Here is a 72,089-nt window from a genome sequence, read left to right as displayed (position 1 = left end):
TGAAGAGATTTAAATGAGTTTTCATGGACATCGTAATCCACCGAGGGCGATGTAGTAAGGGTTTTGTTAGATGTTTTGCAAACATCTATATTATCTAAATCGTCTTCATCATTGTCACGATCTTCATAATCTTCAGTAGAAGTATTTGATGCTTCACTTTCACTGTATTTAGCTCTTTTAGCTTCTGAATTTTGCTCCAATCCTTCATTTATAAGACGTTTTTCATCAGTTTGGTTTGTTAATAGTTTCAGCGGGTTAATGATAGGTTTAAATATTGTGTCCAAAGCCATATCATTTGAATTTTTTACATCTTTAATCATTTCTACTTTTCTTTTTACAGCTGCAGCAGATTTTACTATTTGTTCCTTTAAATTTCGTTCCATTATTAAGATTCCTGCTCTGTTTGACTTCTCTAATTAAACTGAGTGTTTGCTAATTTAACATCTATACTTATAAAAAGTTTAGTCCATTACTATGAATGTATCAAACTTCATTCGATAACAGCCTTTGTTTCGTTCACAATCCTTATTGATGACCACATAACTGTAAGGTTTACTCCATACAGTTGAGCACATTTCACGAAACTGCGACCATGACATGTCAGACCCAACATGTTCATCGTAAACGTGTCTTAGATTTACATCATCTTGCTTAAACAATATAATAAGATTAGCATTATCTCTTACCAGTTGTTTAGGTATTTTAGTATAAGTTTGATTCATATAAAAACAATCAATGTTTTTATGCCGACCCATGGCGAAATAATCGCGTATATTGTTTTGATTTTCACAAGCAACATCGTCAAATATGATAATTGAGTCAGGCAATGCTTCGTGGGGCCTCAAAATTTCACTATTATGATTATACTTGTTATAAGATGTACCTGCAACCTTGTCCAATACTTTTTCTAAAAATACGTACTTAGGTTGGTATAAAGACTTAGAGTACACATACAGGTTACGAAAACGTGGTCCATCCTTATGTAACAATAAACTGATAACTAAATTGGTCTTCCCACAGTTCGATGGACCGCACACGATACTACGTATAGTATTTGGCAATAATTTCCCGTGACGCTTAGGCTTGTTCGATGCTTCAGGACAGACGCATTCCAATTTAAGTGATTCTTTTTGTTTCAGAAATTTCATAACAGAATTTTTAACTCGACTGTCGTGATCGGTGGATTTCAAAGAACTGATGACAATATACTCACACCGATGATTAAAAGATGTAGTTCGAAAAAGGTTCATATTCATCGTACATTACTGCAGGCATGGTTTACTTACGATCGTGTTATTGGGCGATCTATCGCACAGAGTGAGGTCGCGACTGCGACCGACCGAATGTGAGATAGAACGCCCAATAACATACTACTAATAGTCCTCCAGTCTTTGGGATAGGAATACAGCGTGGTAAACGTATTCCTCTTTTATTCGTAAATAGTTTTTTTGCAGCAGCATAGGCATGTTTTATAATGGAGTGCTTATTTTTAGATTTTAACTTTTTCAAATGAGAGTGTATTTTCTTCACACCTGACATAAATAATTTTACACTACCACCAGCTCTAAGTTTAGCTTTCATTGCATTTTTTACTATCCATGAAGCAATTTTTTCTCCTTTTCCTGAATCTTTTGATTTTAATCTCTTCTTGGCCATTTTTAGAAGTTCTAAGTCAGCTTGATGTCTTATATTTGAATCATTCAATTCAATTTTCTACCTTAACAAATTTGAGGGCCTTAAGGGTAATCCAAAGAAACTATGGTCTTTAATAAACACATTATCTAGTAACAAGACTAAAATTAATCGTGCTCCTCCAAGGTTAAAGCTATCTACTGGTGAAGTTAGTGATCCGAGGCAGATTTGTGAGGTTTTTAATGACTTTTTCTCTTCGATAGGCTCAAAGCTAGCAAATGAAATATTACCTAAATATCATTTGACTTCGGTTTATTCAATGCCATCTTTTAACCACAATGGTAAACTAGATAAATTTACGCCATGTACGAAAGCTGAAGTCGTCGAGATTATTGCTGACCTTAATGTTCATTCAAGCTCTGGTATAGATGAAGTTACTACCAAACAAATAAAATGTATTGGTGGTCTAATGGCTAACAATTTCAGTAACTGCTTTAATGTACTTCTAGCCGAGGGAAATTTCCCTGCTTCTCTTAAATTGGCTAAAGTCTCTCCAATACATAAATCCGGGCCTACAAGTGATCCAAATAATTATCGCCCAATTTCTGTATTACCAGTGATGTCAAAAATTCTTGAAAGAGTGATTTTTACTCGTTTGGATGATTACCTCTCCTCCCTGGGTTTCTTTTCTGAATTTCAATATGGCTTTAGACCCAATTCAAACACATTAGCAGCTACCTTAGATTTAATTACTGATATAAAAACCAATATAGACAATAAAAAGATTGCATTGGGCGTGTTTATTGACCTAAAAAAGGCTTTTGACACTGTTAGCCACAATATTTTAATTCGGAAACTTGAAAAGCTTGGGATCACCGGTTCGGCTCTACTAATGCTCAAATCGTATCTTAGTGATAGACACCAAATTACTAGGATTCATGATAATCAAAGTAGCGCAAAACAAATTACCTGCGGAGTACCGCAGGGGTCAATTCTTGGGCCACTACTTTTCCTCATATACATCAACAATATCACCGAAACCAAAGTTCATGGAAGGTTGACTCTGTACGCAGATGACACCTGTTTCTTCTATTTTGGAAATTCCCTAGACGAAATTATGGATAAAGCACAAGAAGATTTGAATACTATTTACAACTGGTTCCAATATAATTTATTAACGATAAATGCTTCTAAAACATGTTACTGTATTTTTAAACCTAAAAACAAAAAAGTCGTAAATAATTTTAAACTAACTATAGATGGGGAACCCATATCTGAAAAAAAAGAGGAGAAGTATCTTGGCCTAAGGATTGACAACCACCTTATGTGGACTTCGCAGATCGATTACGTTAGGGCAAAGCTCACCTCGTTTCTTGGTATTATAAGACATAATGTAAACTGCTTTCCACGTAAAGTTCGATATATGCTTTATAATTCATTTGTAAAATCTCATCTTATTTACCTGGTGGAGCTATGGGGAACGGCATCTAATTCGAAGTTAAAAAGCCTACAAATCCTGCAGAACAAAATAATTAAGTGTCTATTTAACTTTCATTATCGAACAAATACTGACAAAATTTACAAAGAAACCAAACTTATGAACATAAGCCAACTATATCGATTCCAAACACTCATACTCATCTACAAAATCCTACATAAAAAAATACATTCTAAAATAAAACTAAAAATCAATCATGAAACTCCAAAATACAGTCAACGAAGACCCAAAAAATTCTTCCTGATACCGGGCTCAAGAACAAATTACGGTCGGAAGGTTTTGACCTCTGAAGGAGCACTACTATTTAATAAATTGCCCGACCTTATAAAAAAATCAGAATCATTAAACGTTTTCAAACATAGACTCAGGGACCATATTTTGGAGGATGCACTCACGCTAAGACCGGTATAATAATATCAGGTGTTGGAGTGTGAAGTTGCCGTTTACAAAAATCATTTCTTACAAACTTTATTACGAAAATTTTTTTTTTTTTTTTTTTGAGAAAACAGAAACCAAATTTTATAAAGTTTTATCTTTAAAGAATGTTTTGTGAATATGTTTAACTTTCAATAAATTTAAAATATAGATATCTTAGAAAGAAAAAAAAAAAAAAAAAAAAAAAAAAAAACATTAATGAATATTAAACAAAAATAAAGATGGCAGTTTCATACTTTACCCCCTTTAGTGTCTTAATAAAATTAAGCTCTTTAAAAAGTAAAACAAACTAACATAAATTATATTTAAAAAAATTCATGTACGTCCTTTTGCGGGAATGGCCTTCCAAATCACGCTAGCCGGTCGACGTCGGCTCCTGCGCAGTCACTGCAGTCAGAGCGCCAGTCGCCGCCTGGCAGCCGCGCGCATTGTATGTATGTACAGTAATGTACAACTTAGTTTTATTCACAGTAATGTTAATGTCAACCTAGAAAACTGAGTGTAAACGTATGTACAACAAAGTTCATGTAAGTACAGGTTTGTTAGGACGATTCCCGCAGAAGTACATCTGCTTGTTCTGGCTATTGGACAACTTGTAAATTATCTACCTACATAAAATTTGTTAATTTCTCATGTAAGTGACTGTAATGTTTTTAATGAGAAATAAATGTTCTATAAACCTAATCACTATTATTATAAGCGATATCGTGATACATACATGCGTTATCCAATTTATTTATACCACGTTCACCCTTCTGTAATCTTTTTTGAAGTTTTGTGCCAGGACCACAAAATTGATATCCAGGTAAATGTAACTCAAACGGTAAATTGTCAATTAACTTATTGATAATACCACTGCCTTTCTTCATCGATGATTTGAAGTGAATGGAAGGAATAATATTGCGTTATAATTTATATATTATTGCACCAATTTACTTCTATCAATCCAACTGTTCTCTTTATTATTTAAGCCTAACCATTTGACAAATAGTTTGTTTCCTTTTCTTTTAATCACTTTTTCAATGAGATAAAGATCTGGAAATTTAGTTTTTTGTAATTCGTATCCATAAAAAGACCCCAAAATTTTTTGTTTGTATTTGTCTTATATTTGATAAGTTTCTGGATTAGTTTGGTTAACCTTAACCACGCGAAATATTTCTGTGGACCAATTGGGAGTATAACCTTTGTAAAATTCTCCTTTATATTTACTGATACGAACGTAATCGCCAACTTGAAAATGAAATTTCGGTCTTAACTTCTGTTGTTGTGTTTTAATAATGTTTGATCTAACTACCCACTCGTTAGATTTTGTGACATCAACAGGCTTAAATTTTGTTATTCTATGTACAGCATTATTGTAGCATTGTACTACAGAATCCAAATTATTCCCAATCCATTGATATCGTCCATGTAGACTAAAAAGTTTGTAAAGATGAGACTTAATTGTTCTGATTACACGTTCTACTATAGATGCCTTTTTTACAGAATACGTAGAGTAATGATTTATTTTATACTTTTCTATTAACTGTTTAAAGACATCATTGTAAAATTCTGTTCCTAAATCTGTTTGCAAATTTCTTGGTCTTCTTGTTGACTTCAAAAATATGTTTCGCATCGCATTCGTAACGCAGTTTTTCGATTTTGATTTTAGCGGACTAGTCCATACAAATTTTGATAAAACATCAATTACAACTAGAATGTATTTATGACCTTTATTGAATTGTGAATATTTTTGCAAATCGACAAGGTCGGCTTGCCATAAGTCATCTATTCCTTTTATAATTGTACAACGACGAGTAAAATTCCTTCTCGCTGCTTTATGAAGTTCTATAACTATATCTTGTTTACTCATTTTTACTTAAAATTCCTTGGATCATTCGATCGATTTCATTTTTAGTGTAATATAGTTTACTCAAACTGTCGGATGTCACTTTTTCTAAATTTTTCAAATACTTTGTAACGTCACTGTGAATTTTTTTCATTTCATTTCTTAATTCTTGAAGAGATTTTTCCATATATGCTTTATTTACAGCTTCATCATCTTGTTCAGGAGCTTGTAAACCTTTTAATCTAGATGATTTCAAATCGAAGTCACCTGTCTCTGTTTTTATTAACGTATCAGCATAAGTATCAATGAATTCAGTTAGTCGTAAACGCGTTATATGATGTCCAAATTTATCAATATTCATTACTGGCTTGCTGTCTTCTGTAGTGTTGCATAGATACTGCCTAGTTTTCCGTATGCATTCTTTTTATATTCTATGTCTACAATACCCGCTTCATAGAGTTCCTTTATTATTGCATAGATTTCATTTTCCAACCCATTGTTACCAGCTTCTGCTGATGCAAATAGTAATTTTAAGCGTTCTACTAGCTCATTGGGGTCATCCCAATAAATAACATCAGTATCAGTCTTAACTTCCTTCAAAAGTTCCATGCCTTCTCCTCGGGGAATACTTTCTATGCTGGATGATGTTTTCCTCGAGAATTTGAATAATGGTTTGATTATATTCATGTACTTAAATCCTTTGTTACTATTTATAGGTTTTGATGGATCCCAATTACGTCTGTGTGCATTAGTGTCGTTGAGTATTAATTTATAGTAATGTAAATCGTCTTCTGTAATTAGATGTAAATCGGGTACTTTTTTCGTCAATAATTCTCTCAAACCACGTGTTTTTTCGTAGATCCTATTTCCAATTTTCCACCCGAGAGTGCGATCATCATCGAAGACGCGGGTTTTCCCAAGCATAAGTTTTCCACGTTCATTTCTGAATCCATAAGGTACGTCATTCATAGCTTCTGATGACGTGGACCAAGATATAGATTGATTACCAATACTTGGTGATGATTGTAGAGATTTAAACGAATTTTCACTGACATTATGATCTTCTGAGAGTGATGTTGTGAGAGTCTTGTTGGATGGATAAAATTCATTATCAGAGTTTCCTTCATCGTTGATAGGTTCTTCAAAGTCTTCACTAGAAGAAGTTGATGACTCGTTTTCACTAAACTTGTTTTTTTTTGGCAATAAATCTTGCTCCGTTTCTTCACTACAATGACGTTTTTCACCAGTTCTGTTTGTTAATTGAGTAAGGGGAGTTCGTTTTGGGCAGCCTTCGGGAGTGGACGTGCGCAACACGTGCGCTCCAGACGGTCCGACCCTAAAAGGCACTTACAAAGCCCTATAAATGGCGTTTGACGCCGACGCGACGGTGAAACCCAAATGTTGTAACAGTGAGAATTACCCGAAATCATAGTCGCGATTAACTATTAACATAGTCAGCTGTGTAAAATTAGTGGTATTTTTGAGTGAGAAAAACTGTAGGTGAGGAAAAAGCTTCGAGTACACAGTGACCAGCACAGCGCCTAAGCTAAAAGCCTAGGAAACTAATCCGACGAAACCCGGTGAGATCTTTTCTTATCTTTCTTTCTTTATATTTAAATATTTGGTGTCAATTATCTTGCCAAAAGCACTAAAGCAAACGCATAATTATGATCTACTCGTAGTATTTTCATTTAAAAATATGTAACATAGATCGTAGTTTGTCAAATGAATAGCTCTAACTTTTGGTCCATAAACTTTACTTTTTTATTAATAATTTTGATACATACAGTTTCCACATGTACTCTACATGTCTACATGTATTCTACTTCTTGCATGTCATTATAGTAGGTATAAATAATAATTGATAACAAAGAAAGATCCCTACAAAACTTTCACCAAACACATTCTATAACAGACATCTATTGCACAAAATTTCAAAGCGCGTACCAAGAAAGGTCAACATCTGGTCGCCATAAAAAGTTTCCAAAAGCAATAAAATTTAACTTCACTATTGCACTACCATTAGTAGATGGATTGGACACTTTAAACACATTTGCCACGAAATACACAAAAAAAATTTGAAACAAAAGAGATCCTTTGCTTTGCAAAAAAACTAATAGTCACATCTGCATGTCGTAAACCATTCAAAAGTACAACTCATACAAAAAAAGAGGTGGCCCGACTAACATTTTGTTGAAAGCAGGTTAAAAACAAAAGACTTGACGCTTTGACAATACAAAATACAATTAACACCGTAGTCATAATGCACTAACCCTCTAGTTATAAGCCCCTTTCTACAGCTAAAAAATGAAGGCATACACTTTAAAACTACCTGGCGATGGAAAATATCGACTTTGAGAAAGAACCAATGATATCTATCTATCTATCTATCTATCTATCTATCTATCTATCTATCTATAATATATAAAGCTCGATTACCACTGACTCACTCACTGACTGATCAGGGGTATTTTTAGGGTATTTAGAGGGGAGAGGGGTAAAATTGTTAGTGTTTGTTTTTAACTAGATTTTTTGACTGACAGCTTTACTGGATTTTTTTAACCAAAAAACAAAATGGCGGCATTTTTTGAGACAACAACTTTTTTGTTTTTCATCCTGAATTTTTTCTTTTTTGGGAGTTGGTTAGGGTTGCCAAGGTGTGTTAAAAAATGTGAGAAAAAAATGGAAAAACAAAATGGCCGCGCCGCCATCTTGGATTGAAAATGCGATTTCGGGGTGTTTTTAGGGAGGTGTCACTCCGAGATGCGCAATTGTTTTTGAAAATTTCTTTTAGTTATTTGTGACGTATATGGTCTTCTTCAGAGCCTCATTCACAGATTATCAAAAAACAAGATGGCGGCCGAGCCGTCGGCCATTTTGTTGCGAGCATAAAATTCCCCAAACTTGGGTAGCAATTTTCCGGTAGATGGCGACACCGGAGTGGGATACAATGTTCCGGGCGATTGTTGGTCTGTTATTCGAGTGTTGCCATGAATCGGAAAAAACTACCATTTTGGAAGAAAATTTTCCACCACGGCCCCGGATAGTAGAAAATGGAAATTTCCAAAAATTCCATAAACTTGGAATGCAGTCTGGTGACATTTGGGGACCCGAATGACATTTCACCATTTTTATGAAAAAAGTCTGGCAACACTGAAAGTTATGGGGAAAAGTTTTTTTTGCGACATGTCTGACTTTAAAGTTAGTGACGGACAGAAAGAATTATGGCAGAAAAAAAATAAAAATGACATTTGGTCGGATATACGACTCAGATTATGGGAAAAATCCGAAATGTCAAAAAATCAAGATGGCGGCGGCGTGGGCGGCCATTTTGTAAAAAGTTGAAAATTTCGAAATTTTGGAATTCATTTTTCGAGTAGTTGGCAACATTTGGGAAAGTCGACTTGTATGAGGCGGTTGTGTCTCTTGTCGAGAGGTTTCGTTTGGGTGAAGAAATTTCTCCAGTGTTGCCATGCTTTGAGAGATTTGGTCCAAAAATGTCGAAAGTAGAAATAACGACTTCCGGTCAAAAATTTGGACGACGCCTCCTGCAATGGGGTCGTGCAAATGACATTTGACCATTTTCATCTCGATCACCTGGCAACACTGGGAGCTACGGGGAAAAGTATTTTTTTCGACATGGGTGTCTTTAAAGTTAAGGACGGACAGAAGGAGATATGGCAGAAAAAATCCAAAAATGGGGTTTGGTCGGTTATACGACCCAGATTATGGGAAAAATCCGAAATGTCAGAAAATCAAGATGGCGGCTGAGCGGGCGGCCATTTTGTAAAAAGTTTCAGATTTCTGATTTTTCAAATGCATTTTTCGGGCAGTTGGCAACATTTGGGAAAGTCGAGTTGTATGGGGCGATTACGTAGTTTGTCAAGGAGTATCGTTTGGGAAAACAAAAATTTCCAGTGTTGCCATACTTTGGAAGATTTGGTCAAAAAATGTAAAAAATGGAAATAACGACTTCCGGTCGGAAATTTGGATGACGCCTCCTGCAAATAGGTCAAACTAATGACATTTGACCATTTTCAACTCGATCACCTGGCAACACTGGGAGTTAGGGGAACTCAAAGTTTTGGGACAAGGGTGATTTTAAGGAATTGTTTCACGAGATTGGGTGAAGTTAGAAAAAAAGTAAAAATGGGGTTCGGCGCGGAAAATGGTCCAGATTATGGAAAAAATGCAAAATTTTGGAAATCCAATATGGCCGCCAAGCGTTCACCCGTTTTCCTAAAGGGACTAAATTCTCCATACAAATTGTATGCAGGGGGGCTTAGCTAACGTAGAAAAAGGCGAGGCCGAAGGCCGAGCAATAGTTTAAAGCCCGAGAGCCGCCATAGATTTATTTTTAATGCGTCAAAAAAGGACTAGTGCCCAGTGACAGACAGTTAACACCCCCTGTAATTTTTGCGAGGCCGAAGGCCGAGCTCCGAATGCGAGGCCGCAGGCCGAGCGCCGCGTAGGGCGAAGCCCGGAGCGGCCAGCATCGCAGATCTAGCTTTTGTAGCCCGCGTAGCGGGCGACCAAAGCTAGTCTATCTATATTATATAAAGCTCGATTACCACTCACTGACTGACTCACTGATCAGGGGTATTTTTAGGGTATTTAGAGGGGAGAAGGGTAAAATTGTTAGTGTTTGTTTTAAACTAGATTTTTCGACTGCCAGCTTTACTAGATTTTTTGAACCAAAAAACAAAATGGCGGCACTTTTTGAAACTCCAACTTTTTTGTTTTTCATCCTGAATTTTTTCCTTTTTGGGAGTTTATTAGGGTTGCCAAGGTGTGTTCAAAAATGTGAGAAAAAAATGGAAAAACAAAATGGCCGCGCCGCCATCTTGGATTGAAAACGCGATTTCAGGGGTGTTTTTGGGGAGCTGTCATTCCGAGATGCGCCATTTTTTTTGAAAATTTCTTTTGGGTATTTGTGACTTGTATAGTCTGCTTCAAGGCCACATTTACAGATTATCAAAAAACAAGATGGCGGCTGAGCCGTCGGCCATTTTGTTGCGGGCATAAAAATTGTCAAACTTTGGTAGCAATTTTCCGGTAGATGGCGACACCGGAGTGGGGTACAATGTTCGGGGCGATTGTTGGTCTGTTATTCGAGTGTTGCCATGAATCGGAAAAAACTACCATTTTGGAAGAAAATTTTCCACCACGGCCCCGGATAGTAGAAAATGGAAATTTCCAGAAATTCCAAAAACTTGGTATGCATTCTGGTGACGTTTGGGGACCCGAATGACATTTCAGCATTTTTATCAAAAAAGTCTGGCAACACTGAAAGTTATGGGGAAAAGTTTTTTTTGCGACATGGGTGTCTTTAAAGTTAGTGACAGACAGAAAGAATTATGGCAGAAAAAAAAAAAAAATGACGTTTGGTCGGATATACGACCCAGATTATGGGAAAAATCCGAAATGTCAGAAAATCAAGATGGCGGCGGCGTGGGCGGCCATTTTGTAAAATGTTGAAAATTTCGAAATTTTGGAATTCGTTTTTCGAGTACATGGCAACATTTTGGAAAGTCGAGTTGTATGAGGCGGTTGTGTGTCCTGTTGAGCGGTTTCGCTTGGGTGAAGAAATTTCTCCAGTGTTACCATACCTTAGGAGATTTGGTCCAAAAATGTCGAAAGTAGAAATAGCGACTTTCGGTCAAAAATTTGGACGACGCCTCCTGCAAAGGGGTCGTGCAAATGACATTTGACCATTTTCATCTCGATCACCTGGCAACACTGGGAGCTACGGGGAAAAGTATTTTTTTCGACATGGGTGTCTTTAAAGTTAAGGACAGACAGAAGGAGATATGGCAGAAAAAATCTAAAAATGGGGTTTGATCGGTTATACGACCCAGACTATGGGAAAAATCCGAAATGTCAGAAATTCAAGATGGCGGCTGAGCGGGCGGCCATTTTATAAAAAGTTTCAGTTTTCTGATTTTTCCAATGCAATTTTCGGGCAGTTGGCAACATTTGGGAAAGTCGGGATGTATGGGGCGATTATGTAGTTTGTCAAGGAGTATCGTTTGGGAAAATCAAAATTTCCAGTGTTGCCATACTTTGGAAGATTTGGTCAAAAAATGTAAAAAATGGAAATAACGACTTTCGGTCAGAAATTTGGATGACGCCTCCTGCAAATAGGTCAAAGTAATGACATTTGACCATTTTCATCTCGATCACCTGGCAACACTGGGAATTACGGGAACACAAAATTTTGTGACATGGGTGTTTTTAAGGCGTTGCTCCTCGGGACTGGGTGAGGATAGAAAAAAAGTAAAAATGGGGTTCGGCGCGGAAAATGGTCCAGATTAAGGCAAAAATGCAAAATTTTGGAAATCCAAGATGGCCGCCAAGCGTTCACCCGTTTTCTAAAGGGACTAAATTCTCCATACAAATTGTATGCAGGGGGGCTTAGCTAACGTAGAAAAAGGCGAGGCCGAAGGCCGAGCGATAGTTTAAAGCCTGTGAGTCGCCATAGATTTATTTTTAATGCGTCAAAAAAGGACTAGAGCCCAGTGACAGAGAAAGGCGAGGCCGAAGGCCGAGCGATGGTTCAAATCCCGACAGTCGCCATAGATTTACTTGCGTTGCGTCAAAAAAGCACAAGAGCACAGTGACAGACAATAAACACCCCCTGTAATTTTTGCGAGGCCGAAGGCCGAGCTCCGAATGCGAGGCCGCAGGCCGAGCGCCGCGTAGGGCGAAGCCCGGAGCGGCCAGCATCGCAGATCTAGCTTTTGTAGCCCGCGTAGCGGGCGACCAAAGCTAGTCTATATTATATAAAGCTCGATTACCACTCACTCACTGACTGACTCACTGATCAGGGGTATTTTTGAGGTATTTAGAGGGGAGAGGGGTAAAATTGTTAGTGTTTGTTTTTTACTAGATTTTTTGACACCCAGGTTTTTTAGATTTTTTGAACCAAAAAACAAAATGGCGGCACTTTTTGAAACACCAACTTTTTTGTTTTCGGTCCTGAATTTTTTCTTTTTTGGTGGTTTGTTGGGGTTGCCAAGGTGTGTTCAAAAAAGTGAGAAAAAAACGGAAAAACAAAATGGCCGCGCCGCCATCTTGGATTGAAAATGCGATTTCGGGGTATTTTTAGGGAGGTGTCACTCCGAGATGCGCAATTGTTTTTTTAAACTTCTTTTAGTTATTAAGGCGGTGTATAGTCTGCTTCAGAGCCCCATTAACAGATTATCAAAAAACAAGATGGCGGCTGAGCCGTCGGCCATTTTGTTGCGAGCATAAAAATTCCCAAACTTTGACACGAATTTTCCGGTAGATGGCGACACCGGAGTGGGGTACAATGTTTCGGGCGATTGTTGGTCTGTTATTCGAGTGTTGCCATGAATCGGAAAAAACTACCATTTTGGAAGAAAATTTTCCACCACGGCCCCGGATAGTAGAAAATGGAAATTTCCAAAAATTCCATAAACTTGGAATGCAGTCTGGTGTCATTTGGGGACCCGAATGACATTTCACCATTTTTATGAAAAAAGTCTGGCAACACTGACAGTTATGGGGAAAAGTTTTTTTTGCGACATGGGTGTCTTTAAAGTTAGTGACAGACAGAAAGAATTATGGCAGAAAAAAAATAAAAATGACGTTTGGTCGGATATACGACCCAGACTATGGGAAAAATCCGAAATGTCAGAAAATCAAGATGGCGGCGGCGTGGGCGGCCATTTTGTAAAAAGTTGAAAATTTCGAAAATTTGGAATTCATTTTTCCAGTAGTTGGCAACATTTGGGAAAGTCGAGTTGTATGAGGCGGTTGTGTCTCTTGTCGAGAGGTTTCGCTTGGGTGAAGAAATTTCTCCAGTGTTGCCACACTTTGGGAGATTTGGTCCAAAAATGTCGAAAGTGGAAATAACGACTTCCGGTCAAAAATTTGGATGACGCCTCCTGCAAAAGGGTCGTGCAAATGACATTTGACCATTTTCGTCTCGATCACCTGGCAACACTGGGAGCTACGGGGAAAAGTATTTTTTTCGACATGGGTGTCTTTAAAGTTAAGGACGGACAGAAGGAGATATGGCAGAAAAAATACAAAAATGTGGTTTGGTCGGTTATACGACCCAGATTATGGGAAAAATCCGAAATGTCAGAAAATCAAGATGGCGGCTGAGTTGGCGGCCATTTTGTAAAAAGTTTCAGATTTTCGATTTTTCAAATGCGTTTTTCGGGTAGTTGGCAACATTTGGGAAAGTCGGGTTGTATGTGGCGATTATGTAGTTCGTCAAGGAGTATCGTTTGGAAAAACAATGATTCCCAGTGTTGCCATACTTTAAGAGTTTTGGTCAAAAAATGTAAAAAAAGGAAATAACGACTTTCGGTCAAAAATTTGGATGACGCCTCCTGCAAATAGGTCAAACTAATGACATTTGACCATTTTTAGCTCGATGACCTGGCAACACTGGGAGTTACGGAAACTCAAAATTTTGGGACATGGGTGGTTTTAAGGAATTGTTTTACGGGATTGGGTTAAGATAGAAAAAAAGTAAAAATGGGTTTCGGCGCGGAAAATGGTCCAGATTAAGGGAAAAATGCAAAATTTTAGAAATCCAAGATGGCCGCCAAATTTACAGCCGTTTTCGTAATTGAACTAATCTCTCCATACAAATTGTATGCAGGGGGGCTTAGCTAACGTAGAAAAAGGCGAGGCCGAAGGAAAGCTCGATTACCACTGACTCACTCACTCACTCATTGATCAGGGGTATTTTTGGGGTATTTAGTGGGGAGAGGGGTAAAATTGTTGGTGTTTGTTTTAAACTAGATTTTTCGACTGACAGCTTTACCACATTTTTTGAACCAAAAAACAATATGGCGGAAATTTTTGAACATCAACTTTTTTGTTTTTGGTCCTGAATTTTTTCTTTTTTGGTGGTTTGTTGGGGTTGCCAAGGTGTGCTAAAAAATGTGAGAAAAAAACGGAAAAACAAAATGGCCGCGCCGCCATCTTGGATTGAAAACGCGATTTCAGGGGTGTTTTTGGGGAGGTGTCATTCCGAGATGCGCAATTGTTTTTGAAAATTTCTTTTCAATATTTGTGACATGCATAGTCTTCTTGAGAGCCACATTCACAGATTATCAAAAAACAAGATGGCGGCTGAGCCGTCGGCCATTTTGTTGCGATCAAAAAATTCCGAAACTTTGACACGAATTTTCCGGTAGATGGCGACACCGGAGTGGGGTACAATGTTCCGGGCGATTGTTGGTCTGTTATTTGAGTGTTGCCATGAATCGGAAAAAACTACCATTTTGGATGAAAATTTTCCACCACGGCCCCGGATAATAGAAAATGGAAATTTCCAGAAATTCCATAAATTTGGTTTACAGTCTGGTGATATTTGGGGACCCGAATGACATTTCACCATTTTTATCAAAAAAGTCTGGCAACACTGAAAGTTACGGGGAAAACAAATTTTCGCGACATGGGTGTCTTTAAAGTTAAGGACAGACAGAAGGAGTCATGGCAGAAAAAAAATAAAAATGACGTCTGGTCGGATATACGACCCAGATAATGAGAAAAATCCGAAATGTCAAAAATTCAAGATGGCGGAGGCGTGGGCGGCCATTTTTTAAAAAGTTGAAAATTTCGAAATTTTGGAATCCATTTTTCGAGTAGTTGGCAACACTTTAGAAAGTCGAGTTGTATGGGGCGTTTGTGGGTCTTGTCGAGTGGATTTGCTTGGGTGAACAAATTTCTCCAGTGTTGCCACAATTTGGGAGATTTGGTCCAAAAATGTCGAATGTAGAAATAACGACTTCCGGCCAAAAATTTGGATGACGCCTCTTGCAAAGGGGTCGTGCAAATGACATTTGACCATTTTCATCTCGATCACCTGGCAACACTGGAAGTTATAGGGAAAAGTATTTTTTGCGACATGGGTGTCTTTAAAGTTAAGGACGGACAGAAGGAGTTATGGCAGAAAAAGTCTGAAAATGGGGTTTAGTCGGTTATACGACCCACATTATAGAAAAAATCCGAAATATCAGAAAATCAAAATGGCGACCGAGTGCGCGGCCATATTTTTCCAATGCTTTTTTAGGGTAGTTGGTAACATCTGGGAAAGTCGAATTGTATGTGTGTTTTGTCAAGAGGTGTCGCTTGGCTAAAGAAGTTTCACCAGTGTTGCCATATTTTGGGAGATTTGGTCAAAAAAAATTAAAAAATGTAAATAATGAGTTCCGGTCAAAAATTTTAATGTGAACTCGTGCAAAGTAATCCTAATAAGGTTATTTGACCATTTTCTTCTCGATCACCTGGCAACACTGGAAGCTATGAGAAAGAGTATTTTTTGCGACATGGGTAGGTATCTTTATAGTTAAGGAACGGAGAGATGGAGATATGGCAGAAAAAATCTAAAAATGATGTTTGGTCAGTTATATGACCCTAATTATTAGAAAAATAAAAAATCATGGCAAATCAAGATGGCGGCGGAGCAAGCGGCCAATTGGTTAAAAGTTTCATTTTTCTGATTTTTAAAATGCATTATTAGGGTAGGGCAATATTCGCGAAAATGTATGAGGCGTTCATGTGTCTTGTCAAGAGGTATCGCTTGGGTAAAGAAATTTCTGCAATGTTGCCATGTTGTTGGAGATTTGGTCCTTAGATTTTATGAAAGAAATGGAAATAATGACTTCCGGTGATGATTTTTTTTACTGAAACGTGTGCAAATAAGTGAAACAAATGACATTTGACCATTTTTATCTCGATGACCTGGCAACACTTGGAGTTACGGGATTACACAATTTTTGGACATGAGGTTTTTAAGGCATTGCTGTTCGGAACTCGGTAAACTTAGAGAAAAAGTAAAAATGGGGTTCGGTGCGGAAAGTAGTCCAGATCAAAGAAAAAATACAAAATTTTGAAAATCCAAGATGGCCGCCAAGCTGTCAATCGCTTTCGTAACCGAACTACACTCAACATCAAATAAACCGCACCTTCCGCGACGCGAACTTTAAAGATTTTTTTCTGACACAATCATGGTACCCCAACAATATTGGTGTTATTTAAAAGCCCAATAAATATCCTTAAAGAAAAATACATTTCATTTCTAAATAAATGATTAATATATACCATAAATGTGACTTGAAAATAGACCTCACTTTGAGCTCACCTCTGGGATCAATTAGACCAATTTTTATGGTTATAAAACCAAATAAAGATCTCACGTGTCCTCTTTAACAGATGGATAGCGATTAATCCCAACTTAACAGTTTTATAGTCATAAAAAATGGCTATAGCGTAACTACCTATTTTTTGAAGAAGTGACTCTGGATCCTTGTAAAGACACATTTTTGGGGTAAAAACCTTTCCTTTAATGAAATGAAGTTTAGAACTAGGCTTTCAAATGGCACCAATGTTGGTGGGAAGTGGGGATGCATACGTTTGATAAGTGCTTGTCGCGGGAGGTGCGATTTATTTGATGCCGAGTGTAAATTCTCGATACAAATTGTATACAGGAGCTTACTAAGGCGAGACCCAAGGCCGAACTATAGTTCAAAGAACGAAAATCGCCACACTGAAAACCAGCGTCGTGGCCTCCCTCACCGGGGGCCACGGAATATGCTGAGTGGAGTCCATTGCAATGGACATCGCTGTACGACAGGGTGGCACTGCTCAGTTTACTTTCACTTTCATTGTATGTTTTATGTCACCTATGTCTTATTTACTTTTTTTTCTATTATTTACATCTTTTGTCTTCTGTAATGTCCATGGCAATAAATGTTTCTTTCTTTCTTTCCATAAATTTAATTTTAATATTTAAGACAGGACTGCAGCCCAGTGTTATAAGAATATTACTTGCGCATATAGCAGCTATTTCCACAAAGTTTTATTGCTATCTAAAAAGAAATATCAGTTAGGAGAAAAATTTCGAATGGAAAATGTCCACAGGAAATTAAATCGATTTCTTAAAAAATTTTAGTATTGTTAGTTAGTGTTAATACATACCAATCGTAAAGTGGCAATACCTCCTAAGGTATTGCCACTTTACGATTGGTATGTATTCTAATCATGCCGACAAAGTAATAAAACAAAATTTAAAAAAATATTTTTTAGGGTAGCTTCCCTATATAAAGTGGGGATTTTTTTTTCATCTTCTACCCCATCTGTGGGGTATCGTTGGATAGGTCTTTTATAATGGCTTAGGGGTTTCTAAGACTATTTTTTTATTTAAACGGATCCCGTTTGCAAAATATTAAATTAGCACTTTATTGAAGCCAATTTTTGTTCGAGTAACTTAGGGCGTCCCCCCATTAAAAGTGTTAAGATGAAGTACTAATTGCTTGCTTCAGAAATATATTGCGGTAACGACGGGCAACTACGGAACCCTACATTGCGCGTGGCACGACACGCACTTGGTTAACTGGTTTATATCTATAAATTAGAGGGCAGTGCGTTTAATTACACTAAGGGTAGTTTCACAGGACGGCTCCGGAGGTACCAGTGGCGAGTGGTGGAGGCTGTCTAGGCATAGTGACTGCGACATTGGGTAGCATGGTCATTTGCCAACCGGATGACACTAGCATTGACGGGCTACGGGTCATAATACCGCTCCAGAAAGCCCACTTAGGTAGGTAACGACCATTTTCTGCCGGCTGTAGTCTTCCACATGACCAATCGACTTCTTCATCCCCTGCCCTTTTAATAGGCCTCGAACAGTGACCACCAGGACAATACATTCATGCCGCACACTGAAAGCCGAAGGCGTAATGACGTTTTTCTTGTGTGAGACCGAATAGGGACCGCTGACGAATGTTTGAGGCACACGCCAATACTCCTGGTAATGTCCCGCGTTCTCAACTCATATGGTCCTACCCATCTGGCAGGGTGATAAGCCCCACCACATGGGAGCAGCCCTTGTGGGTACATAGGTTATATAGGTACTTGTGCGAGGCAACAAGCGCGCATTATGAAATAACTAGCGGCCTCCCGCGACTTCGTACGCGTGGATCTCGTTTTACCCCCTTTACCGAAATTTCTTTCAGCCATCTCACTAACTTTTGTGTGTTATAAATTGTAGTTATTAATTAAATAAATAAATATTATTGGATATACAGGGTGGAATTTTGTAAAGCCACCTAGAGGGAAAGTTTTTTTTTATGCTAGACAAGGCAGGTATTTGACCGCAATCGCACCTGGTGTTAAGTGAGATGCAGTCTAGGATGGTACATATCAGTAAGTACTCATAAAACTGTAGATAGAAAATTTTACTGAAAGAAAACATTTCTTTGTTTTTGAAAAGAAAGAGAACTGCATTGAAAGATTTTCGAAAATTGTCCACCATACCATACAATGTATTCTGTACATAAATAAAATAATTTAAGATTTCATGGTTTTCATTTCATTTGATTTATCAAGTTTGTTAAAGAGATTTCATCCTTATACTTAACCCTAACAATTGATGCAATAAAAATACAGGTTGTAATTTTTAATAGATTTCAGTTGGTTTGATTCTGGGTGTGGCAAGAAAATGTTTGTAAATCTTTGAATGTAGTTCTTTTTCTTTTCAAAAATAAAGGAATGTTTTCTTTGAGAAAAAAGTTCTATCTACAATATTAAAAGTACTTTCCCTCCAGGTAACATTATAAAATTCCACCCTGTATTGCGCCATCCAGTCCCAAAATATTTTTTTAAATTATAAAGAACAGGACTTACTAAAGTACTTACTCGTATTATTATGACATTTGTTGAAACTAAATGTGGTAAGTATTGCCTACTTACTACTAAATTAAGTTAGTGTTGTAGTACTTCATTACACAAAGAAAACATCTCTAAGAATAAATCTGGATATGAAAAACCTAGACACAGCAAAATTCTAACAGTAAGAAGGATAAAAGTATTTACTTAATAATTTATTTGATGCATTTAGCTGCATACCATGCCTGTAAAAGTAAGATTTTATGCACAAGAGCCAAACAAACAAGTTTAAGCTTGTAAAGAACTTGCAAACCTATTATTATGTAGAATAAGTTCTTAAAAGTGACATAGTATTTAAAAGTTTTCATATATTTTTATTTATGAAAATAGCCTTGTCTCCGTCTGTATCATTACCATCAAAATATTACTATTATCTTGAACTCCATTAACATTGACGATTGATTGAGACTTTATTATAGTATATTTACTTAGTTCAGTTGATAACATTCCTATATCATTTTTATCTCAACTTATTAGATATTTAATATTAATTAAAACCCAATGAATTTTAAAACACTCATTTATTAAGAAGGCTTATTTAAAGATAATAATCAATTTATGTTCAATTAAATATTTTGGAATTATGAACAGTTTACTTTGGTTTGTTAAGATTTTATTAATTTTCATTAAATATTGGTTTTCCGGGACAAGTTGTACATCATTATTGATCACTTTAACATCTGAAAAGTAAAATATATAACTTTAATTAAATTGATAGATATTGTGCTTACATTTTGTTGTAAACATTAAGGCTCAGTTGCATTACCTAACTTTGACCGTTACTTTAACGATAACTGGTGTTTTCTGAATGAAGTTTGATAGATTTTTGATGTTTGTTAAAGTAAGATGGTGCAACCCAGCCTTATAGTTAAACAATTTCATCAAAACTGTACAATACTTTTAGAGTGCAAGAGTAAAAAACATTCATCCTCAAAAACTTTGACCTCTTAAATATTATTGAATAATTAATAGTGCCATCAATTATCAAACGTTTCATAGTTATCATCAAGCATTACCTTACGCTGCAATCACCATTCTCTTTATTTTACACAGGCAAAATATGCATAGAGTTAACGTAACAGTATCACATTGAAAACTCAGATATTGTTGCAATATTGTACAAGGCTTCTGTTACTATTATTTTTAAGATCACTTGTTTCAGCTATAGATTATTTCTTTGAGATATGTATGTACGTAACTATTCTTATTAATTTCATTCGAACAAAACAACACCAACCAAATCAAAACAAACTTTTGTTTGACAGTTTGTCAAGAGGGGGGTGTAGGGACCATAGATTAGAGAGTGATAGGATGTTTCGTTCGGAAATTTAATCAAAAGATTTTGAAACGTCAAAGGACAAAAATGTGAATTTTAACCCGTGTAGCGCCCTTTTGTCAAATTTTGTTTTGTACGACTGAAAAATTAAGGTCCCTCGAAAATAGGTAAAAGTGGAGCAGGCATAATTTACTTTTATCTTTATGAGATAAAAATAATAATTTTTTAACGTTGTCATGTCATCATCATGTTTTAAAAAAAAAACTTCCATTATGGATCGATCGAAAAGCGAAATTTTGGACAGCGTTTTTTTTTCACAACTTCTATTTTTTAAATTCATATTGATAGGTTACGTCACACTATGGATCGAAATTGCGATTTATGGACATAGCGATATTTTTCATAATTTCGATTTGAAAAAAATTCCTATCGATACGTTACGTTATTCTGATGAATATAATATGTCGTTAGATTTTCTTTAAAACCAATAGTTTGGTTGAAAAAAATATTTTCCATTTTCGTTGTATGGAATGAAATAGCTTGTTGACTATAATCCTACACTATCAGCGCGCGCCTAAAGTTGCCCGTTCACAAGTTAAGTGGTTCTGAAAAATGAAAAAAAAAAGTTAGTAAAAGTGACTTTTTTTGGAATATCTTTAAAGATTCAACGAAAATATAAAGATTCCATACGTTAACAATTTAAATTAACCTTAAATTACTGACAAATATTTAACTCATACTTTGGAACCTTGTAACTTCTGAACGGGTAACTTTGGGCGCGCGCTGATAGTTTAGGATTATAGTCAACAAGCCATAGGCTTAGTCGAAATCGACCACTTTAAGTTTCATTCCATACAACGAAAATGGATAATATTTTTTTCCAGCCAAACTATTGATTTTAGAGAAAAACTTTTAACGACATTTATTCATCAGAATAACGTAAGTTACGTTCGATAAGTATTTTTTTCAAATAGAAATTGTGAAAGAAACAAATCAATATGTCCATAAATCGCTATTTCGATCCATAGTACGTCTTACTGATTAATTAATGTCATTATCCCCTCAAGGATCACTAAGACCGGCGGCGGCTGCGCTGTTCATTACTTATAGTCATATAGATGAACTAATTTAAACTGAACCGTGTCACCAAACACATTGACAGGGGGGCGCCACCATCATTTCAACTATATAGTTTCCAACGTGGCAAAAATCGGAATAGGCGATTCGGTATTGACGGTGGTGGCGCCCCCCTGTCACTGTCACGGGTGGGACAGTTCGTTTTAATTTATGTATATTATGTTACTTACCAGTTATTAATAATAATTACCGACAGTCGAGGTAAAAGTAAGAAAGTAATCACATTAATTTATCACTTACAAATATCTTAAAAGAGAACACCGGCTCGTGTACAGTGTGTACAGCAACACATTTTGAACGTTTTGATATCTTAATACAGGGTGTTGATTTCAATCCTCGCCATATTTATTTAGGTGATCTATTATGACTTATATAAACGCATTATCCACCAAAAAAAAAATTACAAACTAAAGTAGAATTTTTAGCGAATATTTTCCGTGCGACATCAACTGTACTGTGGCTCGTAATACTGCAATACGTTTCAACTGCGGCACCCATCGAGCTACGCGGATCGCTCGCTTATCATGTCTGATAGTCTACTGAAGGAAGCCACGTAAAATAGGTAGTGTAAATAGGTATTTTTGTTTGACTAACTAAAGTTAAAGTTCGTTTTAAATTAGTTTGCTGTTTCTTATGTGTGTGTGTATTGGAGCGTACCTACGCGCTTTCCGCCACTATCTACCGCAATCGCGGGAGTATTTTGTACACAAAATTACCAGATTATTTACTCCCTACATTAAAAAAAACACATTCCTTTAAGTTTAGAACTAGGTACCTACTCACCGATGCGACTTCAGATGCGTTTCCACGTGCCCTCCCGTAACAGTAAACCATGTTTACGTACTCACGAGCACTGTACGTATGGTTTGGCATCTTCCTAACACTCACTCACTATTATTACACTCACTATCACACTTTCACACACTAAATACTCAAAACCGCACAAGAAAACAATCAAAAATCGCAAATTTGCAATTAGAAAAGTGCATTCGATGAAATACGTCCATCGAATGTCGTCGTGAATCGGTAGTTGTCGTTATTCTTCATTTTCAACTACTTTACGTAATTTTTAACAACAGAAAAGTTTAATTTCGTCAGTTTAGTACAGGAAGTCTATCAACGAATGAGAATGTAAAAGCGGCGGGAAAAATACTTTGTTTAATCTTTGTGAACTAAAGATTCGTCCTATCATTAATGCTCTTAAAGCAAGCTTTCAAAACACTCAAATGCAAATGATTTGTAGATCTTTAATTACTAATCGTTATTATTAAAACGATAAGAATATCAATAAATTTTGGTAGTTATTTCGTGTAATGAAATTACATTCATTTAAAATAATCCCGAACATGATGATGAATTATTTTATGTAAGTTATGAAGAATGGAAGTCTAACCTGAACCTAACTAACATTCGTTCAGGGTATTTAAATTAAACGCCGATAGAAATGAAATTACGTTATTACGGTAGTAGGAAGTAATAAGTACTAGAAAACAGTTATCAAGCAGAGAGGAAGAGAAAAGTTGAAGTTACAAGGCAAGAAATAAGAAAATAGCGATTGAGTACTAGGTATTCTAAATACGAGCTAGATTTCGCGGAGCGTGCGCGCGGCCTCTCTGCGTGGATAGCAAAATCGGACTGATGAACAGAGAAAATCGATGATCCACGATTGAGCGCCGGCCGCCAGATGACGCCCGAAACACGAAGATGGGGAAGTACCTATTCCGTGCGAGCCCGATGTCCGTGCCGCGCGCAAGGCGGTGGTATTATTGTATTCAATTACAAGTCACCGCTCCAAATGAAAGATATGAAATTTTCTTTTAAGATATGAAATTTTGTTTAGGTACTGAAATCAATCGAGTTTAAAAACAAAATCTTGTCTTATCTCCTATCGAAAGTGAAGGAACAAGAGTTTGCCAGTGTGTTATTTCTAGGTGTTCAGTTTGCGGTATTAAGTAAGTTAAGTTTTATTTTAATAATTACTATCGTAAAGACGTAAAAGTTATTAAGGTAGAGAGCTGGAAATGTAAGGAATAACGAACCTGTATGAAAGAGCATTATTGTCATCTGTTTACAGTACTTTTGAATGATAAGTAGGTACAAGCTTATCACACACATAAAAGCATGGTTTAATTAAAAAATAATAATAATGTAGGTTCTGTAAAAAAAAATATTTTGCGGAAGGAAGCAAATTCATGTAAAAGGTTTTTTTATTAATTAAAGAGTACTTAATTAATTAGTTTTTAGAACAACAAATAAACTCGTAACATGATAAGGTGTAAGTAACTAATTTACTCATTACATTTTTAGGGTAGATTTGGATTAAGCTCTGTCCAGTAGTCGTCTTTGAACTCACAGCTGATTGTGGCTGATAGTTGACTGACTCATGGGCGAGCGCGGGTAGTGGGGCGTGGGACGGGGGGCGCAGCGCTTGCCCGGGTCACCGGGTGAGCGCCGCGCGCCGTTTGCGTTGGGGGACTATTCTGCACTGTAGTGGTCGATTATGGAAATCGTAGATATTTAAAAAATTATAATAAAAAATTTGGAAGTCAGTTTTTTTGCTGATTCGTGATCAGAATAAGCTACTTAATCTACTCCCTAAATATGGCGGGTATTGAAATCAACACCCTGTATATTAATATAAATTAGTATAATGAGATTGGAATGTTTAAAATTTAAACGAACTGTTTAAATTTTAATAAATAGGTTTAGATGCGGCGGGGGTGGACCTTGGGCCAACCCTAAGCAGTTTATTTAATTTTATACATACGTGAATGATTTCTTTAATCACATTTACCAAATTATTCATAATAACCGATTGTTATTAATAATTCTTTTTCTATCATAATTAATCATCATAATCAAATCAGATTAAATAAAATCTGAGTTGCGTTCTATATCCTTTAGAGCGCCATGGTCTTTTTTAAAATACAAAACGTTTAACATTTCCGTGCAATATTTCTTTGATAAAAATACTTATAGAAATGCTTTAGTTATTTTATGCGTATTTTTGCGATTGCCTAAAACCCTAAATCTTTATTTTCAAAACAGAAATATATTTTTTTACTGTTCCAGGCGATATAGGTTGGTGACCAATAGGTTAAACACCACCAAACAAAAGTTGTCTATGGTCATAAGTTTTGTGGCCAAAAAAAGTTGAGTGAGACATTTCGCGCTCATTCACTTCCGCCTCCCTCTCGGTCGCAACTGTTTTGCATCTTGTTTCATCGCGGTAAGTTATGTGTAAATATTATTAAAATTATTATCCATAGGTTTGTCAAATAATAAAATACTATTGTACAAATCAATTTTGATGATATATCAACTTAATTGTTTCTTTTCATCGTTCCGTTAGTGTAGGCATCATTTTTGTTGAAGGGGACGCCATTGTAAAACAAATGAAATAATGTTAAACAAACAACTTTTTATGGTTTAAAACTTTTTAAAGTGTAATGATCGAAGTTTTAAGTGTATTTTAGGTTCTTCAGTGCCATAATTTGTGGTTCTTTAGTTCATTAAATGTGTATAATTGCAGTTTCACGATGCCCCGCTTCAACTACGATTCCACCACGGCCGTCTGCATCGCCACGGGTAAGTCTTTTATAGTCTTATTTGTTCTTCTTTCCATTATTTTCTGTGTTTAGGTCCTTTGGTTCATTAAAAATATACTATGTTTGGCTTTGATGAATAGTTATGGACCGCCATTTTTCTTCTTTTATAATTGACATGGCAATGGTGTTGTAGGTAGTTCATAACTGCATAAGATCTAGCTTTTTCAAGTCAATAACTTCACACATTTTCTAAATATGGTTGACAAGGGCGTAGCCCCTTATTCTATTTGCCAAGTTATTTAAATTACCTACACCTACCTACAATCATGGATCTATAAAAAAAGGTCCATGCCTAACAGTAAATAGTTAATAACACGTAATAAATCTTTATATTTTGAAACATGTCAATTCTACACAAGGTACTTGTATTAATAATGTCCTAACAGGCAAGTTATCATTTCATTGTTGATGAACATAAATTCACATTATCTATCAATAAAAGTTATTTAGATCTTCTTACTCTGAGATGGTTTTCATATGAATAGTTATGTAAAATAATTTTACATGTAGGATTATTTACTGTTGAAATTGGTGTTACATTAGGTATTTAAAATACACAAGTAGCGCATAATTTTAGTTCTTATTATAAACAAAGCATTTATTGAATCACAACTAATTTAATTAATGTTTCAGTGTAGTTAAAATAATTGATTTGCTCTGAAATCAAATCAATAATAAGAACTTGATTGAATCCTTCTCAAATATTGGTAGGTAATATCAATGCAGTTTAAATATTATTTGAAAACCTTCAGATTTGCAATAGGATTATTTGCATTTAATACTACTTTTAAATATATCCTGCGCTTGTTATATTTGTATTTATTTATCAATATTTTTAATTTAGTGTGTTGAATTCTGATTTGACATTCATCTTACTAGGTATAAGTACTTTTTTTTGAACTTGTATAAGTCTGGATCTGACCATAATATCTAGCCTTTTATAAATCAAGATTAATAATTATACTAATTATAATTTACCTACTTGAGTAGTGGTTTAATTTTTATCTCTTGTCATAAATTAATTAAATTCAAATATATGTGCACCAATTATTGATTGAAGTTATCAATATTCATCATGTTTGAAATTGGTCCTATACCTACTTAGATTATTAATGTAAGGTCCTATAATATTTTTCATTTTTACAGAAACATAAATTCTAAATTTCTATTGATTCATATTATTACTAAATTAATTTAGGTATGTTTGATAAGCAGAAATTAGGTAGGTAGTTACCTACTTATTGTCTCAATGGGGTTAGGTAAGCCTGTTATTTGAATTTGCATTAGTTGTATTTTAGGAAATATTGTATCAATGCAATGCATTTTTTAGGTAGGATTAGCCTAATAAAATTACTTGTTGTAATATGAACTTACTGCAAAATGGTACAGTTACAGTAAAATAGGTTAGTACTAATTTGTATAATCATTGATTTCCATCATTACATACCTTAACTGGGAGGCATTGGTTTTTAATACAATTTACTGTTTTCTTTAGTAATTTGGATACATTACCTACCTACTTAAGTAGGTAATGTTGTTGTTCAATTATAATAAAATTTCAAACTTTTGTTTACATTAAACTTCTTATTACTATTAGCACTAGCTGCTATTAATTGTATGAGTTTGGATTTTCGGTTTAGGTAGGTCTCTATAGGTAGGTATATCTACTTTTAAATTTAATTTAATTTCTTTTATTTATTAGTAAAAAACAAACTTAATTTCAAGTACCAAAACAATAAAAGTAATTAATCAGGTAGGCATTGTAAAATTTATTACTTGTTCATTGCATGACCATTTATAACTGAATATGAATTTATTGACGATTTATTTTCAGAAAATTTGTTGGCACTATAGTTTGTCATTTTGTATTCTGTGTGTACCTCAAAATTAGCATGATTGATATTGCTTTAAGGTGATGTTCTAAGGCCTTGTCAAAATACTTTAGATATTTTAGCGGAGAGTGTTAGAAGATAATGAAAGTATTTTTATAATATTACATAACTGAGTTGAAAATTAGCATTAATTATGTGACCAATCTTTTAATTATCTTCCGTGTCATATAAATCTATAACACTTTTTATCATTCAATTTAGATACTGAAGTTGCATTCTTTACACATCTATAATATATTATGACAATAATTTTAAGAGAAGATTGACTTGAATCTTTTTAGAGTTTTCGTTATTTTTGTCTTGATAAGGTATCAGCATATAATCTGAAAATAAAGAAACCACCTGCATTTTGTATTTCGAAGCAAATTACTTTCTTTTAAATTATGTATTCGTGCATATGCATAATAAGCGCGACTTCATTGTCAATCAGACTATTATTAATTATTAATTTCTGGTAAAGGATTGTCCCATCAAGGCGATGCACGGTATAAAGGTAATAATGCACAGTGTGTAGCCATGTCAGCATGTGCATCCGCTTTGTCAGTTATTAAAAATCGGGCCGTGTTTGATGTTGCGGATATCAATACTATTCTTCAGTACGGTGATTTACTTTACTTGCAGTGCAAACCTCGGGACCACGTTTTCTTATTACCAGACGAATTGCCAAATGATTATCGAGTAGGGAACTTCGCGGTCAAAATTAATGCAATGGAACCCAACTGGATTGAAAACGGGCTTTTTCCAGCTTCACTGCGCGATGTTGATGTTGCAACATTGCAGTTAGTTCATATTTTGCGCGACCGTGTATTCACTCGCGAACGTAACGATACTCGGGATAGTTACTTGTTCACCGGGAACAATTATACGGTTTCGTTTTGGAAATTTGGCAACAAATTTTATTTATTTAATAGCCATGCGGTTGGCATCAATAATAAATTTAATCATCGGGACGAAACTCAAAATAAGGCGCGTTTGTTTTGTTGCCAAAATTTAGAAGATCTCGCAAAATTACTGTTCATAGGACATGCGTATACCTCGGCGCAATATTCTATACATAAATTAACTGTAGTAAATTTTGCGCTAAACTTAGATCCCGTCGTCCCACTCGAGCCACGCGACGCGAAATTAACAACGTTGAAACCTGTCGTAGTCCTTGAAAAAGTTGAGTTAGAATCAATAGACATTGCACCGGTGCAATCAACCAAACGAGGTCGACCCAAAAAAAAGAGATCATCTAAATGTAAAGTAGATTCTTCCGCACCGAAAAAATCTAAATTAATTAATGAAAAATTAAAACCAGTTGTGGTTCTTGAAAGAGTAAATTTAACTGCGTTAAAAATTGCCCATGATGCTGCTTTGTCCGTCAGTACTACACATTCTGATGTCAAATTGAAATTAAAGCCAGTCGTTGTAATTGATCGGGTCGATTTAAATAGCGGTCGGGTTAGTAACGTAACGTCAACCAAAACCCTTAGACACCGAGAGGCTGTAAAACGTTATGCTACCCAGAACCCAACTATCAATAGGGACGCGGTTAAACGTTATGCACAAAAAAATCCCTCCGTTCATAGGGATGCGGTTAAACGATACACTGACAAAAATCCCTCCGTTCATAGGGACGCGGCTAAACTTTATTCTCAAAACAATCCCTCCGTTAACAGGGACGCGGTAAAACGATACACTCAAAATAATCCATCCGTTCATAGGGACTCGGTTAAACGGTATTCGCAACAAAACCCGGAAGTTAATAAAGAAGCGTCACAACAATATAATGTAGTAAACAGAAATTTAGAACCCGCGTTGCGTAATTCCAATATTTTGATCGGGCAAAAACAAAACGACGATTTAGATTCACTTCAAACTCATTGTTTCAAAAAACTGTCTTTGAATGACAGCCATAGATGTCCTCAATGTCAGGCGCGAATTTTTATAGAGGAAAAAGGTAGAGTCAAGTGGTGTTGTGGTTCTGGAGCATATAATGTTCAAAATTTACCGCCGTTAACCGAAGAGTTCTATTCCCACCCAGCTTTCCTTCTAAGACCGCGAGCTTTCAATAATTTGTTTTCGTTTAGCGCATTAGGCGTTTCTCATGGTTTTCATCAACCAAATTCCGGTGTGTCTTTCTTAAAAATTCAGGGCCGAACTTACCATCGTGTTTTTGATTTAGCTTACACTGACACATATAATCCTATCGGTATGTACATTTACGACGAAAGGGAAAGGACAGCTGTAAGCCAAAATTTAGACATGGAGGTAGTTCGCTGCATTACCAATTTTATGCATAATGTTAGTCCGTACATAGATTGTTTTAAACGTTTAAGTCAGGAGCCTTCCGAGGAGGCACATTTGATATTTGAACCCACGTCGCGACGCTCCCATGGTAATATTTTGGGAGACATGCCAATCGGTTCGGAAATAGCCGCAATTCTGAGCACAGAACGCGAACGCTATATTCCTAAAGCTATAGTCATATGGCGCATAGGTGCTCGAAAACCGCACACTGTAGACATTTTACATCCGCTGTATGAAACTTTCCAATATCCTTTGCTGTATCCACACGGTAATCCCGGTTGGTTACCGAATAGACTCGACAACAACGGCGTAAAACTAACACAAAATAAATACGTCCGTTGTTTGTTGCTATCTGAGCCGCGGTTTTCAGAGTTGAGCAGACTTTCTGAGGAATGGATAGTAGATATGTTCTGTAGAATTTCAGAGGAACGACTTAGGTACATTTTTAATATGCAGAATCATTCCTCAGATGCTGCTCTTAGATCTGCTCCCCTTCAGGAAGTAGAAAACTCGGTAGAAATTAGTAACCAGATAGCAGCAGATGAAACCATACGGGGAGAGGGTGGTGTTGTGCCGGGACGTGTCTATCTGCCCAATACATTTACTGGAGGTCCACGGTATATGAAAACTAAATATATGGATGCGATTGCACTGGTCAATAGACTGGGCACTCCATCATACTTTTTAACGATGACATGCAATCCAAAGTGGCCCGAGATCCAACAATCTACTCCACAAGGACAAAGGCCTAATCCTTTAATTTGTGCGAGAGTTTTTAACTTGAAACTCGCACAACTTTTAAAAGATCTTAGAACTGGTGCTTGGTTTGGTAGATGTATGTATATTATGCATGTCATAGAGTTTCAAAAACGAGGACTGCCCCATGCCCACATTTGTTTTAGAATCGAAGGGGGTGGTCCCATACAAAATTTTGAAATCGATCAATTTGTAAGGGCAGATATCCCTCCTCCTTCTGAGGCAGGTGGTAGATTACGCAAGGCTGTGCTTGATCACATGATACACGGCCCATGTGGACCTCCACATAGAACAGATTTGCCATGTTGGGATACTGAAAAAATGAAATGCACAAAGTATTTCCCTAAATCTGAAACGGCTGTAACTTACTGCGATGACAAAGGTTTTGTTCATTTACGCCGTGATAGTAAAAACCAAGCCACCATTAAATTTAGAAATAGAGACATAACGGTTAGTGATTTGTGGGTCGTTCCGTACAATGCCGCTCTTCTCCTCAAGTATGACTGTCACATAAATTTATTAGCATATTCCGCACGCGCGATCGTCAAATATCTATTCAAATACATGACCAAAGGTCCTGACGAATCGCGCGTTACAGTCGTTCCTGATTCTGATAAAAATAACGAAATCGAGCAGTATGTCACCAAACGTTACCTTGGTTCTTGCGAAGCGACGTGGCGCATTTTAGAGTTTGACGTAACAGCTCGCGAACCGAACGTAAAGCAGCTCGCCGTACACCTTGAGGGCCAACAATCCATCTTTTTCAAGCCGGGAACCGAAGCAGATGCCGCGCGCCGCGCTCATTCGGACTTAATAACTTATTTTAAAAGGCCTCTCGGTGAACAGTTTGATAACATAACGTATTTAGATTTTTACGAGCGGTTTATTGTACATTCACGACGTCCCACCACAAAAAATGTAGAAATCTTTGAATTGAGCAATAATAAATTTTTGACAAGACGGCAAAGGGGCGAATTAGTATCGCGTTTATTCTGGGTCGCGCCAAACAGAGGTGAATTATTTTACTTGCGTCTACTTTTAGCGTCTCAGCCGTGTCGTAGTTACGACGATTTATATAAACTTGGTGGTCCATTGTGCAAAACTTTCCAGGAAGCTGCGAAAGCTCTCGGGATCGCGGACGATGAAGCGGAGTATGAGATTGCTATGCAGGAAGCATCTACATTTTTGACTGGACCACGGCTGCGTAGCTTTTTCGTACTCTTAGCTGTGAACGGGGTTAGGGTCGTTTCTTTGTGGGATAAGTACAAACATTTAATTGGTCAGGATTTTTTGCAGCGTTTATCCGATGACGCAGAAAAAGCGTACAAACTTTGTCTCGTCCAAATCGACCGGTTATTGCGTAAACATGGGACATCCCTTGTCGAGCAAGGGTTACCGGGCGTTATAGACGATTCGACCGAAGTAGGCCGCGAGCGCGTCGAATATAATCGCGACGAATTAAACACGTTCGTGAGTAGCTGGCTACCAAAATTATCCCCCGACCAAAACCTCGTGTTTAGTTATATTCACACTCTCCTGAGTGACAGCGAGTTCCGAAACTCTAACAATACTGCCATTTTCATTGACGGGCCTGCCGGAACAGGTAAAACTTTGCTTTTAAATGTAATTACTGCACACGCACGCGGAAATTCAGGAATTGTCTTGTGTACGGCGAGTTCAGGTATCGCGGCGCAAAATTACGTAGGCGGCATTACGGCACATAGCATGTTTAAATTCCCCCTCAACCCCGTAGATGATCTTGGTTACTGGAGCATTACCAATGGTTCGCAGCGCGCTGAGCTTGTTCGACAAGCTGACGTTATTATTTACGACGAAGCCCCTATGGCTCACAAATATTTAATTCACCTGCTTGATAGGTCTCTCCGCGATTTGATGAAGTGTAACAGGCTTTTTGGTGGGAAAATCGTAATTTTCGCAGGAGATTTCCGTCAGATACCTCCTGTCGTAGTAAAAGCTAAAAGTAACTCTGACGTAATCAATTGTTCAGTCAAGTCCTCACCGATTTGGGAACAAATTAAAATTTTCAACTTGAGCACTTCCCAACGTAACAGAGACGACCCAGAGTATTCTGACTTTTTATTAAAACTGGGATCGAATCAATTGCCGGTTCAAACTGTAAAGGTAAATCGTTCAATTTTAAATTTAGTAGATTTAACTTCCCACCTTTCTTATGTTACAGATTTGAACGATTTAATAGATTTTGTTTTTTCACATGTTGTCATTATTGAACCGGACACGTGTGCTGGTCGAGCAATACTCACCACACACAATCAAAACGTTAGGGAAATTAATTCCATAGTATTAGATAGAGTAGAGTCGGAACCGTTACACTTTTATTCAATCGATAAAGTCCTTTCCGATAACGCGGACGATATATTTTTAGGCGCGGACGCGTTAAATAAACTGCAGCCAAAGGGTGTTCCAGAACATGATCTAACACTAAAAGTAGGATGCGTGTGCATGATAATCCGCAATCTTAGTTTTTCAGACCGACTGGTCAATGGCACAAAAGTTATCGTCGTGAAAACTACGCCGCGCATTATAACCGTTCGCAAGCCAGGCGAAACAAACGAATTTTTGATTCCGCGTATCTTGTTTAAAGCTCCAATCGAACCGGACAGCCCCATCGAAATGACGCGACGGCAATTCCCCTTAGCTCTGTGTTATGCCATGACTGTTCATAAGAGTCAGGGGCAGACTATAAATCGGGTAGGCGTAGACTTGCGGTCGGACGTGTTCAGTCATGGCCAATTGTACGTAGCGTTAGGTCGGGTCCAAGAAAAATCGGATATCAAAATTTTAGTTTCGCGCGATAAATTAGTCGACAATAAACTTTTGCTTAATAATGTAGTGTACCCGCAGCTTCTTTAGATTACTTTTTTTATATATTTTTTTTATTTTTACGCAGTTTCTCGGAAAGTGTAAATATAATTCACCTCATCAATCAATTGACAATTCTTTTGTGTAAATATATTTTAAAATCAATTAAAATCAAGCTGACACGCCTATACACGTGCATTATTTATTTATTTTTGCTTTTTTATACTCATTTCGCATGAATTCAAAATTTGGTGGTTTTTGTTTGGGCATGTTGGTTTTGTGTATATGAGTTATGCGTGTGTGGTGGTGTGAGTGGAGATAGTGAAGTATCGGGGGAATGGGCTATGTTAAATATCATCTCTACACTGTAGGGGTGGATCGGTATAGCGTCGTCACTTGGAGTATAAATCCATTTACATTGGTGTTTGATTTTAGAATAGGAGCTTTCTCGGTCAACCAAATTGAAGAAGAGATGTTATGATATCGCTGAAGGGCGAACTGAAGGATAGACGTGGACGACTGTTGGGGGGACACGCCAGCCTGTGGGCTGATGTTGCTGATGCTGTGGGAAACACCGGCGGACGTCTTGGGGAAGGTAACGACATCGAAGCGAAGAGTGTGGAGTTCGACAGCCGCATAGCTGCGGGCGTGAAGTTGAGGGGGAAGAGACCGGAGAGAAGATGCAGGGGTGACGAATCAAGGTAAGGTTAATAACCGCTTGATAATGTCCCACTTGTGCCAATTGAATGCCTCAGCGTCGACGGAATGTCAGGAAGTCTAGGTACAAGTACGAGTATGCCAATATAACAAACATATGCATGGTTCCGGAGGCAACGAGCAATGGGTGTGTTGATTTTTTGTTAGTTATATGCCGTTTTAAGCGTAACTGAACGGAATTGTTCTTACCAGCATATAATGGATATCGTATAATTGTCATTTTGTAAAAGTAAGCTTCAACCAAACCAACGCGTGCAAATCACCATCGCCGACGCGATCATAGGCGAATGACAGGTCGCACGACCAGTCATTGGCCTATGATCGCGCCGGCGATGGCAATCTGCACGCGTTGGTTTGGTTGAAGCTGAAATAATGTACAGGGGTAGCCTTTTTTTTCGCATTACTTGAATAAGCAATGCACGCTGCGTCGTAGGTTACACTGAAGAACATAGGTACTTTTATAGATATGTAAAGTGCTTTAAACGGTTATGTGGAGAGTAGGTTTTCGAGGGAGCACATATAATATTTGAACCCATGCAATGACCGTGACGTAATGAATATGTCCGTTTGTTTCTTGCTATCTAAACCGCGGTTTTCCGATTTTTTTTATATTGTATGTAAAAAAATACAGTTGGCTTTAGGGATAGTCAATGGGGCCACTCCCGCCGCAACTTGACCTATTTTTAATACTATGTTGCATAAATTAGTAATAAAACATAATGACAATAAAGTGATCCCCTCCATTGTCAAGATTATCTTCAGTCTGAATTGTTATTTTTATTAAATTAAAAAGAAAGATCTTGAATTTGTCATTCTCACTAAAATGTCTCTAAAATATGATCGAGTGAAGCGATGGCTGGCTCATCCGTCATGTCTGTAAACAGGCGCTGCCTTCGGGGACTGGTCAAACCAAGTTGTCCAGATTTTTACGCTTTTAATTTTGAATGGGGTGATGTTATAGCATTACTTTGCCACAGTTCCCATAGATAGTCAAAAATATTTTTGGTTACTTTAGTGTCAAAACAGTCACATTACTGGTAATAAAACATTACACGATTGGAAGGGATCCTCTTCAATCTTATTGTGTTTAAGTTTTTTCAGTCTGAATTATTACTATCATTAGAATATGAAAAAAGATATCTTGGATTTGTCATTCTCACTAAAATGTCTCTGGGGTGGTGGCGTGGTGAGGCGGGTCGTTACATTCTCTAAAATATGATCGAGTGAAGCGATGGCTGGCTCATCCGTCATGTCTGTGAACAGGCGCTGCCTTCGGGGACTGGTCAAACCAAGTTGTCCAGATTTTTACGCTTTTAATTTTGAATGGGGTGATGTTATAGTATTACTTTGCCACAGTTCCCATAGCATAGATAGTCAAAAATATTTTTGGTTACTTTAGTGTCAAAACAGTCACATTATTGGTAATAACACATTACACGATTGAAAGGGATCCTCTTCAATCTTATTGTGTTTGAGTTTTTTCAGTCTGAATTATTACTATCATTAGAATATGAAAAAAGATATCTTGGATTTGTCATTCTCACTAAAATGTCTCTGGGGTGGTGGCGTGGTGAGGCGGGTCGTTACATTCTCTAAAATATGATCGAGTGAAGCGATGGCTGGCTCATCCGTCATGTCTGTGAACAGGCGCTGCCTTCGGGGACTGGTCAAACCAAGTTGTCCAGATTTTTACGCTTTTAATTTTGGATGGGGTGATGTTATAGCATTACTTTGCCACAGTTCCCATAGATAGTCAAAAATATTTTTGGTTACTTTAGTGTCAAAACAGTCACATTATTGGTAATAACACATTACACGATTGAAAGGGATCCTCTTCAATCTTATTGTGTTTGAGTTTTTTCAGTCTGAATTATTACTATCATTAGAATATGAAAAAAGATATCTTGGATTTGTCATTCTCACTAAAATGTCTCTGGGGTGGTGGCGTGGTGAGGCGGGTCGTTACATTCTCTAAAATATGATCGAGTGAAGCGATGGCTGGCTCATCCGTCATGTCTGTGAACAGGCGCTGCCTTCGGGGACTGGTCAAACCAAGTTGTCCAGATTTTTACGCTTTTAATTTTGGATGGGGTGATGTTATAGCATTACTTTGCCACAGTTCCCATAGATAGTCAAAAATATTTTTGGTTACTTTAGTGTCAAAACAGTCACATTATTGGTAATAACACATTACACGATTGAAAGGGATCCTCTTCAATCTTATTGTGTTTGAGTTTTTTCAGTCTGAATTATTACTATCATTAGAATATGAAAAAAGATATCTTGGATTTGTCATTCTCACTAAAATGTCTCTGGGGTAGTGGCGTGGTGAGGCGGGTCGTTACATTCTCTAAAATATGATCGAGTGAAGCGATGGCTGGCTCATCCGTCATGTCTGTGAACAGGCGCTGCCTTCGGGGACTGGTCAAACCAAGTTGTCCAGATTTTTACGCTTTTAATTTTGAATGGGGTGATGTTATAGTATTACTTTGCCACAGTTCCCATAGCATAGATAGTCAAAAATATTTTTGGTTACTTTAGTGTCAAAACAGTCACATTATTGGTAATAACACATTACACGATTGAAAGGGATCCTCTTCAATCTTATTGTGTTTGAATTTTTTCAGTCTGAATTATTACTATCATTAGAATATGAAAAAAGATATCTTGTATTTGTCATTCTCACTAAAATGTCTCTGGGGTGGTGGCGTGGTGAGGCGGGTCGTTACATTCTCTAAAATATGATCGAGTGAAGCGATGGCTGGCTCATCCGTCATGTCTGTGAACAGGCGCTGCCTTCGGGGACTGGTCAAACCAAGTTGTCCAGATTTTTACGCTTTTAATTTTGAATGGGGTGATGTTATAGTATTACTTTGCCACAGTTCCCATAGCATAGATAGTCAAAAATATTTTTGGTTACTTTAGTGTCAAAACAGTCACATTATTGGTAATAAAACATTACACGATTGGAAAGGATCCTCTTCAATCTTATTGTGTTTAAGTTGTTTCAGTCTGAATTATTACTATCATTAGAATATGAAAAAAGATATCTTGGATTTGTCATTCTCACTAAAATGTCTCTGGGGTGGTGGCGTGGTGAGGCGGGTCGTTACATTCTCTAAAATATGATCGAGTGAAGCGATGGCTGGCTCATCCGTCATGTCTGTGAACAGGCGCTGCCTTCGGGGACTGGTCAAACCAAGTTGTCCAGATTTTTACGCTTTTAATTTTGAATGGGGTGATGTTATAGCATTACTTTGCCACAGTTCCCATAGCATAGATAGTCAAAAATATTTTTGGTTACTTTAGTGTCAAAACAGTCACATTATTGGTAATAAAACATTACACGATTGGAAAGGATCCTCTTCAATCTTATTGTGTTTAAGTTGTTTCAGTCTGAATTATTACTATCATTAGAATATGAAAAAAGATATCTTGGATTTGTCATTCTCACTAAAATGTCTCTGGGGTGGTGGCGTGGTGAGGCGGGTCGTTACATTCTCTAAAATATGATCGAGTGAAGCGATGGCTGGCTCATCCGTCATGTCTGTGAACAGGCGCTGCCTTCGGGGACTGGTCAAACCAAGTTGTCCAGATTTTTACGCTTTTAATTTTGAATGGGGTGATGTTATAGTATTACTTTGCCACAGTTCCCATAGCATAGATAGTCAAAAATATTTTTGGTTACTTTAGTGTCAAAACAGTCACATTATTGGTAATAACACATTACACGATTGAAAGGGATCCTCTTCAATCTTATTGTGTTTGAGTTTTTTCAGTCTGAATTATTACTATCATTAGAATATGAAAAAAGATATCTTGGATTTGTCATTCTCACTAAAATGTCTCTGGGGTGGTGGCGTGGTGAGGCGGGTCGTTACATTCTCTAAAATATGATCGAGTGAAGCGATGGCTGGCTCATCCGTCATGTCTGTGAACAGGCGCTGCCTTCGGGGACTGGTCAAACCAAGTTGTCCAGATTTTTACGCTTTTAATTTTGAATGGGGTGATGTTATAGTATTACTTTGCCACAGTTCCCATAGCATAGATAGTCAAAAATATTTTTGGTTACTTTAGTGTCAAAACAGTCACATTATTGGTAATAACACATTACACGATTGAAAGGGATCCTCTTCAATCTTATTGTGTTTGAATTTTTTCAGTCTGAATTATTACTATCATTAGAATATGAAAAAAGATATCTTGTATTTGTCATTCTCACTAAAATGTCTCTGGGGTGGTGGCGTGGTGAGGCGGGTCGTTACATTCTCTAAAATATGATCGAGTGAAGCGATGGCTGGCTCATCCGTCATGTCTGTGAACAGGCGCTGCCTTCGGGGACTGGTCAAACCAAGTTGTCCAGATTTTTACGCTTTTAATTTTGAATGGGGTGATGTTATAGTATTACTTTGCCACAGTTCCCATAGCATAGATAGTCAAAAATATTTTTGGTTACTTTAGTGTCAAAACAGTCACATTATTGGTAATAAAACATTACACGATTGGAAAGGATCCTCTTCAATCTTATTGTGTTTAAGTTGTTTCAGTCTGAATTATTACTATCATTAGAATATGAAAAAAGATATCTTGGATTTGTCATTCTCACTAAAATGTCTCTGGGGTGGTGGCGTGGTGAGGCGGGTCGTTACATTCTCTAAAATATGATCGAGTGAAGCGATGGCTGGCTCATCCGTCATGTCTGTGAACAGGCGCTGCCTTCGGGGACTGGTCAAACCAAGTTGTCCAGATTTTTACGCTTTTAATTTTGAATGGGGTGATGTTATAGCATTACTTTGCCACAGTTCCCATAGCATAGATAGTCAAAAATATTTTTGGTTACTTTAGTGTCAAAACAGTCACATTATTGGTAATAAAACATTACACGATTGGAAAGGATCCTCTTCAATCTTATTGTGTTTAAGTTGTTTCAGTCTGAATTATTACTATCATTAGAATATGAAAAAAGATATCTTGGATTTGTCATTCTCACTAAAATGTCTCTGGGGTGGTGGCGTGGTGAGGCGGGTCGTTACATTCTCTAAAATATGATCGAGTGAAGCGATGGCTGGCTCATCCGTCATGTCTGTGAACAGGCGCTGCCTTCGGGGACTGGTCAAACCAAGTTGTCCAGATTTTTACGCTTTTAATTTTGAATGGGGTGATGTTATAGTATTACTTTGCCACAGTTCCCATAGCATAGATAGTCAAAAATATTTTTGGTTACTTTAGTGTCAAAACAGTCACATTATTGGTAATAACACATTACACGATTGAAAGGGATCCTCTTCAATCTTATTGTGTTTGAGTTTTTTCAGTCTGAATTATTACTATCATTAGAATATGAAAAAAGATATCTTGGATTTGTCATTCTCACTAAAATGTCTCTGGGGTGGTGGCGTGGTGAGGCGGGTCGTTACATTCTCTAAAATATGATCGAGTGAAGCGATGGCTGGCTCATCCGTCATGTCTGTGAACAGGCGCTGCCTTCGGGGACTGGTCAAACCAAGTTGTCCAGATTTTTACGCTTTTAATTTTGGATGGGGTGATGTTATAGCATTACTTTGCCACAGTTCCCATAGATAGTCAAAAATATTTTTGGTTACTTTAGTGTCAAAACAGTCACATTATTGGTAATAACACATTACACGATTGAAAGGGATCCTCTTCAATCTTATTGTGTTTGAGTTTTTTCAGTCTGAATTATTACTATCATTAGAATATGAAAAAAGATATCTTGGATTTGTCATTCTCACTAAAATGTCTCTGGGGTGGTGGCGTGGTGAGGCGGGTCGTTACATTCTCTAAAATATGATCGAGTGAAGCGATGGCTGGCTCATCCGTCATGTCTGTGAACAGGCGCTGCCTTCGGGGACTGGTCAAACCAAGTTGTCCAGATTTTTACGCTTTTAATTTTGAATGGGGTGATGTTATAGTATTACTTTGCCACTGTTCCCATAGCATAGATAGTCAAAAATATTTTTGGTTACTTTAGTGTCAAAACGGTCACAGTATTGGTAATAAAACATTACACGATTGGAAGGGATCCTCTTCAATCTTATTGTGTTTAAGTTTTTTCAGTCTGAATTATTACTATCATTAGAATATGAAAAAAGATATCTTGGATTTGTCATTCTCACTAAAATGTCTCTGGGGTGGTGGCGTGGTGAGGCGGGTCGTTACATTCTCTAAAATATGATCGAGTGAAGCGATGGCTGGCTCATCCGTCATGTCTGTGAACAGGCGCTGCCTTCGGGGACTGGTCAAACCAAGTTGTCCAGATTTTTACGCTTTTAATTTTGGATGGGGTGATGTTATAGCATTACTTTGCCACAGTTCCCATAGATAGTCAAAAATATTTTTGGTTACTTTAGTGTCAAAACAGTCACATTATTGGTAATAACACATTACACGATTGAAAGGGATCCTCTTCAATCTTATTGTGTTTGAGTTTTTTCAGTCTGAATTATTACTATCATTAGAATATGAAAAAAGATATCTTGGATTTGTCATTCTCACTAAAATGTCTCTGGGGTAGTGGCGTGGTGAGGCGGGTCGTTACATTCTCTAAAATATGATCGAGTGAAGCGATGGCTGGCTCATCCGTCATGTCTGTGAACAGGCGCTGCCTTCGGGGACTGGTCAAACCAAGTTGTCCAGATTTTTACGCTTTTAATTTTGAATGGGGTGATGTTATAGTATTACTTTGCCACAGTTCCCATAGCATAGATAGTCAAAAATATTTTTGGTTACTTTAGTGTCAAAACAGTCACATTATTGGTAATAACACATTACACGATTGAAAGGGATCCTCTTCAATCTTATTGTGTTTGAATTTTTTCAGTCTGAATTATTACTATCATTAGAATATGAAAAAAGATATCTTGTATTTGTCATTCTCACTAAAATGTCTCTGGGGTGGTGGCGTGGTGAGGCGGGTCGTTACATTCTCTAAAATATGATCGAGTGAAGCGATGGCTGGCTCATCCGTCATGTCTGTGAACAGGCGCTGCCTTCGGGGACTGGTCAAACCAAGTTGTCCAGATTTTTACGCTTTTAATTTTGAATGGGGTGATGTTATAGTATTACTTTGCCACAGTTCCCATAGCATAGATAGTCAAAAATATTTTTGGTTACTTTAGTGTCAAAACAGTCACATTATTGGTAATAAAACATTACACGATTGGAAAGGATCCTCTTCAATCTTATTGTGTTTAAGTTGTTTCAGTCTGAATTATTACTATCATTAGAATATGAAAAAAGATATCTTGGATTTGTCATTCTCACTAAAATGTCTCTGGGGTGGTGGCGTGGTGAGGCGGGTCGTTACATTCTCTAAAATATGATCGAGTGAAGCGATGGCTGGCTCATCCGTCATGTCTGTGAACAGGCGCTGCCTTCGGGGACTGGTCAAACCAAGTTGTCCAGATTTTTACGCTTTTAATTTTGGATGGGGTGATGTTATAGCATTACTTTGCCACAGTTCCCATAGATAGTCAAAAATATTTTTGGTTACTTTAGTGTCAAAACAGTCACATTATTGGTAATAACACATTACACGATTGAAAGGGATCCTCTTCAATCTTATTGTGTTTGAGTTTTTTCAGTCTGAATTATTACTATCATTAGAATATGAAAAAAGATATCTTGGATTTGTCATTCTCACTAAAATGTCTCTGGGGTGGTGGCGTGGTGAGGCGGGTCGTTACATTCTCTAAAATATGATCGAGTGAAGCGATGGCTGGCTCATCCGTCATGTCTGTGAACAGGCGCTGCCTTCGGGGACTGGTCAAACCAAGTTGTCCAGATTTTTACGCTTTTAATTTTGAATGGGGTGATGTTATAGTATTACTTTGCCACAGTTCCCATAGCATAGATAGTCAAAAATATTTTTGGTTACTTTAGTGTCAAAACAGTCACATTATTGGCAATGAAACATTACACGATTGGAAGGGATCCTCTTCAATCTTATTGTGTTTAAGTTTTTTCAGTCTGAATTATTACTATCATTAGAATATGAAAAAAGATATCTTGGATTTGTCATTCTCACTAAAATGTCTCTGGGGTGGTGGCATGGTTAACTAATATTAGTAATTTACCAGTATAATTTAAGTTAATGCAGTGTAATAAATAGGTTAAGGTGCGGCGAGGCTGGCGCTCGGGCCCCTATGCCACCTTTTTTTTCAACCGACTTCAAAAAAAGGAGGAGGTTCTCAATTCGACTCGTATGTTTTTTTTTCTATGTTTGTTACGCGATAACTTCGCCAATTATGAACCGATTTGAACAAATCTTTTTTCGGCGTATAGGTAATACCTCAAGGGTGGTCCCATTTAAATTTAATATAAAAAAAAATTACCCCCAAGGGTGGAAAATTGGGGATGAACTTTTTTATACGCAATATCTCCGCCGATTTTAAACCAATTTGAACGATAATTTTTTTGTTGAATAGGTATTATCAAAAGGGTGGTTTCATGCAAATTTAAAGAAAATATTTCACCTCCAAGGGTGGAAAATTGGGGATGAACTTTTTTATACGCAATATCTCCGCCGATTATGAACCAATTTGAACGATTATTTTTTTGTTGAATAGGTATTATTTGTGTTCACGCATTTGAAGTCGGTTTTTTTTTTTAAAGTTATATTGATATTATTACATTTAGAAATAAACATTTCATAAACTTATTTGTTAACTTATTATTATCAAAAGGGTGGTTTCATGCAAATTTAAAGAAAATATTTCACCTCCAAGGGTGGAAAATTGGGGATGAACTTTTTTATACGCAATATCTCCGCCGATTATGAACCAATTTGAACGATTATTTTTTTGTTGAATAGGTATTATTTGTGTTCACGCATTTGAAGTCGGTTTTTTTTTTTAAAGTTATATTGATATTATTACATTTAGAAATAAACATTTCATAAACTTATTTGTTACGATTTAATAGTAATCGCGTCGGTATCCTTCCGTTTGGCCAAATTACTTTTCGCCAAATTTCGCTTCGCAAACAACTTATCGCCAATGTTTCATTTCCCAAATAAACTTTTAGCAACTGTTACTTTTCAACCGACTTCAAAAAAGGAGGAGGTTCTCAATTCGACCCGTATGTTTTTTTTCTATGTTTGTTACGCGATAACTCCGTCAATTATGAACCGATTTTAACAAATCTTTTTTCGGCGTATAGGTAATACCTCAAGGGTGGTCCCATTTAAATTTAATAATAGAAAAAACAACTCCTAAGGGTGGAAAATTGGGGATGAACTTTTTTATACGCAATATCTCCGCCGATTATAAATCAATTTGAACAATTATTTTTTTGTTGAATAGGTATTATCAAAAGGGTGGTTTCAGTTAGTTAGTTAGTTAGTTTTTTTTTGTGTTCACGCATTTGAAGTCGGTTTTTTTTTTTTTAAGTTATTATCGCACCACCTTTGCTGAAGGTTCTTTTACAGACATCTGGAAGGTAGGTAGACTATTGGTCCTCCCGAAGGGAAACGGTAAGCCTCTCTCTGACCCGAAGGCCTATAGGCCTATTACTCTTTTGCCAATCCTGGGTAAGATCCTGGAGCGCGTCATCATCTCCTGCGCTCCCTGCTTGCACCGACATATATCTGACGCTCAGCACGGTTTCACCCGTGGCCGGTCTACGGTCACGGCGCTCAAGTTCATTAACTCGATCACCGAGAACAGTACTGCGTCATACGTGCAGCTGATCTTCCTGGACATCTCCGGTGCTTTTGACAACGCGTGGTGGCCGATGATTTTGTTGAAGGCCAAACAGACCGGAGCTCCACCTAATATCTTCAGATCATTGGTTAGTTACTTTACAGACCGGCGTGTGGGCCTCTATGTATGGGCTCAAACGTCGTGGAAGCGCAGTACCATGGGATGTCCTTAGGGATCAATGTTGGGCCCGACACTTTGGAACCTCCTGCTCAACGACCTCCTGATGCTGCCGTGTCCTGAGTGGGTACACGTAATAGCGTACGCAGACGATGTGACGATCGCAATCGCTTGGTGTGACCCTCGACGAGGCTAGGTCCTATGTGCCGCATGCGAAATTGATTGATTTACAAGCTGCCAATGGTTTTGGCAAGACGTCATGGGGCGTGAGATACCCCGCCCTAAGTGTGCTGTACGCAGGCATTTATGTGGCCACGATGACATACGCTGCGGCCGTATGGTACCGATGCTCGTCGATTTTTGTAATGAGAAAGGTGGTTGGAGGGAATCGATTTTTGTAATGAGAAAGGTGGTTGGAGGGAATACTCAGCGACCGGCGCTCATTTTACTCACGAAGGCTTACAGGTCGTGCAGCACGGCAGCGTTACCTGTAAGTCTCTCGTGCAGGACGACTTGCGGAGGAGGGAATCCAACTGGCCCCCAGGGAGCGCCGGGAATTGAAGCGCACCATTAGAGAGGATGCCGTGGCCTTTTGGCAGGAGCGGTGGGATGCGATAATTCATTTGGTCATATTATCATTTGGCAAAATTTTACTTGTTCAAGTTTTTTTATGGCAAATTTTTGTATAGCAAATGTTTTTTGCCAAATATCCAAATAATTTGATTGATCAAATTAACACTTCATATACTTACCCACAAATCAAAGCATAAGGCACATGATCATAGTTTTCTTAAACAATAATTTTAATAATAAAATTGTATGTTTGCAAAAAGTAGGTATTGCAGAAAATAGTGGATTAGGTTAGGTTAGAACAGTGACCATTAACGCGCGAAGGCGAGCGCAGCGTGCCGCGGTAGCGGCCGCCGAGCGCCAGAATCACCTCTTGTTAATGAATATTTCGATAAAAAGAATGAAATAAGTTGTTTGCGATGTGATAATTTGGGAAACGTTTTTGGCCAAACATTAGTAATCCAATCACGTCATATTATTAGTTACTGCACGTTATGGCTGCAGAAGATTTAAACAAGATTTTTGGCGAGAAAATCAATTTTCGCAGGACATATCCGGTTAAATATCCGTGTTGTAGTTAAAGCTAGAACTAACTCTGACATTAAACTGTTAATAATTAAAATCCTAAACACTTCTTAACGTATTTTGTTGCATGGAGTATTCAGTTTTTTTATGAATACTGGGTTTTAATCAATATTTAACGAATACATAATAGTCCAAAACCAAATGATATAAAGATTTTTTAACAATTTTACAAGAAATTGTTTTTTTTTATAACTAAAAACATTTAAAACATAACGTTGCTTTTCTTGTTATACATTTAGGACATACTTTTTTAATTCGAATCGACACTATACGAATAGTTATAGCCTGACCAAGAACATAAAAACCCTGGCATAGAGGCGCGTCAATTGCATTTGATAGTGCAACACTGAGTACAGTCGTACCTGTGTTAAATTAATAGGCTAACTTTATGTATCAGGATTACGGGCTAATTTGATATTTTCATAAATTAACGAAAAAATATTATTATAGGTAACCTGGTTTAAATAAATTAAATGAAACCATCAATCGAACTATTATAGTAGGATTTATTTTATTATTCATCAATAATCAAATTCAGAACTTGAATATTCAACTGCAATGTCTGCTCATGAACGCTTCAAACTCGGTACTTCTTTCCCAATTCCATAAAATTCAACACTTAGAAAGTGACAAAAAACTTTAAAATAGGTAGTTGAAACAAACCACAGCTAATTTTCATAGTGGACTGTACTATACGATAAACATGTCAGTCAATTTGACAACCTTTGTTGGAAACATTATTCAATGAAAATATTGTCCGAACCTTTGGTATTTCTCTTCGACAAATACTTTAACACATTGTGAACCACTTTTCTTTCACGACTATAAAAAGATTTTAGCAATTTCATTTACAAAATCAATTGCGCACATTTAAAATAAAGTTTGTTTACACTTTGACAGCAATAGACTGACATGCAAGGTGACATGTCAATGAAGTTTTCAGTTACTGTTGCCATTAAAAGAAATTAGTACCATTAGTTTTCCGCAACATGGCGAGGGTTTTTATGTTCCTGGTCAGGCTTATAAAAGGAATTCATATTTTTAATCACATTTAAGTCATAAATGTTGCTACACAACAAATAATATTTTTTATTAATTAGTACCTGTCTTTGTTAATAATATTAAAATTTGCAATAACTTAATATAAAACCAAAAACTTTTTTCTCTTAATGTGTACATATTAACTATAAATTAATAATGAATATTGACTACCACCTACCTATAATGTTTTTATTGTAATTCAGTTTGTTATGTTTGTTAGCTTATTCACATATTACAGAATAGTACTTTTTAATAATTTCATTTATTTAAACAATAAGAATTTTGTTTTGGGTGCACTGTTTTTAATGTCCTACGTAGGTACATATTTTATGTTCGTCCATTTTAACCTAACAATGAAATTGTGATAAAAATGGGTCTCATTTTGAGAACTGCTGTCTGTTCCCTCGCTAAATATTATCCTAATTACCTCATGTCTTTGAAGTTAAAATTAATAATTTATCAGTTTCAACTACTCTGTTCAATATTTTCCTCCTTCTTCTCTCGTTGATGAGATAGATGTGCGACGGATCTCGAGCACTGTAGGTCGTAGGTGTTAAAACATCCTATCGCTTGTCTTGCTGAAGACAAGTGAGCATTGGATATCGACTACACCGTTTGTTTTTATTTGGGTTTTCACTTCTTTTGTACCGAATGTTTACTATATTTTCAGTTTAGAATTTTCTTATGGTATTGTTATTTTATTACCATTATTCTTTCACTTTCTTAATATTAAAGTTACTCCTTTTATTTACAAGTTTGTTGTTGCTATCATGCATGAGGTAATTTTATTGTTGAGAGGGTTTTCATAATGGACGTGACATTTTCTTTCTTTGCCAGGAATTGCTACTTGATCATTTTCATAAAATTAACAATAACTAAAAGTTGTTAAAATTTGAGTATTCTTGAAATAAATAAGTAACGTTATGTTTTAAGTGTAACTTGCTATTTTTTAGAATGTTTATTCTTGTTAATTAATATTTAAGTACTATTTAAAATTACAAATAAATAAATTTTGACTTTGTTTTTGTAACCGTTTATAACACTTTATATACCTTTAAAAGTACCTGTTTTTTAGTGAGACCTATGATGTATTTGCAATGTTTATTTAAGAAATGCGAAAAAAGGCTACAGTTACATTATTAATTTTACAAAATGACAATTATACGACGATCCTTATTATGCTGGTGAGAACAATTTCGTTCAGTTTCGCTTATGACGGCATTAACTAACTACATTTGAACACATCCATTGCTCATTGCTTTCTGAACCACGTGTTGTTTGTTATATTGACATACTCGTACTTGTACCTGGACACCCTGATATTCCGTCGACGCTGAGGTGTTTGATTGACACCCGGGACATTATCGACCGGTTATTTTCTCTGCCCTGATTCGTTAACCCTGCATCTTCCCTCCGCTCGACCTCTTCAACTTTATGCTCGTGCTGTGTTGGCTGTCGCCTTCACACTCTTCGCTTCGTTGGCGTCACCCTCTCTGAGGCGTCTGCCTGTGTCACCCACGTGGATCAGTGACGTCCCCTGCAGGCTGGGGGTGTCGTCCTAACAGTCTTCCCCTGTCAATCAGTTCGTTCAGTCAGCGGTATCATTCTCTCTTCCTTCGTTTGGTTGGCTGAGGAGGCTCCTGTTCCGAATCAGGCGCTAATGTCATGGTGATTCCAAAGTGATTACGTTATATTCCGATATACCACTCTTACAGTAATGGGGTGATATTTTTCATATTCCATTTCACTTTGCTTTCCCATCTTCTCTTACATTACTGCACACGTAAACACTCATCATATACAATATCGGCTTACCCGGGCAAATCTATCAAATTTTGGATTCATTTCAGTAGCTGCTTTGCAATTGCTTGCTGCTTTAAAATGCTTGCGCTGCTTTGGCTTAGAATTCATTCATATTCATATTATTTATTTGCTAACTAATTGTAGCTAGAAGATCGAATTCGCCCAGTAGGGCGATCTAACTACATGAAATGGTTTTTATTTAAAATAGAAAGACCCGTGTCTTTCTATGTGTCTAGGTATGTCTTGACGCGATATTTATGAATGAGTTACATTATGTACTCACTGCTTGACGTTTAGTTATAATGGGTGGGACGCGAATGATTAAAATCAGTTTTTAATGTTATACATTTCATGTAGGTAGATGGGGAGTAGAAGGGAGAGTGCATAACAAAACTAATCTTACTAACCATTGGCTTGCCTTTAATTAATTATAAGATCAAATTAATGTTATGGTACTATCCCATGTGCCAACCTCACCTGCTCGCGCCAACAGCCGGCTGTTGGCGGCAGCGGCGTGGCTCACCGCGAGAGTGAGACGCTCCGCTGCGGTGCTCCCTGCTGTCTTACTGACGAGGCTCTGGCTTTAACTAATATTTATGGCTGTCTTTTACTAACATTGTATGTCATGTTATAGAGCTTGCAGATGGACTAACCAGGCTGGCAGTGTGTGGCAGCTAACTTGTTTATAAATGTGGAAACATCTCATTCACACAAAACACAGATGAGCCGTGCAATGCTTTGATGAATTATACATCGATGTAAACTCTAACAATGCATAGCCAAATATAAATCTAATTTTAATATGTTTTATATTACAGATGACAAACGATTTATTAGTAATATCACTGTTTATATCTTATCTGGATAAGATACTCAATTAGACATCAAGATGACTGTCACTCGTACACTCAAAAGATACTAAGAGTAAGTATTAAAAATATTAATAAAATTATTATTTAATTTATAAAAAGACTAGCTTTTGCCCACGGCTTCACCGGCGTGAAATTTTGTTTGTCACAGATCGTCATAAATTATAGCCTATGTGTTATTCTGGGTTATAAACAATAATACTGTAAAGTTTCGTCAAAATCCGTTCAGTAGTTTTTGCGTGAAAAAGTAACAGACATCCAAATTTTCGCATTTATAATATGTATTAGTATTTTAATCTGTACTACATATTTTATATTAATTATTTCAGGTATAGAAGCCAAAAGAGAAACTTGAGTGATGCAAAAGTTAAAATTGCTACGATGGTGCTCACCACATCTACTCGCAAGTCAAGTTCCTCAAGATGAAGCATTAATAACGCAGCCCTGACAAAATAATGCAAATTTGAAGAATTCATAAGCATAAAAAGAACTAACTACTAATTAAGGTAAACGCAACTTCAATCTTCACATTTATATTTATATAAATTATACAATTATAATTGTCTTATTACATTTCACTGTTAATAATATTAATATGCCATCTATTTCAGGTATAGACTAGAAGAAATAAGAAAAATTAAAATGTAATATAATACTTAGCTACCTACGTTTCGCTACTTCATACTGAACTGAACCGGAGCCTGACAATGCACCACACGACCTTTTTCTGATTATGTAAGTAAAAAAATTTTACAACTCAATCGCAATAATCAATAATAAGTGTTGAGATACCATAAACATTAAGCTTGGACATATCTTTGGAGTACTCAGCCAGTGTTCTTTTTTCTTTTCACCAACTGTCGTTAGGTCATATAACCTCTTTACTGGCAGGTGTTCACGCGCGCCTACTACCTTTGTTTAAAGGCATTTTTTTTATAAAAAATACTTTTAACAAAATTTAAACAACAGGTAAAACGCCATGAATAGAATAGAATTGATCACATCTCACAAGGAAGGAGGAGTGATATCGCCAAGAAGAAATTACTGTCTCAATGCGTAAAATATTACTCTACGAAGCAAGAAGGCTAAGAATAAAGAAAGAAAAGAAAGCAAAACATAAACGCAAGACGCAAATAGTAGTTCACGACACGACAAGTAAGTGTACCTAACATTATTACGCTAAACGACCAAGAAATATGAGATAAGTAATAGGCTAGATGACAAAATTTCAATTATTTGTCCGTCAGACAGATAATTACAAAATATTAGACTCATAATTTTTATGTTCTTTTACGAGTATAATTAAATAATAACAGTGCTACATCGAGTTGAAATGGCGCTATAGATACGTCACGCTTGAGTAGAATTTTTACTCAAAAATGATGTCACGCGACATTTCAACTCAATTTAATACTGTAATTATTCGATTATAGAAGAAAAAAATATGAGTCTAATATTTTCTAATTATCTGTCTGACGGACTAAATATAATTTTGATTTCATTACCCAGTCATCATCCCTATTGTATATTATTGCAAATCCATTTCCGAGACATGTTCAATATTACTCTTATAAAATGAATTCTATGCATAATTTGAAATCTTATTTTAAACGCAAATGTCACACAATAAATGCCTGCCGCATTTTATTTTATTGGCTTTAGGTAGATGGCACTTTAACTAACAATTATTATATATGATAATACTACCACGCACCCCTCTCACCTCTATGTTGTTTTTTCATAGTCCTTTTTTGCGATTAAAAAATAAGATACTGAAATCATTAAAACGAAATAATTACAACTGTCTTTTTATTTCCAGGTTCATCAGTATCATTGAATTATCGACATTGGACTTGAAATCTCAGTTGCAGTTCCGGTATTGGATTGACGACAGCAGTCAAGTATCGATGAACACTGATTTGAAGATGCTTGACGTTCTACAGAGGAAGCAAGAAAATAATAATTAGAGATATTTACAGATTAAAACATAGTAGTTATGCACTTTTATTCAAATTAATATTGTTTACTGATCAGTAATAATAACATAACCCAAGACTTGTAGCAGCTTATGCTGAACCTCATCATGGCTCTTTTGTTTTTTTTTTCTTTATTTTTCATTTTCTAATATTAATTTAGTGAACATAAAATGCCAGCTACTCGGATATTTAGGTGACTTAGGACTGATTTTTTAATCGTTGAATATCTGCTAAAGAATAAACATTTTGACATATCTCATACTATTCTTCAGTTAAAAGTTATACGACGATTGAGAAATCAGCCCATAAGTTTTTTTTAAACTGAGGTGGAATTGTGTAAAGCAATCGTTATCATTTGACAGTTACGTACGTAACATAACGTACGATAATTCTGTCAAACGCTTTAACTGATTTTATCGTACGTTAAGAACTGTCAAATGATTACAATTGCTTTACACAATTCCATCTCTGATCCAGATTATTTTTTATATTTTCATTTGTATAGGAAAATGTAACATAATCATTTAGCCAATGTCAATTTGCATTCATATTATAAATATTGCACTTGAAATGATGATTATTATGATTACATAATATTTTGGAATTAAACATGTCTTAGCTAAGTAAAACTACTCGAATTTCACTATCATTGGAATTTACGAATTTCACTATCATTGGAATTTAATATTTTTCGCTTATATTAAAATCGTAGCTTAATCCAGTCATTCTAGATAACTTAGATTTTTAAATCCGACTGTCAGCACTGAAGCTACATGTAGCACTTCACTTATAAGCTTATGTCTTTTTATTTAATGTACTAAATGATAGATCAATTACGAAAGTAGATAGCTCCTTTACAAAGACATAGTAATATTACAGTCAAATGTATGCTTTCAAAAGTTGTAGAATAATTGTTTAATCATTATAAATATACTATTTGCAGCAATTTTTTGTTTTTTTCTTCATTAATTAATTAATAAACACGTAGATTGAGTTATAATCACACACAGGCTTAACTGTCTCGCACACAGATTTAAATATCTAACACACAGACTTGACTATCTCGCACACAGGCTTAATATCTTTGATATCTGTTTCCTAAACAGCTTTCATTTAGGTACATACATAAGATGATTAAATTTTAATAATATGACTAAACTAAACTGCACTCAAACTTTCATGTAACATAGCACTCCATTAACAACGGTAACTAGAGAATGCTTGGAAATAAAATCGATAGGTGGCGCATTGTAGTAATCAATGGTGATAGCTCTATGATGCGCCTCCTGTCGGTATTATTCCTAAAACATTCTGTAATTTCAGCACATTATCATGATAGACTACATTCGTTCTTAACGACAATAAAATTAATAAACAAGTACACTAGCTATTACTTTTATTATTATGAATGCATAAGATTTTACAATAGAGTTGATTATTATAAAATAATTTGTAATTTGTTAGGAGAATCTCATAGATACCTACTTCTGTAATATATAGCCAACAAATAACTAAGGTAGATAAGCTAATTGAATCAAGACATAATAATAATATGTACGACAACTGAAATCTTTCATAATTTATTGCCTTCTATGCATAATATTATTGCTTAAAACGAAATACATTTTAGTGCCAAATTCTAAACAAAAAGCCATATAACCGAAAATAAAGGCGAGGCCGAAGGCCGAGCGATAGTTTAAAGCCTGTGAGTCGCCATAGATTTATTTTTAATGCGTCAAAAAAGGACTAGAGCCCAGTGACAGACAGAAAGGCGAGGCCGAAGGCCGAGCGATGGTTCAAATCCCCACAGTACCCATAGATTTACTTGTGTTGCGTCAAAAAAGCACAAGAGCACAGTGACAGACAATAAACACCCGCTGTAATTTTTGCGAGGCCGAAGGCCGAGCTCCGAATGCGAGGCCGCAGGCCGAGCGCCGCGTAGGGCGAAGCCCGGAGCGGCCAGCATCGCAGATCTAGCTTTTGTAGCCCGCGTAGCGGGCGACCAAAGCTAGTCTATATTATATAAAGCTCGATTACCACTCACTGACTGACTGACTGATCAGGGGTATTTTTAGGGTATTTAGAGGGGAGAGGGGTAAAATTGTTAGTGTTTGTTTTTAACTAGATTTTTTGACTGCCAGCTTTACCACATTTTTTGAACCAAAAAACAAAATGGCGGCACTTTTTGAAACACAAACTTTTCTGTCTTTCGTCCTGAATTTTTTCTTTTTTGGTCGTTTGTTGGGGTTGCCAAGGTGTGTTAAAAAATGTGGGAAAAAAACGGAAAAACAAAATGGCCGCGCCGCCATCTTGGATTGAAAATGCGATTTCGGGGTGTTTTTAGGGAGGTGACATTCCGAGATGCGCAATTGTTTTTTAAAATTTCTTTTGAGTTCTTGTGACATGTATAGTCTACTTCAGAGCCCCATTCACAGATTATCAAAAAACAAGATGGCGGCTGAGCCGTCGGCCATTTTGTTGCGATCAAAAAATTCCCAAACTTTGGTAGCAATTTTCCGGCAGATGGCGACACCGGAGTAGGGTACAATGTTCCGGGCGATTGTTGGTCTGTTATTCGAGTGTTGCCATAAATAGAAAAAAACTACCATTTTGGAAGAAAATTTTCCACCACGGCCCCCGATAGTAGAAAATGGAAATTTCCAAAAATTCCAAAAACTTGGTATGCAGTTTGGTGACGTTTGGATACCCAAATGACATTTCACCAATTTTATGAAAAAAGTCTGGCAACACTGAAAGTTATGGGGAAAAGTTTATTTTGCGACATGGGTGTCTTTAAAGTTAGTGACAGACAGAAAGAATTATGGCAGAAAAAAAATAAAAATGACGTTTGGTCGTATATACGACCCAGATTATGGGAAAAATCCGAAATGTCAAAAAATCAAGATGGCGGCGGCGTGAGCGGCCATTTTGTAAAAAGTTGAAAATTTCGAAATTTTGGAATTCATTTTTCGAGTAGTTGGCAACACTTTGGAAAGTCGAGTTGTATGAGGCGGTTGTGTGTCTTGTTGAGAGGTTTTGCTTGGGTGAAGAAATTTCTCCAGTGTTGCCATACCTTAGGAGATTTGGTCCAAAAATGTCGAAAGTAGAAATAACGACTTCCGGTCAAAAATTTGGATGGCGCCTCCTGCAAAGGGGTCGTGCAAATGACATTTGACCATTTTCATCTCGATCACCTGGCAACACTGGGAGCTACGGGGAAAAGTATTTTTTTCGACATGGGTGTCTTTAAAGTTAAGGACGGACAGAAGGAGATATGGCAGAAAAAATCTGAAAATAGGGTTTAGTCGGTTATACGACCCAGATTATGGGAAAAATCCGAAATCTCGGAAAATCAAGATGGCGACCGAGTGAGCGGCCATTTTGTAAAAAGTTTCAGATTTCTGATTTTTCAAATGCATTTTTCGGGCAGTTGGCAACATTTGGGAAAGTCGAGTTGTATGGGGCGATTACGTAGTTTGTCAAGGAGTATCGTTTGGGAAAACTAAAATTTCCAGTGTTGCCATACTTTGAGAGTTTTGATCCAAAAATGAAAAAAATTGAAATAACGACTTTCGGTCAAAAATTTGGATGACTCCTCCTGCAAATAGGTCAAACTAATGACATTTGACCATTTTCATCTCGATCACCTGGCAACACTGGGAATTACGGGAACACAAAATTTTGTGACATGGGTGTTTTTAAGGCGTTGCTCCTCGGGACTGGGTGAGGATAGAAAAAAAGTAAAAATGGGGTTCGGCGCGGAAAATGGTCCAGATTAAGGCAAAAATGCAAAATTTTGGAAATCCAAGATGGCCGCCAAGCGTTCACCCGTTTTCCTAAAGGAACTAAATTCTCCATACAAATTGTATGCAGGGGGGCTTAGCTAACGTAGAAAAAGGCGAGGCCGAAGGCCGAGCGATAGTTTAAAGCCTGTGAGTCGCCATAGATTTATTTTTAATGCGTCAAGAAAGGACTAGAGCCCAGTGACAGACAGAAAGGCGAGGCCGAAGGCCGAGCGATGGTTCAAATCCCGAGAGTTACCATAGTTAAACTTGTGTTGCGTCAAAAAAGCACAAGAGCACAGTGACAGACAATAAACACCCCGTGTAATTTTTGCGAGGCCGAAGGCCGAGCTCCGAATGCGAGGCCGCAGGCCGAGCGCCGCGTAGGGCGAAGCCCGGAGCGGCCAGCATCGCAGATCTAGCTTTTGTAGCCCGCGTAGCGGGCGACCAAAGCTAGTCTTCTATCTATATTATATAAAGCTCGATTACCACTCACTCACTCACTGACTCACTGATCAGGGGTATTTTTAGGGTATTTAGAGGGGAGAGGGGTAAAATTGTTAGTGTTTGTTTTAAACTAGATTTTTTGACTGCCAGCTTTATTAAATTTTTTGAACCAAAAAACAAAATGGCGGCACTTTTTGAAACTCCAACTTTTTTGTTTTTCATCCTGAATTTTTTCCTTTTTGGGAGTTTATTAGGGTTGCCAAGGTGTTTTAAAAAATGTGAGAAAAAAATGGAAAAACAAAATGGCCGCGCCGCCATCTTGGATTGAAAATGCGATTTCGAGGTGTTTTTAGGGAGGTGTTACTCCGAGATGCGCAATTGTTTTTGAAAATTTCTTTTGAGTATTTGTGACATGTATAGTCTTCTTAAGAGATACATTCACAGATTATCAAAAAACAAGATGGCGGCTGAGCCGTCGGCCATTTTGTTGCGATCAAAAAATTCCCAAAGTTTGACAGCAATTTTCCGGTAGATGGCGACACCGGAGTGGGGTACAATGTTCCGGGCGATTGTTGGTCTGTTATTCGAGTGTTGCCATGAATAGGAAAAAACTACCATTTTGGAAGAAAATTTTCCACCACGGCCCCGGATAGTAGAAAATGGAAATTTCCAGAAATTCCAAAAACTTGGTATGCAGTCTGGTGACATTTGGGGACCCGAATGACATTTCACCATTTTTATGAAAAAAGTCTGGCAACACTGAAAGTTATGGGGAAAAGTTTTTTTTGCGACATGGGTGTCTTTAAAGTTAGTGACAGACAGAAAGAATAATGGCAGAAAAAAAATAAAAATGAGGTTTGGTCGGATATACGACCCAGATTATGGGAAAAATCCGAAATGTCAAAAAATCAAGATGGCGGCTGAGCGGGCGGCCATTTTGTAAAAAGTTGAAAATTTCGAAAATTTGGAATTCATTTTTCGAGTAGTTGGCAACATTTTGGAAAGTCGAGTTGTATGAGGCGGTTGTGTGTCTTGTCAAGAGGTTTCGCTTGGGTGAAGAAATTTCTCCAGTGTTGCCATACCTGAGGAGATTTGGTCCAAAAATGTCGAAAGTAGAAATAACGACTTCCGGTCAAAAATTTGGATGACGCCTCCTGCAAAGGGGTCGTGCAAATGACATTTGACCATTTTCATCTCGATCACCTGGCAACACTGGGAGCTACGGGGAAAAGTATTTTTTTCGACATAGGTGTCTTTAAAGTTAAGGACGGGCAGAAGGAGATATGGCAGGGAAAATCTGAAAATGGGGTTTGGTCGGTTATACGACCCAGATTATGGGAAAAATCCGAAATCATGGAAAATCAAGATGGCGACCGAGTGAGCGGCCATTTTGTAAAAAGTTTCAGATTTCTGATTTTTCAAATGCATTTTTCGGGCAAATGGCAACATTTGGGAAAGTCGAGTTGTATGGGGCGATTACGTAGTTTATCAAGGAGTATCGTTTGGGAAAACAAAAATTTCCAGTGTTGCCATACTTTGAGAGTTTTGGTCCAAAAATGTAAAAAATAGAAATAACGACTTTCGGTCAGAAATTTGGATGACGCCTCCTGCAAATAGGTCAAACTAATGACATTTGACCATTTTTAGTTCGATGACCTGGCAACACTGGGAGTTACGGAAACTCAAAATTTTGAGACATGGGTGGTTTTAAGGAATTGTTTTACGGGATTGGGTTAAGTTAGAAAAAAAGTAAAAATGGGGTTCGGCGCGGAAAATGGTCCAGATTAAGGCAAAAATGCAAAATTTTGGAAATCCAAGATGGCCGCCAAGCGTTCACCCGTTTTCCTAAAGGGACTAAATTCTCCATACAAATTGGCTCAGCTAACGTAGAAAAAGGCGAGGCCGTAGGCCGAGCGATAGTTTAAAGCCTGTGAGTCGCCATAGATTTATTTTTAATGCGTCAAAAAAGGACTAGAGCCCAGTGACAGACAGAAAGGCGAGGCCGAAGGCCGAGCGATGGTTCAAATCCCCACAGTCGCCATAGATTAACTTGTGTTGCGTCAAAAAAGCACAAGAGCATAGTGACAGACAGTTAACACCCCCTGTAATTTTTGCGAGGCCGAAGGCCGAGCTCCGAATGCGAGGCCGCAGGCCGAGCGCCGCGTAGGGCGAAGCCCGGAGCGGCCAGCATCGCAGATCTAGCTTTTGTAGCCCGCGTAGCGGGCGACCAAAGCTAGTCTATAATATATAAAGCTCGATTCCTACTCACTCACTCACTGACTGATCAGGGGTATTTTTGGGGTATTTAGAGGGGAGAGGGGTAAAATTGTTAGTGTTTGTTTTAAACTAGATTTTTCGACTGCCAGCTTTATTACATTTTTTGAACCAAAAAACAAAATGGCGGCATTTTTTGAGACAACAACTTTTTTGTTTTTCATCCTGAATTTTTTCTTTTTTGGTGGTTGGTTGGGGTTGCCAGGGTGTGTTAAAAAATGTGAGAAAAAAATGGAAAAACAAAATGGCCGCGCCGCCATCTTGGATTGAAAATGCGATTTCGAGGTGTTTTTAGGGAGGTGTCACTCCGAGATGCGCAATTGTTTTTGAAAATTTCTTTTGAGTATTTGTGACATGTATAGTCTTCTTAAGAGATACATTCACAGATTATCAAAAAACAAGATGGCGGCTGAGCCGTCGGCCATTTTGTTGCGATCAAAAAATTCCCAAACTTTGACACGAATTTTCCGGTAGATGGCGACACCGGAGTGGGGTACAATGTTCCGGGCGATTGTTGGTCTGTTATTCGAGTGTTGCCATGAATCGGAAAAAACTACCATTTTGGTAGAAAATTTTCCACCACGGCCCCCGATAGTAGAAAATGGAAATTTCCAAAAATTCCATAAACTTGGAATGCAGTCTGGTGACGTTTGGGGACCCGAATGACATTTCACCATTTTTATGAAAAAAGTCTGGCAACACTGAAAGTTATGGGGAAAAGTTTTTTTTGCGACATGGGTGACTTTAAAGTTAAGGACAGATAGAAGGAGTCATGGCAGAAAAAAAATAAAAATGTCGTTTGGTCGCATATACGACCCAGATTATGGGAAAAATCCGAAATGTCAGAAAATCAAGATGGCGGCGGCGTGGGCGGCCATTTTGTAAAAAGTTGAAAATTTCGAAATTTTGGAATTCATTTTTCGAGCACATGGCAACATTTTGGAAAGTCGAGTTGTATGAGGCGGTTGTGTGTTCTGTCGAGAGGTTTCGCTTGGGTGAAGAAATTTCTCCAGTGTTGCCATACCTTAGGAGATTTGGTCCAAAAATGTCGAAAGTAGAAATAACGACTTCCGGTCAAAAATTTGCACGACGCCTCCTGCAAAGGGGTCGTGCAAATGACATTTGACCATTTTCATCTCGATCACCTGGCAACACTGGGAGCTACGGGGAAAAGTATTTTTTTCGACATGGGTGTCTTTAAAGTTAAGGACGGACAGAAGGAGATATGGCAGAAAAAATCCAAAAATGGGGTTTGGTCGGTTATACGACCCAGACTATGGGAAAAATCCGAAATGTCAGAAATTCAAGATGGCGGCTGAGCGGGCGGCCATTTTGTAAAAAGTTTCAGTTTTCTGATTTTTCAAATGCGTTTCTCGGGTAGTTGGCAACATTTGGGAAAGTCGAGTAGTATGGAGCGATTACGTAGTTTGTTAAGGAGTATCGTTTGGAAATACAAAAATTTCCAGTGTTGCCATGCTTTGAGAGATTTGGTCAAAAAATGTAAAAAATGGAAATAACGACTTCCGGTCAAAAATTTGGATGACGCCTCCTGCACATAGGTCAAACTAATGACATTTGACCATTTTCATCTCGATCACCTGGCAACACTGGGAGTTAGGGGAACTCAAAGTTTTGGGGCATGGGTGGTTTCAAGGAATTGTTTCACGGGACTGGGTGAAGACAGAAAAAAAGTAAAAATGGGGTTCGGCGCGGAAAATGATCCAGATTAAGGGAAAAATGCAAAATTTTAGAAATCCAAGATGGCCGCCATATTTTCAGCCGTTTTCGTAATTGAACTAATCTCTCCATACAAATTGTATGCAGGGGGGCTTGGCTAACGTAGAAAAAGGCGAGGCCGAAGGCCGAGCGATAGTTTAAAGCCTGTGAGTCGCCATAGATTTATTTTTAAAGCGTCAAAAAAGGACTAGAGTCCAGTGACAGACAGAAAGGCGAGGCCGAAGGCCGAGCGATGGTTCAAATCCCCACAGTCGCCATAGATTTACTCGTGTTGCGTCAAAAAAGCACAAGAGCATCGCGACAGACAATAAACGCCCCCTGTAATTTTTGCGAGGCCGAAGGCCGAGCTCCGAATGCGAGGCCGCAGGCCGAGCGCCGCGTAGGGCGAAGCCCGGAGCGGCCAGCATCGCAGATCTAGCTTTTGTAGCCCGCGTAGCGGGCGACCAAAGCTAGTCTATACTATATAAAGCTCGATTCCTACTCACTGACTCACTGACTCACTGATCAGGGGTATTTTTGGGGTATTTAGAGGGGAGAGGGGTAAAATTGTTAATGTTTGTTTTAAACTAGATTTTTCGACTGCCAGCTTTACTGGATTTTTTTAACCAAAAAACAAAATGGCGGCATTTTTTGAGACATCAACTTTTTTGTTTTTCATCCTGAATTTTTTCTTTTTTGTTGGTTGGTTGGGGTTGCTAAAGTGTGTTAAAAAAATTGAGAAAAAGTAAGAAAAACAAAATGGCCGCGCCGCCATCTTGGATTGAAAATGCGATTTCGGGGTGTTTTTAGGGAGGTGTCACTCCGAGATGCGCAATTGTTTTTGAAAATTTCTTTTAGGTGTTTGTGACATGTATAGTCTTCTTAAGAGCCACATTTACAGATTATCAAAAAACAAGATGGCGGCCGAGCCGTCGGCCATTTTGTTGCGATCAAAAAATTCCCAAACTTTGGTAGCAATTTTCCGACAGATGGCGACACCGGAGTGGGGTACAATGTTCCGGGCAATTGTTGGTCTGTTATTCGAGTGTTGCCATGAATCGGAAAAAACTACCATTTTGGAAGAAAATTTTCCACCACGGCCCCGGATAGTAGAAAATGGAAAATTCCAAAAATTCCAAAAACTTGGTATGCAGTTTGGTGACGTTTGGGGACCCGAATGACATTTCACCATTTTTATCAAAAAAGTCTGGCAACACTGAAAGTTATGGGGAAAAGATTTTTTTGCGACATGGGTGACTTTAAAGTTAAGGACAGACAGAAGGAGTCATGGCAGAAAAAAAATAAAAATGGGGTTTGGTTGGATATACGACCCAGACTATGGGAAAAATCCGAAATGTCAAAAAATCAAGATGGCGGCGGCGTGGGCGGCCATTTTATAAAAAGTTGAAAATTTCGAATTTTTGGAATTCATTTTTCTCGCAGTTGGCAACATTTTGGAAAGTCGAGTTGTATGAGGCGGTTGTGTGTCTTGTCGAGAGGTTTCGCTTGGGTGAAGAAATTTCTCCAGTGTTGCCACACTTTGGGAGATTTGGTCCAAAAATGTCGAAAGTAGAAATAACGACTTCCGGTCAAAAATTTGGATGACGCCTCCTGCAAAGGGGTCGTGCAAATGACATTTGACCATTTTCATCTCGATCACCTGGCAACACTGGGAGCTACGCGGAAAAGTATTTTTTTCGACATGGGTGTCTTTAAAGTTAAGGACGGACAGAAGGAGATATGGGAGGAAAAGTCTAAAAATGGGGTTTGGTCGGTTATACGATCCAGACTATGGGAAAAATCCGAAATGTCAGAAAATCAAGATGGCGGCTGAGCTGGCGGCCATTTTGTAAAAAGTTTCAGATTTTCGATTTTTCAAATGCGTTTTTCGGGTAGTTGGCAACATTCGGGAAAGTCAGGTTGTATGGGGCGATTACGTAGTTTGTCAAGGAGTATCGATTGGAAAACCAAAAATTTCCAGTGTTGCCATGCTTTGGGAGATTTGGTCCAAAAATGTAAAAAATGGAAATAACGACTTCCGGTCAAAAATTTGGATGACGCCTCCTGCAAATAGGTCAAACTAATGACATTTGACTATTTTCAACTCGATCACCTGGCAACACTGGGAGTTAGGGGAACTCAAAGTTTTGGGACAACGGAGGAATGAGGAATTGTAGAAACAAATGAATTCGGGATTGGGTGAAGTTAGAAAAAAAGTAAAAATGGGGTTCGGCGCGGAGAATGGTCCAGATTAAGGCAAAAATGCAAAATTTTGGAAATCCAAGATGGCCGCCAAGCGTTCACCCGTTTTCCTAAAGGGACTAAATTCTCCATACAAATTGTATGCAGGGGGGCTTAGCTAACGTAGAAAAAGGCGAGGACGGACAGAAGGAGACATGGCAGGAAAAAACTAAAAATGGAGTTTAGTCGGTTATACGACCCAGATTATGGGAAAAATCCGAAATGTCAGAAAATCAAGATGGCGGCTGAGCGGGCGGCCATTTTGTAAAATGTTTCAGTTTTCTGATTTTTCAAATGCATTTTTCGGGCAGTTGGCAACATTTGCTAAAGTCGAGTTGTTTGGGGCAATTACGTAGTTTATTAAGGAGTGTCGTTTAGAAAAACAAAAATTTCCAGTGTTGCCATAGTTTGGGAGATTTGGTCAAAAAATGTAAAAAATTGAAATAACGACTTTCGGTCAAAAATTTGGATGACGCCTCCTGCAAATAGGTGAAACTAATGACATTTGACTATTTTGATCTCGATCACCTGGCAACACTCGGAGTTAGGCGAACTCAAAGTTTTGGGACATGGGTGTTTTTAAGGCGTTGCTCCTCGGGACTGGGTGAGGATAGAAAAAAAGTAAAAATGGGGTTCGGCGCCGAAAATGGTCCAGATTAAGGGAAAAATGCAAAATTTTATAAATCCAAGATGGCCGCCAAATTTTCAGCCGTTTTCGTAATTGAACTAATAGAGATTAGAATGGAGAGCCATACAAATTGTATGCTTAGCACGATTACCACTCAATGACTGACTCACTGATCATGGCTATCTTTGGGGGGTTTAGAGAGGAGGAGGGTACGAGTAACAGCACTTGTTTTGAAGTAGATTTTTCAACACGCAGCTTATCAGATTTTTTGTACTAAAAAACAAAATGGCGGCCTTTTTTGACACACCAACTTTTTCGTTTTTCGTCCTGATTTTTTTTATTTTTTGTGGGCCGGTTGAAGTTGTCATTTGGTGATCGAAAATGTGAGAAAAAAACGGAAAAACAAAATGGCCGCGCCGCCATCTTGGATTGAAAATGAGATTTCAGGGGTGTGTTTAGGGAGTTGACATTCTGAGTTGCGCAATTGTTTTTGAAAATTTCTTTTGAATATTTGTGACATGTATAGTCTTCTTAAGAGCCACATTCACAGATTATCAAAAAACAAGATGGCGGCTGAGCCGTCGGCCATTTTGTTGCGATCATGAAATTCCCTAAAGTTTGACACCAATTTTCCGGTAGCTGACGACACCGGAGTAGGGTACAATGTTCCGAGCGATTGTTGGTCTGTGCCTCGAGTGTTGCTATGAATCGAAAAAAACTACCATTTTGGTAGAAAATTTTCCACCATGGCCCCGGATAGTAGAAAATGGAAATTTCTAGAAATTCCAAAAAGTTGGTATGCAGTTTGGTGACGATTGGGGACCCGAATGATATTTCCCTATTTTTATCAAAAAAGTCTGGCAACACTGAAAGTTACGGGGAAAACAAATTTTCGTTTAAAGTTAAGGACAGACAGAAGGAGTTGTGGCAGAAAAAAAATAAAAATGAGGTTTTGTCGAATATACGACCTAAATTATGGGAAAAATCCGAAATGTCAAAAAATCAAGATGGCGGTTGAGCGAGCGGCCATTTTGTAAAAAGTTGAAAATTTCGAAATATTGGAATTAATTTTTCGAGTACTTGGCAACATTTTGGAAAGTCGAGTTGTATGAGGCGGTTGTGTGTCCTGTCCAGAGGTTTTGCTTGGATGAAGAAATTTCTCCAGTATTGCCACACTTTGGGAGATTTAGTCCAAAAATGTCGAAAGTAGAAATAACGACTTCCGGTCAAAAATTTGGATGACGCCTCCTGCAAAGGGGTCGTGCAAATGACATTTGACCATTTTCGTCTCGATCACCTGGCAACACTGGGAGCTACGGGAAAAAGTATTTTTTTCGACATGGGTGTCTTTAAAGTTATGGACGGACAGAAGAACACATGGGAGAAAAAATCCAAAAATGGGGTTTAGTCGGTTATACGACCCAGATTATGGGAAAAATCCGAAATGTAAGAAAATCAAGATGGCGGCTGAGCGGGCGGCCATTTTATAAAAAGTTTCAGTTTTCTGATTTTTCAAATGCATTTTTCGGGCAGTTGGCAACATTTGGGAAAGTCGGGTTGTATGAGGCGTATGTGTGTTTTGTCAAGTGGTGTTGCTTGGGTAAATAAGTTTTATCAGCGTTGCCATATTTTTGGAGATTTGGTCAAAAAAATTAAAAAAATGTAAATAATGAGTTCCGGTCAAAAATTTGGATGTGAACTCGTGCAAAGTAATCCTAAAAATATTATTTGACCATTTTCTTCTCGATCATCTGGCAACACTGGAAGCTATGAGAAAAAGTATATTTTGCGACATGGGTATCTTTATAGTTAAGGAACGGACAGATGGAGATATGGCAGAAAAAATCTAAAAATGGTGTTTGGTTGGTTATATGACCCTTATTATTGGAAAAATAAAAAATCATGGAAAAATCAAGATGGCGGCGGAGCAAGCGGCCGATTGGTAAAAAGTTTCATTTTTCGTATTTTTAAAATGCATTATTAGGGTAGATGGCAATATTCGCGAAAGTTGGGTTGTATGAGGCGTTCATGTGTCTTGTTAAGAGGTATCGCTTGGGTAAAGAAATTTCTGCAATGTTGCCATATTGTTGGAGATTTGGTCCTTATATGAAAGAAATGGAAATAATTAATGACTTCCGGTGATTGATTTTTTTTATTGAAACGTGTGGAAATTAGTGAAACTAATGACATTTGACCATTTTTATATCGATGACCTGGCAACACTTGGAGTTACGGGATTACACAATTTTTGGACATGGGGTTTTGGCATTGCTGCTCGGAACTCGGTAAACTTAGAGAAAGAGTAAAAATGGGGTTCGGTGCGGAAAGTAGTCCAGATCAAGGGAAAAATACAGAATTTTGAAAATCCAAGATGGCCGCCAAGCTGTCAATCACTTTCGTAACGGAACTAAATTCTCCATACAAATTGTATACAGGAGCTTACTAAGGCGAGACCGAAGGCCGAACGATAGTTCAAAGCCCGAAAATCGTCATTAATTTTAATATTTAATATTTAAGACAGGACTAAGTAGAGAAGGAGAAAAACACAAAAATATATTATGTACTTACTTATCCAGAGACGATAAACCGTTCAAGTGAAAATCGGATTCGTGCACCGAGAGTTACGTAGTAACTTGTAAATATTGTCTACTAACAACTGCAAATTAGTTTGTAGGTAATCACTCTTTTTTAGGGTTCGTAGTCCTGACAAGGAACCCTTATTTCGAATGGAAAATGTTCACATGAAATTAAATTTTATGCCTATTGTAATGAAAAATGAAATCGATTTCTTAAAAAATTATAGGAGGTATTGCTACTTCACCGTTGGTATGTATTTATTTCACGTCGGCAAAGTAATAAAATAAAATTTTGAAAAATATTTTTTTTGTGTAGTTTCCCTATGTAAAGTGGGGATTTTTTTTTTAAATCTTCTACCCCATCTGTAGGGTATCGTTGTATATAAGTCTTTTATAATGGCTTGGGAGTTTCTAAGACTATTTTTTTATTTAAACGGATTCAGTTTGCAAAATATTAAAGTAGCACTTTAAGCCAATTTTTGTTCGAGTACTTAAGTAAGGCGTCCCCCCATTAAAAGTGACTTAAGATGAAGTAATTGCTTGCTTCTGAAATATATTGTGGTAACGACGGGCAACTACGAAACCCTACACTGCGCGTGGCACGACACGCACTTCACTTGGTTAACTGGTTTATTTCTATAGAGTAGAGGGCAGTGCGTTTAATTACACTAAGGGTAGTTTCACAGGACGGCTCCGGAGTAGGGTTGCCAGGCGTCCGACTTTAGCCGGACATGTTTGGCTTTTTAGGGACTTGTCCGGCCTAATATTGCCTTGTCCGGCCTATCCGGCTTTTTATTTGGTTGCCGCGCCAGGGAAAGCGCGCGCCGCGCTCGCGAAAGTCGAGCCACAGAATCATATGAAGCGCACGCATCAGGATGTTCGTTAGCAACCGATGATGATAGTACTCACTCATGAGCCGACACTAATTGCATGTCCGGCCAAATGAAGCACAAAGTCCGGCTTTTGTGATTTTGGACCTGGCAACCCTACTCCGGAGGTACCAGTGGCGAGTGATGGAGGCTGTCTAGGCATAGTGACTGCGACATCGGGTAGCATGGTCATTTGCCAACCGGATGATACAAGCATTGACGGGCTACGGGCGTTTTGGGGTTTAGATGCCAGGTAGCATCATTGCAGATATAGTTAATACCGCTCCAGAAGCCCACTTAGGTAAGCAACGACCATTTTCTGCCGGCTGTAGTCCTCGACATGACCAGTGCCTGCCTGCCTGCCAGATGCCTCGGACAGTGGCCACCAGCACAATATATCATTCATGCCGCACACTGAAAGCCGAAGGCGTAATGACGTTTTCCTTGTTTGAAACCGAATAGGGACCGTTGACGAATGTTTGAGGCACACGCCGATACTTGGTAATGTCCCGCGTTCACAACTCATATGGTTGTCGCAGTCGGATTGTATAATCCGCCGTTTTACATTACCACTAGGCATTTTACATTACAGCTCTGTTTTGTAATACGGCGGTTCAACGTTTAGGCGGATTGTCATTGCGATATGTTCTTCAATACGGCGGCCCACGTTTAGCCGCATCGTACTTCTATAGATTGTAGGGTGACCATACTTACAAAATAAAACAATGTTTAATGAAAATAAATTTTAATAAGACAGATTTTAAGAATTATTACCTTCGTTACTGTATACTAAATAATATATTTGGCTTCAGTATTTTTTTTTACTTATTTATAAATCACAAGGGATAGCCATCTAAAAAAAAGTAACTCAAAACAATTAGACTTTTCTAAACATTTTAAGAATTAATTAGATATTTGGCTTTAGTCTTTTTTAGACATTAAAAATGATCAAAGGGAACAGGTAACTCAAAACAATAAAGTTTTAGTCATTTTTTCTGGGTTATTTTTCTTTAAGATAAAATTATCTTCACCGGCCACTGCCATGATTTCATATTTTTACACTAATAATATTGTGTAGGATTCCGCCGAACACCAGAATCCATAGCATAGCCACTTTGTCCGGCAGCGCCACGGTATTGAAAATAGGAACTAAAAACTGTCAAAGCGGCGGGTAATGACACGCTGTTTTACATTACGGCTAGCCGTATTGAAGAACGTTTGGCGCCGAATACATTCCGGCGGATTTTCATTCAGCCGTATTCAATCCGGCTAAACGTTAATCCGCCGTATTACAAAACAGAGCTGTAATGCAAAATGCCTAGCTGTAATGTAAAACGGCGGATTATACAATCTGACTGCGACATGGTCCTTACCTATCTGGCAAGGTGATGAGCCCCACCATATAACCCACTAAGTAACTGCTCCTCCCGTGTCTTGTGGGTAGTTATATCCTACACATTTTTATAGATTTTAATTCATAATATTTCTTAAGCAAGAATCAGAAACTTGTACTGTGCTTGTACATAGGTTATAGGTACTTGTGCAACGAGCGGGCATTATGAAATAATATAGGAACATAAAACCAAAGTGCAAGTCGAATGATTACTTACGCCTTAGCAGCAACTGACGCGGCACGCCAAAGCTTTCTTTGTAAATACCTAACTACCTACATAATTAACTATGTACATAGATAGTTAAGCACATATTTTGAAAGAAATTTAAAAAGTAGATTAGACCAAACATAACTAACAAAATATTACTACTATACAGGGTGGAATTTTGTAATGCCACCTGGAGGGAAAGTACTCTTAATATTGTAGATAGAAATTTTTTCTCAAAGAAAACATTCCTTTATTTTTAAAAAGAAATAGAACTGGCTTTATCATTAGCTTTATCTGCTTGTTCTGGCTATTGGACAACTTGTAAATTATCTACCTACATAAAATTTGTTAATTTCTCATGTAAGTGACTGTAATGTTTTTAATGAGAAATAAATGTTCTATAAAACCAAAAAAAACATTATGTATATCATAGTAGGTAGTTTCATTAAAATGTAACTGAAATTTCTTTCAGCCATCTCACTAACTTTTGTGTGTTATAAATTGTAGTTATTAATTAATTAAATAAATATTATTGTATATACAGGGTGGAATTTTGTAATGCTACCTAGAGGGAAAGTAAGTACTCATAATACTGTAGATAGAAAATTTTACTGAACGAAAACATTCCTTTGTTTTTGAAAAGAAAGAGAACTGCATTGAAAGATTTCATGGTTTTCATTTTATTTGATTTATCAAGTTTGTTAGAGAGATTTCATCCTTATACATATGTAACCCTAACAATTGATGCAATAAAAATACAGGTTGTAATTTTTAATAGATTTCAGTTGGTTTGATTATGGGTAATATATTTTAATATTTTATTAAAATATAAAGAACAGGACTTACTAAAGTACCTACTCGTACCTATATTATTATGACAAATGTTGAGACTAAATGTGATAAGTATTGCCTTCTTACTAATAAATAAAGTTAGTGTTATAGTACTTCATTACACAAAGAAAACTAATAATCTCTAAGAAAAAATCTGGATATGAAAAACCTACACACAGCAAAATTATAACAGTAAGAAAAATAAAAGTATTTACTTAATAATTTATTTGATGCATTTAGCTGCATACCATGCCTGTAAAAGTAAGATTTTATGCACAAGAGCCAAAAGTTTAGTGTATTTAAAAGATTTTATTTATCTATTTTTATTTATGAAAATAGCCTTGTCTCCGTCTGTATCATTACCATCAAAATATTACTATTATCTTGAACTCCATTAACATTGATGATTGATTGATACTTTATTATATTTACTTAGTTCAGTTGATAACATTCCTATATCATTTTTATCTCAACTTATTAGATATTTAATATTAATTAAAACCCAATGAATTTTAAAACACTCATTTATTAAGAAGGCTTATTTAAAGATAATAATCAATTTATGTTCAATTAAATATTTTGGAATTATGAACAGTTTACTGTGGTTTGTTAAGATTTTATTAATTTTCATTAAATATTGGTTTTCCGGGACAAGTTGTACATCATTATTGATCACTTTAACATCTGAAAAGTAAAATATATAACTTTAATTAAATTGATAGATATTGTGCTTACATTTTGTTGTAAACATTAAGGCTCAATTGCATTACCTAACTTTGACCGTTACTTTAACGATAACTGGTGTTTTCTGAATGAAGTTTGATAGATTTTTGATGTTTGTTAAAGTAAGATGGTGCAATCCAGCCTTACAGTTAAACAATTTATTCATCAAAACTGTACAATACTTTTAGAGTGCAAGAGTAAAAAACATTCATCCTCAAAAACTTTGACCTCTTAAATATTATTGAATAATTAATAGTGCCATCAATTATCAAACGTTTCATAGTTATCATCAAGCATTACCTTACGCTGCAATCACCATTCTCTTTATTTTACACAGGCAAAATATGCACAGAGTTAACGTAACAGTATCACATTGAAAACTCAGATATTGTTGCAATATTGTACAAGGCTTCTGTTACTATTATTTTTAAGATCACTTGTTTCAGCTATAGATTATTTCTTTGAGATATGTATGTAAGTAACTATTCTTATTAATTTCATTCGAACAAAACAACACCAACCAAATCAAAACAAACTTTTGTTTGACAGTTTGTCAAGAGGGGGGGTGTAGGGACCATAGATTAGAGAGTGATAGGATGTTTCGTTCGGAAATAATCAAAAGATTTTGAAACGTCAAAGGACAAAAATGTGAATTTTAACCCGTGTAGCGCCCTTCTGTCAAATTTTGTTTTGTACGACTGAAAAATTGAGGTCCCTCGAAAGTAGGTAAAAGTGGAACAGGCATAATTTACTTTTATCTTTATGAGATAAAAATAATAATTTTTTAGCGTTGTGAATGTCATCATCATGTTTTAAAAAAAAACTTCTATTATGGATCGATCGAAAAGCGAAATTTTGGACAGCGTTTTTTTTTCACAACTTCTATTTTTTAAATTCATATTGATAGGTTACGTCACACTATGGATCGAAATTGCGATTTATGGACATAGCGATATTTTTCATAATTTCTATTTGAAAAAAATACCTATCGATACGTTACGTTATTCTGATGAATATATGTCGTTAGATTTTCTTTAAAACCAATAGTTTGGTTGGAAAAAAATATTTTCCATTTTCGTTGTATGAAATGAAATGGCTTGTTGACTATAATCCTACACTATCAGCGCGCGCCTAAAGTTGCCCGTTCACAAGTTATGTGGAAAAAAGTTAGTTAAAGTGACTTTTTTTGGAATATCTTTAAAGATTCAACGAAAATATAAAGATTCCATACGTTAACAATTTAAATTAACCTTAAATTACTGACAAATATTTAACTCATATTTTGGAACCTTGTAACTACTGAACGGGCAACTTTGGGCGCGCGCTGATAGTTTAGGATTATAGTCAACAAGCCATAGGCTTAGTCGAAATTGACCACTTTAAGTTTCATTCCATACAACGAAAATGGAAAACATTTTTTTCCAGCCTAACTATTGATTTTAGAGAAAAACTTTTAACGACATTTATTCATCAGAATAACGTAAGTTACGTTCGATAAGTATTTTTTTCAAATAGACATTGTGAAAGAAAAAAATCAATATGTCCATAAATCGCTATTTCGATCCATAATACGTCTTACTGATTAATTAATGTCATTATCCCCTCAAGGATCAATAAGACCGGTGGCGGCTGCGCTGTTCATTACTTACAGTCATATAGATGAACTAATTTAAACTGAACCGTGTCACCAAACACATTGACAGGGGGGCGCCACCATCATTTCAACATATAGTTGAAGTTTCCAACGTGGCAAAAATCGGAACCAGCGATTCGGTATTGACGGTGGTGACGCCCCCCTGTTACTGTCACGGGTGGGACAGTTCGTTTTAATTTATGTATATTATGTTACTTACCAGTTATTAATAATAATTACCGACAGTCGAGGTAAAAGTAAGAAAGTAATCACATTAATTTATCGGTATCCTTCCGTTTGGCCAAATTACTTTTCGCCAAATTTCACTTCGCAAACAACTTATCGCCAAAGTTTCATTTCCCAAATGAACTTTTAGCAACTGTACTTTTCGCAACTAATTCATTTGGTCAAATTATTATTTGGCCAAATTTTACTTGGCAAATGTTTATATAGCAAATGTTTTATGTTGCCAAATATTATATCCCAAATAATTTGTTTGGTCAAATTGACACTTCACATACTTACCCACCGTTACCCACAAATCAAAGTATAAGGCACATGATCATGGTTTTCACAAGAATTTTATGTAAAACATTGCAGGAAATACTATGGTTGCAAAAAGTAGGTATTACAGAAAAAAGTAGGTTAGGTTAGGTTAGAACAGTGACCCTTAATGCGCGAAGGCGAGCGAAGCGTGCCGCGGCAGCTGCCGCCGAGCGCTAGAATAACCTCTATTGTTTATTATCGTTTGGAAATTTCGATAAAAAGAATGAAATAAGGAAATTAACGTAGAACAAATTTTATATTAACTACCCACTAAACAAAATAATAACCACAAGCTAATTTGTATCCATTCTATGCACCAATCAAATTATTTTGTAAATAGTTTATCGTGAAATATTTTTGCCTAATGAAACATTTGGCAAACCATACTTTGCCAAACAATAATTTGCTAAACAATAATATGCCAAAAACAACATTTGCGAATTAAAAGTTTGCAATAAGTTGCTTTGCCAAATGAGAATTTGCCAAATGAAAATTTGCGAAACGTTGTTTGCGATGTGATAATTTGGGAAACGTTTTTTGGCCAAACATTAGTAATCCTAATTTATCACTTACAAATATCTTAAAAGAGAACACCGGCTCGTGTACAGCGTGTACAGCAACACATTTTGAACGTTTTGATATCTTAATATATTAATATAAATTAGTATAATGAGATTGGAATGTTTAAAATTTAAATGAACTGTTTAAAATTTAATAAATAGGTTTAAATGCGGCGGGGGTGGACCTTGGGCCAACCCTAAGCAGTTTATTTAATTTTATACATACGTGAATGATTTTTTTAATCACATTTACCAAATTATTCATAATAACCGATTGTTATTAATAATTCTTTTTCTATCATAATTAATCATCAGATTAAATAAAATCTGAGTTGCGTTCTATATCCTTTAGAGCGCCATGGTCTTTTTTAAAATACAAAACGTTTAACATTTCCGTGCAATATTTCTTTGATAAAAATACTTATAGAAATGCTTTAGTTATTTTATGCGTATTTTTGCGATTGCCTAAAACCCAAAATCTTTATTTTCAAAACAGAAATATATTTTTTTACTGTTCCAGGCGAAATAGGTTGGTGACCAATAGGTTAAGCACCACCAAACAAAAGTTGTCTATGGTCATAAGTTTTGTAGGCAAAAAAAAAAGTTTGCCTGAGACATTTCGCGCTCATTCACTTCCGCCTCCCTCTCGGTCGCAACTGTTTTGCATCTTGTTTCATCGCGGTAAGTTAAGTGTAAATATTATTAAAATTATTATCCATAGGTTTGTCAAATAACAAAATACTATTGTACAAATCAATTTTGATGATATATCAACTTAATTGTTTCTTTTCATCGCTCCGTTAGTGTAGGCCTGATTTTTGTTGAAGGGGACGCCATTGTAAAACAAATGAAATAATGTTAAACAAACAACTTTTTATGGTTTAAAACTTTTTAAAGTGTAATGATCGAAGTTTTAAGTGTATTTTAGGTTTTTCAGTGCAATAATTTGTGGTTCTTTAGTTAATTCAATGTGTATAATTGCAGTTTCACGATGCCCCGCTTCAACTACGATTCCACCACGGCCGTCTGCATCGCCACGGGTAAGTCTTATTTGTTCTTCTTTCCATTATTTTCTGTGTTTAGGTCCTTTGGTTCGTTAAAAATAAACTATGTTTGGCTTTGATGAATAGTTATGGACCGCCATTTTCTTCTTTTTATAATTGACATGGCAATGGTGTTGTAGGTAGTTCATAACTGCAAGTTTATAGGATTTCTCTATCGTTGTTTCTTAATTTTGAGTCTGTTCGTTAAGATCTAGCTTTTTCAAGTCAATAACTTTACACATTTTCTAAATATGGTTGACAAGGGCGTAGCCCCTTATTTTATTTGCCAAGTTATTTATATTACCTACACC

General features: G+C 36.9%; 3 long non-coding RNA genes across 7 annotated transcripts; 1 reads left to right on the top strand and 2 right to left on the bottom strand.

The window, feature by feature from the left end:
* Positions 1-19,610: 19,610 nt before the first annotated feature.
* On the bottom strand, positions 19,611-20,630 carry LOC135086335 (uncharacterized). The gene is made up of 2 exons (XR_010260414.1): positions 20,123-20,630; positions 19,611-19,786 (listed from the first exon to the last, which is right to left on the bottom strand). It is a non-coding gene; the product is annotated as an uncharacterized LOC135086335 (long non-coding RNA).
* Positions 20,631-24,666: 4,036 nt separating this feature from the next.
* LOC135086337 (uncharacterized) lies at positions 24,667-51,250 on the top strand. 5 transcript variants are annotated; one of them, XR_010260418.1, is made up of 8 exons: positions 24,667-24,748; positions 25,052-25,107; positions 33,344-33,609; positions 48,282-48,387; positions 48,662-48,838; positions 48,944-49,067; positions 49,302-49,487; positions 50,152-51,250. It is a non-coding gene; the product is annotated as an uncharacterized LOC135086337 (long non-coding RNA). The 5 variants fall into 5 exon arrangements; XR_010260416.1 differs by lacking the exon at positions 33,344-33,609 and having other exon boundaries at positions 50,152-51,246; XR_010260417.1 differs by lacking the exons at positions 24,667-24,748; positions 33,344-33,609 and adding an exon at positions 24,948-24,965 and having other exon boundaries at positions 50,152-51,246.
* A 16,531-nt stretch (positions 51,251-67,781) lies between these two features.
* Positions 67,782-68,758, bottom strand: LOC135086345 (uncharacterized). Its single transcript, XR_010260426.1, has 2 exons — positions 68,297-68,758; positions 67,782-67,957 (listed from the first exon to the last, which is right to left on the bottom strand). It is a non-coding gene; the product is annotated as an uncharacterized LOC135086345 (long non-coding RNA).
* Between the last annotated feature and the right edge of the window lie 3,331 nt (positions 68,759-72,089).

Source organism: Ostrinia nubilalis, chromosome W (assembly GCF_963855985.1).
Source record: "Ostrinia nubilalis chromosome W, ilOstNubi1.1, whole genome shotgun sequence".
NCBI lineage: Eukaryota > Metazoa > Arthropoda > Insecta > Lepidoptera > Crambidae > Ostrinia > Ostrinia nubilalis.
The sequence above is the reverse complement of the archived record's forward strand: the minus strand, read 5'-3'. Positions and strand labels throughout refer to the sequence as shown.